Source organism: Eulemur rufifrons, chromosome 1, assembly GCF_041146395.1.
Source record: "Eulemur rufifrons isolate Redbay chromosome 1, OSU_ERuf_1, whole genome shotgun sequence".
In the NCBI taxonomy this organism is placed as follows: Eukaryota; Metazoa; Chordata; class Mammalia; order Primates; family Lemuridae; genus Eulemur; species Eulemur rufifrons.
Window position 1 is genome coordinate 48208242 of NC_090983.1, and position 60948 is coordinate 48269189.

Sequence of the window (60948 nt, forward strand, 5' to 3'; positions counted from 1 at the left end):
TTGCTGGCACAATAGGCACATGAACAAAATGGCCAGGGTGGCAGAAACAGAGTCTATGCATGGGCTCATCAGTATGAAGCCCACCTACCACAGATGACCTACCTACTTTCTGCCTCATCTGAAAGTTCAACCTTTCATGCTGGGCCTTTGACATAACACCATTTCTTTAGGATATCAAATAGACCCTTGGAGGCAAACAGACTACATTGGGACTTTTCCATCCTAGAAGGGGCAGCAGTTCTATCCCAGGGGAATAGACTAATTTTGGGGGCTATGCATTTGCATTTTATACTCAATAAGATTCGTACAGCACCAGTATCACAATGCTTGATCCATAGGCATGGAATATAATATAACATAGCAATCAACCAGGACCCACTTCATAACATGTCTGAAGATCTCTCTCTTTTTAAGATTTTCACTGAAAAGTGACAACTAAAGACTATTTTTTTCCAACTGCAGAGAAATAGTTTTACATTAAAGTAAATTCTGCTAAATACTAATAACTACCAAGTTTCCAGTGAGCACCTGAATGTACTCGCTGTCGCTTCTCTGTAAGAACTACAATTCCCATCGTACATTGCGGTGTTTCTCACTCTAAACTACAATTGCGCTTTCGTCATTTCCGTCCGCACATGCGGTGAATGCTGGACTATGTAGTTCGTATCAACTTTTTTTTTTTTTTGTCGCCGTCTTGGTAAGGAGAGAGTATGGCCTAATAGACTTATTTGAATCTGGCACTACGCTATAGTATTTAAAATAAATTAATAGGATAATGTATCAAAGCCAATTCAGCGTCAGCTATTTATGTATTTCATGCTCCGCCTTCTTCCTACTGCCGGTGCCCGGGAAGGGGAAGTGACGTACATCCGGTGTAATGGCGGCGCGGTGGGGCTCCAGGTAATTATCGAATTTCGTGGACTCGCGGAAGATCCAGCTGGGGGTGGCGGATTGCCGAATTGGGTGGGAAGTGGAAGAGGCCCTGTAGCTGGTGCGGGCGCGCTAATACGGCTGTGAACGGCACTGGGCTGCGCGTGGCTCTCCTTCCGCTACGCATGGGCCCGCGAGGTTGGGGTGTGAGAGCGGGTCGGGCCGGGGAGTCTCAGCCAGTGGGGTATGGGCGGCAATGAACTCGCTCTCCGCTTGCGCGGATGGACCTGGCTCCTTAGGAAAGTTCCTGAGTCTGTCTTTTTGCAGTGTCTTTGTTTGCGAAGTCCCGCGTCAACACTGGTTCTCTCGCTGGCCTGTGCAGTGTGTTTCGGGTGCAGAATATACTAGAGTTTCTCGAGTCGATTGGGCTTGCAGAGGCCCGTTTCCTAGTGCCCGATTACCAGGGCTAGGTGGATGGGATTAACGAACTGCAGTTCATTAAAAGGTAGTGAAAATACTGTCGCTCTTACGCTGTGACTGCTTTAAAATTTTACTAGTCGTTTCTTTTTTTATTTGTTTGCCCGGTAAATACTGGTACCTCCAAGTAGTTAATCCTGGGGACACTTCGTCTCTCATTACATGTCATCCTTCATGCTTCCTTAACTTCCTCCAATAAGATGATAACTCTCAAACTTCGGGTCTCCTCCAGTCTCCACCTCTTTACCGAGTTCCAGGTCCTACAGTACACTTACATATAACGGTAATATAATAGTTAATTTCACTGAGTCTAACTGCATTGACCACTTTATACCTATTTTCACTTAATCCTGACAATTCTTTGAGGTAAGTGGAGAACGGAGGATTTTGAGAAAGGCTATTCTTGATACAAGAATTAGGTTATTTAAAGTGTGTTAAGAGTTTCCTTTGCATTTTTAGGTGTACACAGACTAGAAATAGCAAATAAGAAAACTTGGTCTTCAAAGGATCAGTTAACCTGCCTTCTCTTGATCTGTATTTAGACTCCTCCTGTTTTGGGATTGCTTGTGAACACAGGAGTTAACATAAATTATCATCCCACAATGGAAAAGATAGATTTGAACTGACATTAAAAGTGTGGTTTTGACCAGAAGCAGCATTGCTACAAGCGGTATCTGTAGGAGGAAGAAACCCACTTGTGTTGGTGCTGGGTGATGGACTAGTAATCCAAAGATTTCAGTTTTGGTTTAGCACTTATTAGGCCTATCAGCTGGGACAAGTTACCTAACATCTCTAGTCTTAGCTTCCTTTCTGAAAAAAATGTAGATAATAATAATACCTACCTCAGTGGGTAGTTTTTATAATAGAGAAAAATAATACATATAAGGCACTGTGCACAGTGCCTGGTATACAGTGTTAGTCAGTATATTATTGTTGTCACTACTGTGACACGGTTAATGTGTTCTCTCTGTGGCTCAATTCTTGTTCTTTGGTTCTGAATGTTGCCCTTCAGCTTTTAAGTGTCCATGCCACTTTTATGGAGTTTTTACCAACTCATTTGACTGGGGCTCTGAGAGTCTGTCTTGCCCATACTTTAGATCAAGAATCTTGATCTAATACCCTGGCCTTGTGGTTCCAAAAATGTAATCTGCAGAATCAACAGCATCAATGTCTCCTTGTTAGCAATGTAAATTATTGGGCTTCACCCCAGTTCTGTTGAGTTAGAAGCATGGGAATAAGGGGCCATCAGTCTCCTTTTTTTTTTTTTTAAACCAAATTATCCAAGTGATTTTCATGCCGGTTAATTTGAGAAACACTGCTCTAGCTCATACCCTAGGGATATGCTATGTTTTACTTTCCTCCACCTCTCTCAGAATCAGATTTGCTGCCCTCCTAGCTCCAAAGCATTTGATCCATGGCCAGGCTTTCTTAGCTCTGTCAGCTTTCCCAGCTGCTGAATTTTTAGAGGTTAACTCTCTTCACTGATGATTATACCTTGCTGAGTGATCTACAGTGGCTTATACCTGAGACCACCTGAAAGAGGACACAGTGGCAATTGTGTATTTGAAATACCCATGTCTTACCTTGAACAATATTTTTTTGTTTATTACCCACTTACATTTAGACTGAATTTTGTAGTCCCTGGTACATCCCTAATTTGGTCATGACTTGTTCATGGCTGGCCTAGAGCTAGAGAAAGAAATGGTTATTCCTCTAATGACTTTGAGGGCTCCCTCTTTGAATTTCCCTACTTTTCTATTTAAGTCAGAATCCTAGCATGGGAAGGTGATAGAACAATAAGGCCTCAGGCATTATTTCAGCAAACTCCCAGACTTATACTTTTTCTCAGTATACACATTTCCTAAGTGGACATCGTAAAAGACATTTCAGTGCCTACAACAAAATGCAAACTTTCAAAGCATTTTCTTTAAAAATAGTTTATCAGGAGAGGAAGCATAGATTAAACCAAACCTTTGCTATTTGTAACCCCCTGAAAAGTTACCCTGTGAATCCTTCCTTGAATTAGTTTATCAGGACAGATATATTTCTAGACCTGGTGACAGGAGCCTCTGTAGTTGAATGTAGTGCTGTGTGTCTAGGGGCTACTTCCTAAATTTCTCTGTGGAGGCCGACAACACCTCCACATTTTCTTTAAATCAGAATATGGTTCACTAAATGGCTCTGTAATTAATCAGAAAGGCCACTTTCAAAGCTGTGCTGTGAGAGATGGTAGAATGTATTCAGCCTGTATACTTAATTAGCCAAGCTGAGAAACAGATTTGGGATGGAGGGGGAGTATGATATGAATGTATGATCAGGGCATATGGCATACTCAGTAATTAGGCTTGTTTTTGTAATTTGAAAGAACTGCACCTTTAGGGTCAGGTTTCCTTTTATAGTGCCTGCAAAAGAACTGTTGCTTTGTTTTCCGTGTTACTTAATGAGAAGTTTATTTAAGTTACTTTCCAGGTTAACATGGAGTGAAAACAAATAGGGGGTGGCACCTGAGAGTGCTATCTTGATGAAGTTGATGACAAAAAGCTTGGTGATTCCAAGAAGTAGGAAGGAGTTAATAGGTGGGACAAGGCTGCTGTTGTGTTCCTTGATAAGGAAGTTGGCAAAATGACATTGTAGGGAGTTCTGTGTATGAAGAAATAGGAATAATCATCCAAATTTCACCCACTCTCTTTTTGGTTTAATTTTAGAATTGGAACCTATTAAGTGGCAGGCACTGTCCTAGGTCCTGGATAGACCAGTGACCAAGAACCTCAGTGATCCAGTGTACTCATACAAAGCCTTTCATACTTTAGCTTCATGAATCTCTCATGTTTCATCTTATTCATATTCAATTTTCCATATATACCCTGTACTCAAACAGCTTGGAATCCCCCCGGATTCTCTTATGTCTCTGAGTCTTTACACATGTTTATCTCATTTCCTGAATCACCTTTTTCCCCTTTCCATATTTATAATTTGTATTTGTCCTTCAGGACTCAGACTCAAGACCCACTTCTTTCTGTGTGCCCCAGACTCAGTTGTACCTCCTCTTTTCCAGTAGTACTGTGTTTATAATCCTGCTGCATCACTCAGGAGTGGGGAACCTGTGGCCCCAAGGCCACATGTGGCCCTCCAGAGCCCCAAGTGTAGCCCCTCAACTGAATCCAAACTTCACAAAACAAATCCCTTTATTAAAAGGATTTGTTCTGTAAAATTTGGATTCAATCAAAAGGTCACACTCAAGGATTCTTGGTGCCTTGTGTGCTGTTTAACATTATATATATATATATATATATATATGTATATCTCCCCATTCTACACAGCTACTGCTTAAAAGACCATGACCATACTTCTCTTTCTTTTAGCTTCATAGCTTCATACTTCCTTGTTTTCTCTGTAAGTGCTTTTCTTCTTTTTCTTTTCTTTTCTTTTTTTTTGGAGACAAGGTCTTGCTCTGTTGCCCCAGGCTGGTCTGACACTCCTGGGCTCAAGCAGTCCTCCCACCTCAGCCTCCTGAGTAGCTGGGGCCATAGGCACACACCACCATGTCCAGCTAATGAGTACTTTTCTGAGCCACTTAATATAAATATCAATTATGGCTCTAACTTCATGATTTTTTGGTCTTATTTTTCTGTACAAAATTTTTCATTTGTTGCAGCTTGCACTAAGAGAGACTTTTCTGCACAAATACAAATTTTAATGAATGCAGGATGCATTCAGTGGGTGATTAGAAGAAGTAGAGCTTTCTTTATCACAAGGCTTTTTGCAAAGTGAAGTGGTGAGGATTATGGTATAGGTTTGAAATTTAAGGTTTTATTTCATCTTTGTTATCATGAAAATAGGTATAAATTTAGCTTACTCACTAGACCAAGAAAAACCATAATGATACTATTTGTTCAATGAGTGAGATGCTACGGTTATTGAGGAAAGTTAAATCCTGTCGCCAGGCAGCTGAGCCATGAACCAAGGAATGTTATGGAGAAACTAAAACAAGAAGAGGTGGGCTTAGGAGGATATAAACACAAGTGATTGAAGGTACAGTAGTAGGAAGGATGTCCCTTAGGATCTGATTTATTCAGTAGCAGAAGGATTGCTACTGAGGAACTTTTTTCTATTAAAGACTAATATACAGAGAAACATTGTTGGGATAATAGGCATAGAGACAAAATTTGCATTTTAAAACCTTTAGAAAAGAACATTTGAAAAGTATGGAATAGTATTAAACATATTGTAATGGAAAGAGGTTTTAATTTGAAAGCCTGGATTTTCTTGTGGGCAGCTTTGCAGATATTTAAAAGGATCCTTTTGCCCTGCATGAATGGAATACCATTTAGTAATATACGTATGGACTATTTAGAGGCAAGTTGGTAAAATTCTTAATAACCTTACGACAAATCTTGTTAGGTTAAAAACAATTTGCCTTCTTCTGAAATGAAACTAAGGTGGTCTCGTTATGGGATCTTCCCTAAATGGAGTCTTCCTTCAACCTCATGTACAATCACAGAAAGAATGGGGAGGGGGACATGGGCAGATTTGTTTCTCCTATCAACTGAGAAGGTAGAATCAATAGGATTTGGTGATTTACTGGGAGTGAGGAAAAGGAAATTGCCGCTTTGGAAGCTTAATAGGTCCTATCTTAGAGGAAGAGCTGGTTTGAGATGGGGAGAAGGAAATGATGAGTTCCAATTTGGAAGTCCCTAGTTCAGAGTGCCTTTGGGACATCCACATAGAGGTTTCCTATAGCCAATTGGACATAAGGATTTGGAACTCTGTTGAGAAGATTAGGCTGGAGTGAAAAGTTGTTCTCACGGGTCAGCTGAAGCTATGGGATTAGAGATGATCTTCCACAGAGAATATGGAGGAAGAAAAGATAAGGACTGTTCATTTATTTAACAAATATGTATTGAGAGCATCCAGTGTTGGGAAGATAGCAATGAACAAAACAGACAAAAAGCCATGAACAAAGATAAACATCTAAGGGGTAGTAAATGTTAAAGGGGTGAACAGAGGAAGAGAGGAAAAACCGATGAAGGTGGTGTCCCTGTAAGTTGAGAAGTGAGAACTTCAAGAAGAAGGGGGTTAGCAGTACCAAATGCTACAGCAACGTCAGATAAAAGAAGGAAGTTGCCTTGGATTTAGCAACAAGAAGTTCATTGTGTAAGTTTGGTAAGTGCTGTGGAATACTAGAAATGGAAAGCCAAATTACAGTGGGTAAGAGAAGTTAGTGGGAGGTTAAGAATTAGAGACATCAAATGTGAACTTAACTATCAAACATCTCAGCTGAGTAGGGAAAGAGAAGGAAAGTAGAATTAGAGAGGGGACAGGGTAAAGGGAATTTGCCCCATAAATGTCAGAATTTATTTTTAAATGAAACAGAAAAGAAGTTCAACATGTAGGGTTTTTCTTTAAAACCAACTCCAATGGATATGCTTATTTCAGCAGTACATATACTAAAACTAACATGGAAATCAATACTGTAAATCAAGAGAAAGCTGATTGAAATGTTGAAACTAATAAAAATAGTCAAACTCCTGCTCTCATAGTTTCTACATTCTGGTGAAAAGGAGCGCATTGAGGGATCTTCCTATGTACCAAAAAAAAAAAAAAAAGAGTTAAAAAAATTTAATAGTATATCCAAATGATCATATCACTCTTTAATTTCTTTGGTTGCTTAAATACAGACTAATATAGACTAGCTTCATGATATGGGAAATAAATGGGGATAATACCGCCTCCCAATTTATAATGAGTTGTTTACAGTATAGATACTGGTATCATCACCAAGTTCATTAATTTTTTTTAACTCATCTGAGTTTTATTGTCTATTATTTTTATTTATTTATTTATTTATTTTTTTGAGACAGAGTCTCGCTCTGTTCCCTGGGCTAGAGTGCCGTGGCGTCAGCCTAGCTCACAGCAACTTCAAACTCCTGGGCTCAAGCAATCCTTCTGCCTCAGCCTCCCGAGTAGCTGGGACTACAGGCATGTGCCACCATGCCCAGCTAATTTTTTTCTATATATATTTTTAGCTCTCCAGATAATTTCTTTCTATTTTTAGTAGAGACGGGGGTCTTGCTTTTGCTCAGGCTGGTCTCGAACTCCTGACCTCGAGCGATCCTCCCGCCTCGGCCTCCCAGAGTGCTAGGATTACAGGCGTGAGCCACTGCGCCCGGCCAGAGTTTTATTGTCTAAAAGTGTCCTAAAATCTAAAATTTGGGCTGTCTCTTCTGTACAAAAGAGTTAGAGGCCAGGCAAATGCTTTTATATTATGTTTATTCCTTAATCCCTTGCATAAAAACAGAACAGTATCTAGAACTATCCGTACAACTTCTAGCCCTGTACTTGAACTGCGTCTCTTTAGTCATTTGGTTGGTTATGAGGCAGAGAGCATACCTGGTATATGCAATGACTGGGAAGCAAACAGCAGCAAGTGCAGGTCTACACCTCTTTATTTGTAGTTCTTGGAGCCAGAAGTGTTTTGATGTTCAAAATCTTTTAGATTTTAGAAAAGAAATACAGAACATTTACTGTTTATTAAATAAAGCACCTTTTGGGGCCTAGGGCTACATCCTCTAATCAGACACACTAATATTCCCATGTGTCAAGAGTCACATTAAATCTCAAGTTGGTACATGTCAAGTTTTGCTGCTAAATGAGTTGCCACAAGCTTAAGAAAAATCTTTGTATTTTTAGAGCTTTTCAGATTTCAGAATTCCAGGTAAAGGATTGTCTACCTGTACCCGGTGACTTTTCCAGAAAGGGACAGGAGTGTTTTACCTTTTTATTATCTTGAAATTGTGACTCTACACTGAAAGCAAATTACAAGTCATTTTTTTCTTGTGTGGTGTATCATAGGACTAATTTTTCACTAATATGTACATATAGAAAAACAAGAAAAAAAGAAACAGTTTTCCTAAACAAAAGGGTATTCCTTCAGTACAGATATGGAACGTACATAGCAATCTTATATTATTAAAGAACTGTGGCCAATTTGTTAATCCTATTTGTTTCCTGAGAAAGAAAATCATTATTTGGAAGGACAGGCAGGGACTTGATTCCTCTTGCAGATTTTCCTGAAAATCCCATCACCATTACCACCCTCATTACATTTGTGCATTTAGAGTAAATTTAAGACAGCTTTTATTTTGAATATTATTTACTTTTACCATTTTCTCCATTAGGCAAGTTTGTTTGTTTGTTTGTTTAAAAACTCTGTTTGAAATTCACCAAACCCGCTGTTACTCTGTAGAATGTAGAGGAGCAAACTAAAAGGAATAAACTTTGTTGATTCCCCTTTTCTTTAGCAGTTTTATGATAGTGTTTCAGTGAATTCCTTTAACTTGGATTGAGGACACCTAAAGGACAGTGGTAGAAGTTGTTCTGCTACTGAAATAATCTAGAAAGCAGTGCATTTCAGCCATTAGTTGAATATTTTCTCATTTTCTGAATTTTTGAGATAATTGTAAAATTGACGGTTTCATAGCTTCTAGTTAACAGTCTGGAGTACTTCTTACAAATATTATTAAATATTCTGCTTTCTCATGCTTGCTAAAACTGAGAGAAAAATCGCCATGATTTTTAAACTAGTGTTGATATCTCTTATTGGAAAAGATCCTCCTTGCTCAGGAGAGCAAATATGGTTTTGCTGAGTTGCTTACTTGTGACAGGGGGAGAGAAATTTAATAATTCATCATAAAGTCCACATAGTGATACTATGAAGAGCAGAGAGAGCTATTAACTCTAGATGAATTGCTCTCATTGCAGGAATTTCCAATTATTCTAAGTATCAAGCATGCACATGTTGAACTCTCAGAATTTCCCTCAGGCATAGTCTGTATAAATCTGGACAATGATAGTACGTTATGCATTTTTTTGTTAGAACTGCAGTAGCAGTCTACTTTACAGTATTGTCAATTTCACACTTATATTTTGAGACACGGAAATGTAACAGATTGTACTTGATTGCCAGAAATTATTTGTTGATGAAGTTTGAGGGGGATTATTTGCTGGTGAAGGATGAGAGGGGAAAGATGATGCTGATCAAAAAGAAACTCACTAAATTTAAATAAGGTAATTTGATATAAGATGTATGAAAAATTGCTTTTTTAAAAGTGTGTAGGTAGGTTGGGAAGAGAAATTGGGTTTAAGGCCCCAAAGGAATAGTAAAGGAAAATTTTTTTTTTTTTTTTTTTTTTTTTGGCTCATATTATACCTGGTCACAGTGAATTCTAGGGATGCTAATTAAATAAAGGAATCTTTAAAATTATTATGAATATTTGAAAAGAAGTAGTGCTTCATTATATTAACATCACAATCTTTGCTATCTAGAACTTTAAAGGAGTGGATCAGTTTAGGAAAGGACAATTTTATGGACAATAGACACTGTGCTTGTTTACATTTTATAATTCTCAATTTGACTTCAACTTGTTAAGTTTGACATTCTCATTGGAATGCAATATTAGATGGTTTGGTATCAGATAAACCTGGCTTTGAATTTCAGCTCTACCATTTACTAGCTGTAATTTACTTGGACAGATTGCTTCAACTCTCTGTACCTCAGTTCTCCCATTGAAAAACAAGGCTAAAAAAATCACCAAAGCAGGATCATTGTAAGGATTGAATAAGATTATATAAATGAATATAAATTGTGCCTATAATTTCTCCGGTTTAAAAAGTACTGACACAGTTATTCTTTTACATATATCTGTAACCTTCTTGGCAGTGAATTATTAAGGATTAATACATTTGGAATTTTTATGTTCCTTTCCAATTGATTCATGACTAAATTCATCACTGTAAAGTAGGTAGGCTGTGGGGTCTCTATATTCTGCTTAAGTGGCTCATAGTTTAAGAACAATTGAGTACCAACATTTCTCTTCTAGATATGGAAAGCTGAGGAGAATTAGGGGAGAGCTGGATATTGGGATTACCCTGGGAATGCTTTCATAAAACTAGTGTCCCCAAGTTGTCTTCCCTTTCCCACCCATCTTCTGATTTAGTAAGTCAGGTGGGCCCCAATATATAATATGTCCAAGTAATTCTAGTGTCATGCACATTTTTATAATACAAGTTGATTTTGACATAGTGACTTAATGAACCAGTTGTACACTATTAAGTAATGATCTGAAACTGGTATGTAGGGGAAAAAAGCCCAACCAGTCACTAAGATGATGGATACCATCTTTCCTCTTTCATCCTTGCTTAAGTGGCTTAGTGTTTTGCTTATGGTTTATGGATTTGCTTCGTACACCTAGAATGTAAGCCTCATGTGGGCTGGAAATTTTGTTAGAGTTGTTAGTTACTGTCTACCCAATGCCTAGAAAGATGCCAGGCAAATAATAGAAGTGCAGTAAATATTATTTGTTGTTGAATAATACTGGGTGATAAGGATGTTAGGAATGATATGATGATTGTGCTGGTAGAGGTAGAAAAAAATACCATTACCTTTGAGCAAAAGCAAGTTGAGTAAAGTTTTGGGTTTTATCACTCTGTCCCTTTATAGCCATAGAAACAAGACCTTTGAACAGAGTCATGCAATTTGTATATGACACAAAGTCATCTTGTTAAGGCAAGTGGGGCCTAAATCCAGCTGAGTTAAGGGTTCTTCCTTGCAGGGACCTCACCTGAGGTGAGAGAGGGGTAGCTTCTGTTTTAAATAATTTATCTATAGGTTTTTAAGCTGTATTTTTAAAAATTTATTTTTAGTCATTTCTCTAGGGAACACTATTTGTATCTTCAACTTTTCTTGGCTACTTAGAGTTGATACTGCATCACCTCACAGAAAACGTAGAAACCTTGCATAGTATACCGTATTGGTCCCCCATTCTATATACTGATATATAATCCGTCTGCGCACATTATAACACTGTCAAGACATTATATATTTTGTTTTAAAGTACTATGTATTTTAGATGAAAGAAAAAGTAGTCTTTTCTATTTCCCGAGAAAGTTATTTCCAGTAATCTTCATTTCTTTCTGAAAAACTGAGTTTCCATATAGTATCATTTCCCTTTAGCCTGAAGAAGTTATTTTAGCATTTCTTGTAGTGCAGGTCTCCTGGTGATAAATTTTGTTGTTTCTCTTAGTTGTTTTTGTTAGTGTTTAATCAGTGTCTTTATTTTGTCTTCATTCTTTAAATATTGTTTTTGTGGTGGGGAGGGAATGGGTATATACATACATAAGGAGTGCAATGCGCACCATCTAGGGGATGGACATGCCTGAAGCTCTGATGGGGGGGGGCAAGGGCAATATACATAACCTAAACTTTTGTACCCCCATAATATGCTGAAATAAAAAAAAAAAGTCTAGGTTAACATTATTTTTCAGCACTTTAAAAATTATTCTACTGTCTTCTGGTCTCTTTAGTTTCTGACGAGAAGTCACCAGTAATTTGAATTGTTATTTCCCTGTAGGTAATGTGTTTTTTTCTCTTGCTGCTTTCCGAATTTTCTCCTTATCTTTGGTTTTCAGCAGTTTGACTATTGACTATGTCTATGACTATATGTGTAGGCGTGGTTTTCTTTATATTTATCCTGCCTGATGTTCTCTGAGCTTCTGGAATATGTAAATTTATGTCTTTTACCAAATTTGGCAAAAACTTGACTATTTCTATCTTTTTTTCCTTGGACTTTAATTATACATATATTGATCCTTTTAATAATGTCCCACATGACCCCAATACTATTCAAATTTTTGTCTCTCTGTTTTTTAGATTGAATAATTCCTGTGAGTTATCCAGTGGATTTTTCATTTCATGTGTTTTCAGTACTAGAAATTTCTGTTTGCCTCCGTTTTATTGTTTCTCTTTGCTGATATTTCTTAGGCATATTTTCCTTTGCATCTTTCCATATGCTTTAAAAACCTTATATGCTAATTCCAGTATCTGGGTCATCTCAGCATTGGTTTCCTTTGATTGTCTTTTCCCTTAAGATTGGGCCACATTTTTTTGATGAGTTATTTTTAATTGTATCCTAGATATTGTTACTTTATGTTATAGAGACTTTGTATTCTCTTACACTCATCTGAGGAGTGGTGACTTTTTAGGCAGCTAACTTGGCTGGACTTAAATTGCAAACTCTAGTCTCTTGAGTAGTAATTGAAATCTTAGTTCAGTTCTTTTGTCTTTTAGTAGGAATCCGTCCTGTACATGTGTTGGTTCAGAGGTAGTTGGAGATTTGGGGGGAGTTTATACCCAGACATGGGGATCCCCTTCACTGGCTCCCTCCCCTCCTGGATTTCCCCTCACTTTCCAGCAGCTGTAGTTGCTCCAAATTCTGTCCTCTTGTTCTTCAAATGAGAATGACTACAGCTTTTCTGTCAAAGTTTAGGCAACCCTGCTTGGTACAAACTGCAGCTTGCCCTCAGGCTAAAGCAATATTAAAGGGGATAACTCACAGCATGTTACTTTCTCCCAGGCATCTACTCCCCTCTAAAATCAGCCTGTTTTTATTCATTCTCCAGAGCCTCAGTGGTTGTTGTTGTTGTGTGTTTTGTCAAGAGTTTATGGTTGTTATCTGTGAAAGGATTGGGTCCTGTAGGAACTTCTTAGCCATTTCGGAAATAGAAGTTCAGGTACCCTTTTTAAATATTTGCACAAAGTTGCCACATAGGCTACCCAGTGGGCCTGGAAATCAAAACACTTTTATTATTTAAATTCTTACAGAAAAATAGTACAGTTGTTGTATGTCTAAAATTTCTGGTCTCTAACCTCTCTTTACCTATTGCAACAATTATTTCACTTTTGATAACACAAGTTTTATTAAGGTTGTAACTCCTACCTTATATCAGAATAGACGATTTAAGGTAGCGGGACATGCCTCATCTCTCCCTATTACTACCACCACTTAGTCTGATTTTATGAAGTGTTTTATGTAACTTATTCTGGGATTTTCTTCTTTGTTAATTAGAAACATAACATCTTTATGTTGTGTTAGTATAGTATCCAGTAGGAAAAGTTACTCTGAAACTGAGTTCAAACAATGTCATAGTTGTGGGCATAATAAAGTCCTAGCTAGACTGGTCTGTTATGGCTGCTAGGGTTTAGGATCAGAGTAGCTCTTTAAAAAGGAAAAAAGAAAAAAAAAAAAGTTTTGGGACAACTTACCAGCCCAGAACAAGGCTGAGCTTTGCAAACAACTGTAATAGTAACTAATTGAAGAAAGAGGCTGCTCATGGGCTCATTGTGTGAAGTTAGGCACATTAGTTTATTTAACTGTTAGCTGCACATGCGTAAGCCGTGGAGTGCTTTACATTTCAATTATATTTCATAAATTCATAAGTTTGTAAAGAATCTTGTGTTTATTGCTGTTACTAACCTTGATACCATGCTAACCATTGTAGTGTAAACATTCCTTGACTTAGTGATTTGTGTACATCCACATCTGATTAAATGATAGCAGGTTACGTCACTTCATAATGTCAAGTTATTTGTATATGTGGTCTAGTGAAAAGAATACCTGAGTGTCCTTAGGTGAGGTTTCCAGTTATAGTTCTGACTGGTATTATAACTTAGGACATTGAAATGACTAATTGACTTTCAGTGTTCTCATCTTTAAAAAGAAGGAATTGGGTCAAATAATCTGTAATACCCTTTCTAGCACCCAAATTAAATTTTTTTCCTACTTGTATTCAGCTATTTTGGTACTGAACACAGCTCTTTCTCTGTATTATCCATGTCTTTTAATTCTTTTATTTTCTTCTATTTCATTTCATTTTTGTGATTTCATTACTTTATACCACATGCTTGAATGGCAATTCTATGTGAACATATCTATCAACTCAGCATTTTGCCATAATTACTAAAATTTACTTAACAGAAGAATATTCAAAGACATTTTAGCATTTAACATCAATGGCTCAGTTTAGTTTGAGCCAAATACTTAGTTCTCATATGTGCATACATCTTAACCTTTTTGCCTTTATAGATCAGATATATTTCTGTGTGGAGTGTATTTGTTTCTGAATGATCATTATTACAAGAACATTGGATATTTCATTCTTAGTTTGCATAGAAGCATTGGATATTTTATACTCAATTTTTATAGAATTTCTCTTCTATAGTTGTTTTCTCAGTTTACATTTTTATAATATCACAATACTGTTTTATGATGTAGGTATAGGTTTCCCTCACTGAGGATGTTTTCAATAAACTTAATTTGTTTTTAAATTAACTTTTGTTCCTCTCAGTCATTAGAATAAAACCTTCTATTTGCTCTCTTGTTCATGGACTTTTTCTACTAGTATGTATCAGATATACATCGCAATGTGGACCTATTTAAGGATTTTTTAAATGTTTTATTATTGATTATATCTGTGCTTATTGATTAAGAAAAATAAGGTGGTCAAATATTTGTTATATGGAAAGAATATATTATTATTTCACACACTTTATCAGTGTTAACAAAGCTTTCTTTGGTATATTTTGTAGGTGATATTTGCAGACAGAAAAAGTAAACTGTCAAGGAATTCAGATCATTGAGTACTTGTTCTTTGGACCAATTTGAGGAATCTTTGATTTATTTATCAACTGCAACAGAAAATGAAAAGTAGTGTGGCACAGATAAAAGTAAGTGCTTGAAACTTACAATAGAGGATGTAAACTTATAGTTAATTATTTATCCTTTAAACAAAAATGCATTTATAGAATTAGGACATTAGAACCAGGCAGTAGAATGGCATCGTGCGTACATCACTTACACAATTTCAAATGTAGATACCTGGCCAGATGGGAGTAATAGTGGGCAAGAAGGCAATTGAGAGAATATACGGGGGATGTATGTGTGTGTGTACACATTTGCATGTACCATATCAGTGCCTGCACAAATCATGTGAGTGAACACATGTAAAAGAAAAATAAATAACATACAGTGTGGGGAGATTCCTGCATGTCTGTTTAATGATGTGAGTCTCTTGTTGTATATCTCATATGTGTAAATGGGCTCTTTATTCTATGCTGTACTTTAGACAGTACACATTCATTTATTCAACAAATACATATTGAATTCTAACTCTGTTACAGTGACTGTTCTAAGAACTTTGAACAAAAGAGAAATCTTTGTTCTCATAGAGTTTACATTCTAGTAGGGGGGTACAGATAATAAATCATAAACTTGATAAATAAGTTATATAGAGTGCTTTGTGCTGTGAAGAAAAGAAATAGGATAGGATGAGGAGGACAGTAGCACTGAGGGAGAGTGTGGGGCCCATTGAAAAGGTAACCATTTGAGCAGAGACTTGAAGGAGACGAGAGACTTAACCATGCAGATATATGGCGGAAGAGTGTGCCAGGCAAAGGGAAAAGCAGATATAAAGGCAGAGGGTCTAGAGTGGTTGGAACAGGTAATGAGAAGCGGTAAGTTGTAGGATATGAGGGCAGAGAAGTAACAGGGACCAGTAATTCTATCTGCTTTCAAAACTGCTTTGCCTGTGAGTAGACTGGGAAGGAGAGCAAACCATTCAGCTTCCTTTTCTTTTCAACTGCACGGACTTACAACCTAGCACCACTTCTTGAGCCTCGCAGTCATTAAAAGGGAAGGTATATTTTTATTTGCTTATACATATAGGCACACCTCCATTCCTTTTCTCCACCAGTGCTGTGCCCATAAACCCCCTTCTTTAGAGAGAACCAGTAGACTATGAGCTCCTTGGCAGTAGGCAGTAGGTACAAGGCCTGGCGTGTTAAGTTCTGTTAAACAGAACTGATAGACTTGTAGACAAAGCCATCCTCTGTTGACATCTTCTCCAACCTCTGTCAAGTGTGAGACAGTCTCCAGGCTCCTTGCTAGGGTAGATCCCCAGCCTTTGCTTGTGCACCTCCATTCATAAGGGGCTCACTGTCTCCTAAGCTAGCTCTGTCTGGCGTAGATACCCTCATATTTTGTTGTGAAATCTACCTCTTTGGGATTTGTACTCATTGGTTTGTTGTTATTTAAACAGTTACTTTATTGAGGGCCCTATAGGTGCAGACTCTGTGTTAAGAGCCGGGGACAAAAAGAGAAAGGAGTTCTTGTGCAGAATTGGATCTTGACTGAGCCGAGTTAGATGAGAGCGCTCAGGTCTTTAGACTGATGCCTTTTATACTGAGAAAGAAATGTTTAGTCTTTCTCAGAATCCTCTTCTGTTTCTCTAGGCTTCCCTGTTGCGGTCTTGATGGGTCCTCTGTGGGATCTCCCCCCAGCCCAGGAGTGGGTGACTTTAGTCAACATGCTCTTCACACTTACTTGCTTGGCCCTCCTGGCCAGTTCTGTTCAGTCTGCCTCTTCCTCTCCTTTCTGTTAGCTACAACACGTCCACTATCTGTGTTGGGGCCCACTCTTACTTGAGGGGAAGCTCAGATCTTCCCTTAATGTTCTGAGGACTCACCTGTTAGATTCATAAGGCTTCAGCAGAGGATCCCTGTTTTTCCCTTGAACCTTACTACAGCTTCTTTAGCTAGCTAGAAGCAAGCTCCCTACCTCTTCTAGCCCTCCTCTCCTTTCCTCTTGAAGACTTACTTCCTCTCTGAGCCTAGTGGATCCTCAAAGCCACTGGACTCAGGCTTCCTGTTCCTCTTGTCTCCTAATACTGTTCTCTATGTTGTTAGAGACTACGAGTGACTGCACGGTATCACCATATTTGTTTTGCTTAATGAACAATTTAGAACTTTTTTAAAGGTAATTTTTACCATGTTATTTTGAACTATTGCACTGACTTATAATCTAAACTCTATGATAAGGGAAATCTAGCTTCTTAATACTTGGACCATACCCCCAAATGACTTTTAACTTATTCATCCACCAAAGCCGAAGTCAAGTCCCCCTTCACTGTCATCCCTCAGTACTCTGTGCCACTATGATTGTTCCCTACTCAAGATTTCCTGTTAGCACTTACTGTGTGTGCCAGTCATTTGTTACTTGATCATATTTACGAAATCCTTCTGATTCACGACTTCAATATTTTTGGTTTCTCCCTCTTGTTCACAACAGATGTTGCGGAGATGTGTTAAAAATCATTAGCACAGAATTGAGGTCTTCTCCCTAATGTAATCAAAATAATTGCCTTGCCTTGTAAAAGAAAAAGTAGGTAGTGCAGTTTTATTGTTCTGTCTCCTCTCCTCTCCACTCTTTTCCCCCCTCTCCCTTCCCTGCCCCCCTTCCTCTTATCTTCCTTTCCCCACAACACCCTCCACCTCCAGAACATATACTCTGTTATGTTTAATTGTGAAAATCTTGATAACCATCTCTCTCTTACAAGAGCATAAGCTCTTTGAGGGTCTTTCATATCTTTTGTATGCTTCAGAATGTCTACACAGGAAGGACTATGTGTTATAATAAATGATCAGTGTAAATACTGTGTTTCATGTTACCATTGAAGTTAGTCAATCTTGTGCTCTATATGGCTTACAATATTGATGTGAAGCTTTATGGAAACCTATAATGTCATGCATGTTTAATAATTCTACTTCATTGTGTTGCTAAGTGAAATAATTTTTAAAACTTTCTTATATATGTTAAAAACAGGATTTTTTAACTAAAGGAGATTTATCTTTATTTGGAACTTACTAATATACTTTAAAAAAATTAATACACATTGCCATTTACAGAAGAAATATTTATAAAGCAAACAGTCAGAGATAGACAAATTGAGCAGAATAAAGCCCAGAAACAAATTCAATGAGTCCTTAGTATATGATACAGAGAGTCAAATCAATGGGAGAAGGGTAGACTAGTCAATAAATGATTATTCTTTTTTTGGAGAAAAATTATTTCTTTATCTTACACCATGCATATACACATACCCAAAAAAACAAAGTCACCAAATGAGTTAAAAAAAAAACTAAATATGGGAAATGGAACTTGAAAATATCTAGTCACATTTTATCGTTATCTTTAATGATCAATTTAGTATTTGTATTTTTTATTAATACCATTTTATAAGTCACAATGGTAAGAATGCTGATTTTTTGGAAAAATTAGCCAGGCGTGGTGGCACGTGCCTATAGTCCCAGCTACATGGGAGGCTGAGGCAGGAGAATCGCTTGAGCCCAGGAGTTTGAGGTTGCAGTGAGCTATGATGATGTCACCACACTCTAGCTGGTGAGACTCTGCCTCAAAAAAAAAAAAAAAGAATACTGATTTTTGTCTCCTAAATCTTTAAATGCCTGTGTCAGAAAGGTAGACTGTATTGACATGTGATTTTTGAATCTACTGTCTCCCTGGAATCTCCCTAACTGATTTTTTTCCACAAGCAATATTTTTTTCTGAGTGTAGTTTTGATCAAAATATGTGTAACACAAGATTGGAAGACAACATGCATACTCGTACACTATTGGCAGGACATTGGCTTAAGGGTAATTTGGCAATAGCTATCATATTTAAAAAATACACATTCTTTAATACACAATTCCATTTCTGTATTATATTATAGACATATTTATTCACTTAAAAGCAAACGAACCTACATTTTTAAGTAGCTTTTACAAGTAAAGGTATTAAAGACTGAAAACAATCTACATGTCCAATGGTAGGGGATTGGTTAATTAGAACAGAATGATCTCTATGTGCTAATGTGGAATGATAAGATACATATAAATATATATAAATTGAATAAATTAGGGTGCAGCCGCTATGTCTGATGTGATTCTATTTATGTACAAAAAGAGAAAGAAATTTTGCATATGCCCGGCATACTTCTAAAAAAATACATACAGAAGAGTCTTAAACAATGATTGTTCCTGCAGAGGACTGCTGATTGGGAGAAGGAAACTGAACTTTTGTTGTGTGCCCTTTTATATTTTACCACATACCATGTTTTAAGTGGTGGGACTGGAAAAAAACAGAATTTTCAGATGGTTGGATTTAATGTAAAATAACAGCCAAACCGTGGCTACTTTAAATTATAAATTTTGATTACATACTATTCATCTACATAGATTAGTTAGTGCATACTATTTGAAAAATTTCAATAGTTAAAGAGACTGTTTGGCAATTTACTTGTGATAATGTTAAACTCAAACTGTTGTTAATTAGACAGTCAGAAAATCAGAGGAAGTTGGATCTTATTTACATTTCTACTCAGAATAGTTTTCTATTTTAAAATGCATCTTTTTCTCATTAAGGAGGCAAGCATGTAAGTTTGCAGAACAAGTTACTCGTTGTTTGATTTATTTTTTCTTAGATTTCCAAATTAAGGTACTTTAACAAACACTGTTTTTTCTTTCCAGTAACGTTAATTAAAATTATTTTAATTCTTAAAAGCTTGTCAGTATTAATGTTGACCAGTTATATAAAAAGTTTACCTGTATACAAAGATAAGTATTTTGGTGTATTCAGTGTATTTAGATTTTTAAATGAAGATGTGTTCTCAAACTGGATGGTTCATATCTCCGTCTCATGTTACATGTCTCATCAATCTCATGTTACATGAAGTTACTTATTTGTATGTTGGTTGTTTTTCAAAGGATTTGGCACACTTGTGTCTTAAAAGTCATGTTTTTCAATTTCCTAGAGCCTAATGTAGTATTATTGTACATATGAGACACTCAAATAATGTTTGTTGAAAATAAAAATGAATTTTTGTAAATATGTTAGAGTCTGTTTCTTCTAGCTATTTGTTTTATCCAGATTTAGTAACCTGTACTAAAGTTGTGGTTTTCATAAGCCAAAGGAGATACGAGGTAAGTGCAGTATTATAAGACTTGAGCATAACCATAAAAGTGACCTCTTGTTAGAAAACCTCTGGCCTTGGTCTTTCACCTGGAGGAGGCCATTACAAAAACACTGTTCTATAAATTTATAACTTTTTACATAGAAATAAAATAATGAACTAAGTGTCATCAAAAATTTGAGAATTATTTTCTTCTACCTTGAATTTTTTTGGCTAAAAATTTAAGCATAAATCCATAGCAAAAACAGATATCTGCCACAGACAGGCCCATCTAGGTTGGCCTGAAAATTCTGTTTTGTTTTATACTGTTTAGGTAACATGAATTATTCCTATGATTAAAAGACATTTTGATATAATTTCTAAAGTATTAATACTTCAATTTTCTGCGACATATATTCATTGTCTATTGTTTTTAATATAAATAATTTTTGAAATGTTCCCTTCCCCTTTTTTCCCTTTAAAGCATTCTTCTGGTCATGACAGAAGGGAAAACTATAATTCGTATCAGAGGACCTCCTCTCCAGAAGACAGGTAAATAATTTGATATGTTTTGAATGCAATTTAGATTTTTTATGGTAAGTTTATATAATAATTTAGCTCTTTGTTTCTAATTTAGGTTGGACAACTTCTTTTTAATGGTTTTATAACCAGTATTATTTGAGAGGGCTACAGGAGGAATCATTATTGAATGACTATTTTAGGAATTTCTCATAAACAATTCTAGATTTTACATAATTTTTAGGTGAAAGAATAATTTTAATATCTGGAATACTAATAGAATAAAAGTTTATAAAATGGAAAACTGAGTTTAAATTGCATTATTTTGAAGTACTTCTTTTGCTGTTATTGCTATTGATTAAATTTACATAGCTCTTTAGAGTTTTCAAAATATTTTTGTATAGATTATATCATCTTATAATTATGTTAAAATCAGCGATCCAAAAATGTTACCATTAATGTGTGTCATGCATTTATATTAGGACTACAGTTATTTCACTTTGGACCATTAAAAGACCGTTAAAAATATGGTCTATTAAAAATAATGACTATAAAAATAATTTTTTATGACTATTAAAGTTTATGAAGGGAGAAGCATCCTCTAAACTTTCTTTTGGTTATCTGATCTCTTCATCGTTCCCTGTTTACTCTCTTCTTAGTCTACTCTGCTAAATATCTCTAAGAACCTTTGTTTTATGGATGTCAAGTTTATTGCCCTGGTTTGTGACTACTTACTACCTACTTACTTTCACCAATTATCTACTCTCTACATTAAATATATATATATATATATATATATATGTATCTTTTTCTCTACACACACAGACACATACACAGGTATATGTGTGGGTGTATAACTTAATTGTAGATGTATATATAAAATATGGAGTATGTCACTATGTATTTATTATATGTATATTTATTTAACTTTTCTTAGGGCTCTCTGATTTTAAGATTCAAATAACAGATCTGGTGTTGTCCGTCCTTGTTTGCTAGTAATTTCAATCTATTCTCACTGCTATCCAATAATGCATTTTCAGGAATAACAGCTGATGAATAAGTTTTTTGGAGTGGAGTTAAACTGGCCCTTAAAGAGGCTGACTGATGACATTGGTCTCTCATTAGTTCGGTGTTTTGGTAAATGAGCTAAGCAAAAGGAGTCATTTACAGGATAGCCTTTTTCTTGCCAACAATATATGATATCCAGATATTCTCCTATTAAGGACAGTGTGAATCAGGATGAACAAGTTTGGTGAATTCTAGGAGTAGTTTTGCTGTATACAAGCTGAAAGCTTTTATAATCCTGACTGAATAAATGAGTGCTAGCAAGATGAGATGCTTGTTAAAAACAAGATGCTGTTCAGTCATAGAGTAGCTATAGCATTACCAATATATGACTTTCCTAAGTATTTATACCATAGCTGTTTCAATGTAAAACTTTGGTTTTCTTATTTTATATGTTAGATATGCAGAGCAAGAAAGATCTCCACGGGATAGAGATTATTTTGATTATAGCAGGTCAGACTATGAGCATTCAAGAAGAGGACATTCTCATGATGGTAGCATGGAGTCACGGTTAGTATTGTGAATTTTAACTGTAGATGTTAAAGCTGGGATTTGAACTCAGTTCTAACTACAAAGCCCATGTTTTTTCCACAATCCCTGACTGTACTACTTTAGCATAACTGTACATGTTTGGTCTAGTGTATGAACGTAAGTCTCATGTAATCCACATGGTCACACTATGAAGTAGGCAGGCTAGGTATTATGTAGACTATAAAGGCTAACAGTCCAAAAATGCTTCTATTCAGACTCTAAGAATATTTTATAACTTTTGCACTTGAACACAAACAATAATTGTAAGGATATGATTTTATCAGCCAGCTAGCTGTCATATTTGCTGTTTCTCAGAAGAATCATAACCAATGTCAGTAAATTCCTGCTGTAGCTGTTGTCTTGGAACATGCTATATTTACAATAAGAAGCAACTCAATTGAAAATCAGTGCAGAGAATTTAGAGCACCTGCCTTTGTGACTACTTGGGGTTTATATTTTAACCGCCTTTTGTTCCCCCTCTGTTCACTCTGTCTTAGTGTATACAGGCTGTCTGTCCTCCTTGGCTGTCGCTTGAGTATCTTATACCTTAGTTTCAAAACTGTTCCTCTGTAGCTACCTGGGAAGGTGACTGCTTTTCTCCCTCCGTGTAGGTTGTATTATTATGAAAACAGACCGTCTCAGACATACCCTTTAGGTTTAGCTAAAATCTGTTCCACAGTTTCCTAGTGATGATGTGAAACTCTTGTTTACTGTATTCATATAACTCATGATTGCACAAAGCATGAACAGAATGATCTGAGTTTCCAAGGCTGTATATGTAAAAAACAGCTAAGTGGGCAAACTTTTCTCTGGGGAAAGACAGCAAAAAGCAAGGACTTATTCTTTCCTGTTAGTTCCTGATGGTTTCAAAGAACGATACTCTGATTATTTTAAAAAGTGTTAGCTTAAGAAAGGATAATCACCTATGTTAGTAGGGAATAGTTACTGTGGCTAGAAATTTTTTTTTTTCACATTGTTGCAAATAACCAGGAGATTTCTCATATTCTGAAATTTCTAATAAAAATACTAGTTCTATCAAGAAATAGTTTCAAATACTATATTTTATATTATAGTCTTATACCTAAAATTGTCACTGTTAGAGATAAACTCTAGTTTCTCCTTTATATAATTTATTATATATACCACAGGCCAACTTGTCTTCTTAAAACACTATTTTCAGGTCATTCTCCCACTCAGGAACTTTTATGATTCCCCATCATCTCTAGTATAAAAACCTTAAAGTCTGTTGCTTGTCTTTTAAAATTTCATAGTCTGACTCAAACTCATCTTTCCAAATACTGTCATACATGATTCTTTGTTTTCTGATTCTTGTACTCCTTCTGGTCTTAACACCCCTGCTTAGTTTTTCAGTAGTTAATTCCCTTTTCTGTTAGTTGCACAGTGCTATCCTTCCTCTCTCTGCCCTTGCCCCCCTTCCCCTCACTCTAAATCTTATCAAGCCTTCAAGACCTAATCTAAGTTATATTTTCTCTGTGAAGCACTTCCTTACCATTCTAAACCCCTTTTCCTAGTCTGAATTTGTGGGGCCACGTATGGTCTCACTCATTTGGTGTGTAGTTCGTTGTCAGAATGGATTTTATATTGTCTTTTTTCCTTTAAAAAAAATTAATATTACAGAAGTAGGGACCGAGAAAAACGCAGAGAAAGAGAAAGAGATGCGGATCGGAAAAGGTCCCGGAAATCTCCATCTCCTGGGAGAAGAAGCCCAGAATCGTCAGTAACCCAGAATTCCTCTGCTCAGGATGAACCTACTGCGAAGAAGAAGAAAGATGAGCTGGATCCTCTCCTTACTCGCACTGGTGGAGCATACATTCCCCCTGCAAAGCTCAGGATGATGCAAGAACAGATTACAGATAAAAACAGGCATGTTGACATTACAAAATATACATTGAAAAACAAATCAACTATGGTCTAATTAACCATTGCTGTTGAGATTTTACAGTAATCCATAATGATAGAGACCTCAAGTTGGAGACCTCTTTCCTTTAATTCCATAAGCTCCTTTGAGTGTTATGTACTACTTACCCTGACATTAGCTCATTATCCTTTTTTTTTTTTTTTTGCATGAATGAATTAAAATGTTTGAGGGAAAGATTACTTACCCTTTTTTTTAGTATTTTCAAACTATTGCTCCTTACATTGTCTCATGCATAAATGTCCATTGATAGTGTCAATTTTTTATAGATAACCAACAGTACAATTGATGTTTTAGGTTTAAAATGGATCTTTTCAGTTGTATTAAACCAGGAGTCAGCAAACTTTTTCTGTAAAAGGCCAGATAGTAAATATTTTAGGCTGTGAATCATTCTGTCTCTGTTACTGCTACTCAACTTCAGCGTTGCAGCATGATAATTGTCATAGGTAATGTGTAAACAAATGCATGTGACTGTGTTCCAGTAAAGCTTTATTTACAAAGCAGGTAGTAGGCTGCATTTGGCTCATGGGTGTAGTTTGCCATCCTCTGTACTAATCTATAAAACTAAGTTGGCAATGTTCTCTTTTTCCACCTTTTCTTTAGACCATAATATCTCAGACTATACTTTTTTGCTACTCTGAGGTAAACAAACAAAATTCATATATGAGCAGTCACACTCAAAGCACCCTTCCTTTTTCAAAATAATTGAGATGGTGAGGAGTTATTTAGGAAAGTATAGCTAGATTTTTAAAGATGTTTTCTCTAGTGGAATGAGATGATAACTAGGAAAAGTATGGTCCCAAATTGAAATGGTTACTCAGTTGCCTGCTAATTAGTAAAAGGATTGGGATAGAAGGTAGCTGCACTTCAAGAAAAACAGATTCAAGGTGAGCCAAGGAGAAGTGTTTCCACATCTTTTCATGGGTGTTTTAATGGCAACTTGAAAAGTGCTTGAGAACCTTATATAAATAAAATCTAAATTTGTTTCAAGGATTAGCTAGAAGTGGAAATGTCATTTATATAAAAGAAACTGAATATTTGAAATAAGTTAAAACAAAAAAATTTAAGAGCTACAAAGAGGCATTAGAGGACATAAATTTAAAACTAAAAATTAAATTTCTCTTTCTGTGTCATATTCTAGCACTTGGGAGTGGTATTTGGAATGTTGTGTTGAGAAGGAATTTGGAGATGGCTTGTGTGGTTTGCGGGAGCTTCATGATTGTGTAGGTATTTTGCTCTTACAGAAGGCAGTAATGGCAGCATTAGTGAGAAGTACTCAATTTCTCCAAACCAGTCCAAAGCAATTTTAATTGTAAAAGTCTAGAAATTTTGTTAATCCAAGTCTTGCTTCCTTATAAATTAAGCAAGCAGGGAGACTCAGCAATATATGCAACTTTAAGCAGATTACCAGAAGATTATTTTGTGTACAGCTGAGGTCTGTTCATAGGCTGTGAAGGGTACAAGGAGAAGTAGGTATCTCTTAACAGAAGTCTATAGTCTTTGCTATAATCAGGTGAATTGTAGGTTCTCTAATTAGGAAGTATAATTGTACTTGATATAGTCTTTTGATCAGTTTAATAGGAGAAGTTGTGATTATATATCAGTAACATCTTATTGATCAATCTAATTGTTAAGTAATAGATCATATTTTTCTAGAGATAGTCACATATCAAAGGATTGGAGTTGGGGGATGGTGGAATGGTCTACCTTGGGTACAGGAAGTAAAGGGGTGCATGATTTATAGGGAATTTCGAGACAATAATAAAATTAACTACAAGTTAGTGTGCTTTTTATCCTCACTGTCTGTTGGTAATTCTAAACTATGTTAATGATACAGTATTCTTCCCCATCAGAGACTGCTCTCACCACCCTTCCTTGTTATACCACACCAGAACAGGAATTCTTAACCTACAGACCTTCAAGAGGTCCATGGATAGAATTCAGGCAGTCAATCCATGAACGTGTATGGGGAAAAAAATGAATCTTTATTTTTACTATTCTCTAAGATTTAGCATTATTTTTTTATTAAGAATATAGGTAACGTATCATAGTATTAACAGTCTGTTACGAATATCTCATAATATTGTTTATGGCCATGCTGCTTTGAAATTAGAGTAGTTATTAGGCCTACTGCCACTTCTTGTTATTTAATGTGTTAAGCACATAGAATACTACATGAAACTTTTGTTCTTTTCATGTTTTAAAAACTGTATTTCAATATGATTGATATACTTGATAATCCTGTGTATTGTATACATTATTTCAAGAAGTCTATTGGCTTCACTAAACTTCCAGAGAGGTGTGTGGAAGAAAAAAGATTAAGACTTCCTGCGGCTAAAATCAGATTCCACAGAAAAACAGTTTAAACTCCATGGAATTGTAGAGCTTTAAAAGACCTTAGACATTATCAAGTTCAACCTAAAGAAACTCATTGAGGCTAATTTACCCAAAATATAATATTAGGTAAAAAATAATATCAGTAGGTATAGCTATAGGACTGTTACATAAACATAGAGATGGTCTTTAAAATGCTTAGTATTTTGGACTTTCTTTTTTCCTGTAGTTACTACCATTTCTTTATGGTTTAAAACATTAATTTTGTTTCTGTCATGCTTTTATGAGAAGGAACATAATAAAATTTCTTTTTTGTGGTTTCTATTTGGGTATTTCATAATCAAAATTTTTTAAAATTGCATTTATTTTAAAAGCTTTTCTTTAAAGACAAGTTTAAATGAAGCATTATAATGTAAAATAAGCATGTATTGAATGACTAATAAACATACATTGACATAAGAACAAAACATTATCCTTACTTATCCTTACATAATCTTATTGTTTTACTAAAGGGAAGTGGTCTGTACTTAAGTAATATATGTACAGAAAATCAAATATGGTTTTGGATATGATCTGCTTATTCCTATAGACATCATATAGTTTACTGGACTTTGGGGTAATTTTGCAAAAATAATGTTGAAACTAAAGGAACACAGAGTAATTTTTATGGTCTTATATAGCCTCTTGTTATAATTGCTGACAAAGTTTTAATATTTATTGAAATCAATTCTTTTTAGCTTAGCATACCAGAGAATGAGCTGGGAGGCCCTAAAGAAGTCAATCAATGGTCTTATCAACAAAGTCAACATTTCCAATATAAATATTATTATTCAAGAGCTTCTTCAAGAAAATATAGTTAGAGGAAGGTAAGTGTCAGCTATTTTGTTTGTAGTATTTCTGAGTAATTTTTTCAAAGGAACATAATATGTGCATGAGCAATAATCATTGATTTTTTTGTGACACTTTATTTTAAAGATAGTTGAGAATATTTATTTAAAATTCACTTCTTATAAAAATGTAGGCTATGAAGAAATAACTTGTATCTCTCTGTTAGAAGTTGTCTGGAGTTTTTGCTTTTTGAGAAACTTTGATTTACATAATGATTTTTGCACAGACATTTGTCTACTTCATGCCTCCAATAATTTAAACCCATGAGGAATAATGAATATTAAAATATACGACCTCAAACTAATTTAATTTTTTTCCTTTCTTTTTTTAATTGACAAGTAAAAATTGTATATATTTGTGTTGTATAACATGATGTTTTGATATATGTATACATTCTGGAATGGATAATTAAGCTATTTAACATAAGTGTTGTCTCAAAAACCTATCATGTTTTTGTGGTGAGAACACTTAAAATCTATTCTTTTATCAGTTTTCAAGTGTGCAATATATTACTATTAATAACTATAGTCAACATACTATACAGTAAATCTCTAGAATTTATTCCTCCTGTCGTAACTAAAATTTTGTGTCCATTAACGAGCTCATCTCCTCAATTTCCTCACTCCCCAGCCTCTGGAAACCACCATTTTACACTGTTTCTATGAGTTTGATTTTTTTTAGATTCTACATATTGGCGAGATCATGAAATAGTTTTCTTTCTGTGTCTGACCTGTTTCACTTAACATAATGTTATCCAGGTTCACCCATGTTGCAAATTTCCTTTTTCCTTAAGGCTGACTAGTATTCCATTGTGTATATATACATTTTCTTTATCTATTTATCCGTCAGCATTCACTTAGGTTCTTTCCATATGTTGGCTCTTGTGAATAATGCAGCAATGAATGGGGGAGTGCAGATATCTCTTTGGCATACTCATTTCATTTCCTTTGGATATACACCCAGTAGTGGGATTGCTGGATCACATGGTAGTTATTTTTACTTTTCTGAGGAGCTTCCATACTATTTTCCATAATGGCTGTACTAATTTACATTTCTACCAACAGTATACAAGGGCTCCCTTTTCCGTACATCTTTGGCAACAATTGCTATTGTTCACCTTTTTTATAACAGCCATTCTAACAGGTGTGAGATGATATCTAACTGTGGTTTTAATTTGTATTTACCTGATGATTGGTGATAGTGAGCATTTTTTCATATACCTACTGCCCATTGGTACATCTTTTTTTGAGAAATGTCTGTTCAGTTCCTTTGCACATTTTTTAAATCAGGTTATTTGTTTTCTTACTGTTGTTGAGTTCCTTATATATTTTAGATATTACCCCTTGTTAGATGTATGGTTTGCAAATATTTTCTTCCATTCTGTAGGTTGTCTCTTCACTCTGTTGTTTCCTTTGCCGTGCAGAAGCCTTTTAGTTTAATGCGATCCCATTTGTCTATTTTTACTTTTGTTGTCTGTGCTTTAGGGGTCTTATCCAAAAAATCATTGCTGAGACCAATGTCGTGGAGCCTTCCCCCTATGTTTTCTTCTATTAGCTTTACAGTTTCCAGGTCTTATGTTTAAGTCTTTAATCCATTTTGAATTGATGTTTGTATGTGGTGTGAAATGAAGGTCTATTTTCATTCTTCTGCATGTGGATATATATCCAGTTTTCCTGGCAGCATTTATTGAAGAGACTATCTTTTCCTTTTGTGTGTTCTTGGCACCTTTGTCAAAAAATCAATTGACTAAGTGCATGGATTTATTTCTGGGCTCTCTATTCTGTTTTCTATTGGTCTATATATCTGTTTTTATGCTAGTACCATTCTGTTTTGATTACTATTGCTTTGTATTAGATTTCAAAATCAGGTAGTATGATCCTCTGGCTTTGTTCTTTTTGTTCAAGATTGCTTTGGCTATTTGGCATCTTTTGTGGTTCCATATGAATTTTAGGATTGTTTTTTCTATTTTATCAATAAGTAATAGTATTGAATATACATAATCTTTCACCTCTATGGTTAAATTTATTTCTGAGTATTTTTTTTTGTTAGCTATTGTAAATGGATTGTTTTCTTGATTCCTTTTTCAGATAGTTCATTGTTAGTATATAGAAACACTACTGATTTTTTATGTTGATTTTGTATCCTGTAACTTTACTGAATTTACTTATTAGTTCTAACAGTTTTGTGTTAGAGTCTTTAGGGTTTCTATATATAAGATCAAGTTGACTGCAAACAGATTTCTCTCTTTCCAATTTGGATGCCTTTTATTTCTTTCTCTTGCCTAATTGCTCTGGTCAGACCTTTTGGTACTATGTTGAATAAAAGTGGTAAAAATGGACTTCTTTGTCTTGTTCCAGATCTTAAAGGAAAGTTTTCAACTTTTCACTCTTGAATATAATGTTAGCTTTGGTCTTGTTATACATGGCCTTTATTCCAATTTAATTTCTAATGAAAGCAAAGTGAGAATGTGAGAGAAATGGAAAAGATGCGCAATACATTTTAGAAAAGCAAGAGGGAATCATTTATTGTATTTTGTGTGGTTTTAAGCTACTGGTGATATTTACAGGGGTCAGAAAATAGAAATATTCTGTATTCTGTTTATTACTTTAGAATTTGAAGTCTATTTTCTCATGTCATTTCATATGACCTTAATCCATCTTTTTAAAAAATTGGGATATAAAGTAAGTACAAAGGTACAGAAAGTTGTCCAAGAGGTAGCCATTATCCTCAAAGATACGCAGAGATGTCTCCATGTTACTTAGGGAAAAAGCAGACTTAGAGAAGTTATATGGATCGCTTAAAATAATAATTTATAAACTGAGTTCTTTTTTTTATCATTTTCTACTCTAGTGATTCAATTGTCATACTTAAACCTGGTAACTATTAAACATATTAACTGCTATGTGAGTTGTATTTAACTCACGCTAGTTTTTAGCCTGGGGCCTTGTGAAGCATATGTAACTCATACATCTCTTCACCTTGTGTGAACTGTTTTTCAAGTTGCATATAACTCACGTACAGAAAACATTAAAAAATAACAAATTTTTCGTTACAGTAGAAATTATTTTCAGAGTTTTTGTTCTGTTTTTGTAATAAAACACTGTGGCCCCAAGGAAAATTTTTGTCTGGTAGTGTGGCAGTCAATGTGTTAATGTTAAGGCATTTTTTTCCTGACTTTTGACAGTCTAATAATTATTTGTCGTTCCATTGCTAAAAAGAACTTCAGTTAGCCTACTTTGTATCTTTCTCTTCCTTATCAAATGCATATAGAAACACGACCATTTCAAAATGATTTAAAAATAGGCACCTTTTATTTCTTGTCATTTTAGCATTAATCTTGTAGTACATTTATTGTGTCTTTATCTCTCATAGGAGTATTTAGCCTTAAAGATGTAAACAACCCCAGTTTGTCTTTTATCACAGAATTAATTTTATATAGATGATGGACCCATAGTAGAAACTTTATGTTGGCTAAATTTTGTATTTTTGAAGTAGATGTTTCTTCACTTTTTTGAAAATGTTAAACAAATTATTTCCATTAATATTAAAAAACCCCTCAAATTCATGATTAGGTATAACAAACAGGTTAGGAAAAGAGAAATTCTATTTAGAGAGAAAATATTTTGAAGAGAAAATTGTAGTAAAACCTATTCTATTTTACAGAATTACAAATTCAAATTTTGTTTTCTCAAAAGCAGTTTTATTTATTAGTAACACAAACTCTTTCCATTTAGTCCTGATTGAGTTTTTATGATTATTTAAGAGGAGTAATACTACTGGATTTTAAATGAGTTTCTTCTAATTAATTTGCTGATTATTATTGACTCTTTTTTTTTACTTCTTTTTTAAACAGAGGACTGCTGTCCAGATCTGTTTTGCAAGCACAGAGTGCTTCTCCAATCTTCACCCATGTTTATGCAGCATTAGTGGCAATTATCAACTCAAAATTTCCCCAAATTGGTGAATTAATCCTGAAGAGGTTAATTCTTAATTTTCGAAAAGGCTATCGAAGAAATGATAAGGTATATATGAGTGGCTTGTAAGTAAACTGACACATAGGAACAGAATTCAGTGTCAACAAGAATAAGCAATGTTGATTTCTACATAGGAATGTGTTTTAAAAACTGTGACTTCATGAGAGCTTTTTTGTTCTACTAAATATCCCTGACCACTAATGATGAACCACAAAAATGGTGGCTATAATATAGAATTATAAATTTAGGCAGAAGTAGCACTCTTTCACGTGTATTATTTTCATCTTATATAAAAATTAACCTTGTGCGTTACATGTTTTAAATAAAGTATGTTAGTAGGCTATAGATTCTGCAGATAAATAAAAATTACTTTTAGTTTATAGATTAAATCTTTCTCCACCTTTACTTTTCAGCAACTTTGTCTGACTGCTTCAAAATTTGTAGCACATCTTATTAACCAAAATGTGGTAAGTGATTATCTTTAAAACTTGGTCCCATTCAGTTGCATTAGACCACAGGCTTGATGTCATATAGGTGATACTTCTCTGTTTATTTATATTCCTTGGTATAAGTATCTTGAATCATATTTTAGTTTTAAAACTATAATAAGTGTATTTAATATTCTTTAGCATAAAGAGGAATTAGAACACTTAGATATTTTGTCAAATTGATCTAACTTAATACCTTACATGGTGACTTGAATACAAATTATTCCTTCAGAGAATGTAATTTAATCCTTTTTGTAAAGCAATAAAGTTGATATCTCTTCTGTTCCTTTCCCTGTACTTGGTATTCATGAAAACCTGGTAAATACTGGTATTCTACAAAAACCTCTATTTCCTGCAGCTACATAGGTGTAGTCATATATCATTAGAATCAATTTATAAAATATAGTAGTTTAAATAATTTTCATGTATTTTAAAGGCACATAATTTTATCATTTTATTGTTTAGTTTGTGTTTATATTGTTCAACTGCTGTTTCATGGTTTTAATTTAGCTTCAGTTTCACCTTGAAAATATTAATAGTAAAACTGTTCTTGTTCATACTCAAAGGTTTCCTTCATGTGTATATTATCATTTTAAATTTAATATTGGTATATAAGAGGAAGATTTTGAAGTAATACTTAAATCTTATTTTTCTAACATTAAATATTTTAATTCTTGCCTACATGAAATTCTGTCCAGTGTTCACTCTCAGAAATCTTTTAGAATTTAACCTAATTAATAGTCATATTATTACAATGATAACTTGCTACTTAAGACCATGGGAACTTAATTTCACATGTCCATAACAACAGAGATATGTTTGTTTCCGTTTTTAAATGTATATTACACTTAAGTTAGAAATTTTTGACATTTCTATAAAACAGTCAAAATGGTAAATATTTTGCATCTTCCCAGCTGTGTTACAGAGCAGTATTTTCTTATCACTGATGTAAGACTATTTGATACCCCACCTCCCCTTGGAAAAAAATGCAGAATGTATTTTTGATACTGTGCACAAAGTGAAGAGGATATTCTCCTGAGTTGAAATTTAGATTTCCGTCCCAATCTCAAATAAGTGTCTGCCTTTAGAAAGGCATGTTTGATGTTTTGAACATTCTTCGTAGTTCATTTTCTTCTCACAGCAAAGCTTCTCAGTAAAATATTGTTGCTACTCTACCTGGCATTGTTTATTAGTATCAATTTTTGAACATGGCCAGTATAAATAGTTTGATTTAATTTGAAAAAGGAGCAAGTATTTAAAACCGTTTTTGTGTACCAGAAACTGTTAAGATATTTTGTGATAAAATTAAGGACTATTTGCTAACAGAGTTGCTGATAGAATAAGTTGGGAAATGGATATAAAGAATTGTGGTCATGGAGAAGGGTACTATAAAAAGAATCATTACTATTCCTCATATAGGGATTATGAAAATAATTATCTCATTAAAAATTAGTATATGATTTTTTGACTTACATTTTCAGTTTATGACACTTTCTGTGCATAATGTTTAAGAAGAATATTTCTTCTGGAAATAACTCAAATAGTTGTATAGTAAATAAGATTTTTACAGTCATCTGAAAATTCTTAACAGATACATAATGAAAGTGTAGAAAAATTGTGTCCCATATTTTGAGTATCAAAATAAAATTTTTCCATTCATATGTGCAATATAATCATTGTAACCAGATTTACTAATTTTTTTAAATTATTTTCAACATATGTTAATATGTTGTAAAAGCATTTTCCCTTTTCCATATGTCCGTATTCTGCTTAAGGCACATGAGGTTTTATGCTTAGAGATGCTCACTTTGCTCCTGGAAAGACCAACAGATGATAGTGTTGAAGTAGCTATTGGTTTTCTCAAGGAATGTGGCCTCAAATTAACACAAGTGTCACCGAGAGGAATCAATGGTAAGTGTATATTCTTAGTTTGATGTTGAACCTTTGTTTGAGTGTTATAGTATTTATTGCTGATTTTATCATTGTCTTTCTGTTTAGCTATATTTGAACGCCTTCGAAACATTCTGCATGAGTCTGAAATTGACAAAAGAGTTCAATATATGATTGAAGTAATGTTTGCTGTACGGAAGGATGGATTCAAGGACCACCCTATTATCCTAGAAGGACTTGACTTAGTGGAAGAAGACGATCAGTTCACCCATATGCTCCCTTTGGAAGATGACTATAATCCAGAAGATGTTCTTAGTAAATTGGGGAAGGGGTGGTCAGGAAGAAGGGCACCAACAAATGTAAATATAGAAAATAAACACTTTTAATTTATTTTTTTAAGATGTTTTCAAGATGGATCCTAATTTTATGGAGAATGAAGAGAAGTACAAAGCTATTAAGAAGGGTATGTAAAAGTTTATAAAATAATTTATTTTGGAAAAGTAGAAGCAATTTAAATAGTTATAATACATTGATAGAAAGGAAATATTTATAGATCTCTGATTCCCACCCAGTGAAATTTCTGCTCTTCTGAAGTCATTCTTTTCACTCTTTCTCCATGGATTATTTTTTTCCTAATACTTGGCCATGGTATTGCTTCATTCTGAATGATAATATTTACCTCATTGTACCACTCTTCTTTCCCTCTGTTTAAACTATTCAACCCGTAAGTCTCATCCCTCTTAAGAAATCTTCGTGGATTACTAGTAGCCTTTATTTAAGTTGTCTACCAGGTACAGTGTATGCTGCCCAGTTTAATATTTAATTAGGTAGTATACTTTGTTGTAAAATGCTATACTTTGTTATTTCTCAAGGTCAGGTGGCCATCCTTCTGATAAGATCAGTCACAGTATTGGTGCCTGGTAAATTGATAATTATTACCACTGGTACATCATTAGTATATTGTAAGTACTAACTTTCAAGAGATTTTGATTTTTATTTTGTCCTTGACATTACTGGCTAAGTAACCTGTAACAAGGTACTTGTTTGAAGTAGGAGTAAGTGTTACTTGTCTGTGGAAGGATAAATAAAATACAGTGCATTATATTAGTACAGACAGTGATGGCTGTTATTATTTTCACATTTGTATTATTTTTTTATTTTTATTTTATTTATTTATTTTTTTTGAGACAGAGTCTCGCTGTGTTGCCCGGGCTAGAGTGAGTGCTGTGGCATCAGCCTAGCTCACAGCAACCTCAAACTCCTGGGCTCAAGTGATCCTCCTGCCTCAGCCTCCCAAGTAGCTGAGACTACAGGCATGTGCCACAATGCCCGGCCAATTTTTTCTATATATAGTTTTAGTTGGCCAGATAATTTCTTTCTATTTTTAGTAGAGACGGGGTCTCGCTCTTGCTCAGGCTGGTCTCGAACTCCTGACCTCGAGTGATCCACCCGCCTCGGCCTCCCAGAATGCTAGGATTACAGGCGTGAGCCACCGTGCCCGGCCTCACATTTGTATTATTATTTTTTTCTTTAAAGCTAATATTCAGGCAAACTTACTTAATAGTTTTATGAGTTTATTTCCCTAAGTTGTGATTTTACTTGAGAAGTACTTATTGCTCTGGAAGCTCTGGGGAGGAGAGAGCAGAGACCTAGAACTCTGTCTTTGCCTACATTATATTCTTCAGTCATGCATAAAAGTGGAAGGTATGCTAAGCTGGATCTGGGATTCAAATCCAAGGTGTCTGTCTGACTCCATAGCCTGTGCACTGACTTGGTCATTCACGTACAAGTTTGGCCAGCAAGCCAGACAAATATCCCAACAATATTTAAGATAATATCAATGAGCAGGCTGGTAGCATGCAAAACTTAGCACACCAAATGTCCTATCAGAGTAATGATTTTTATGCTGTTTCTATAATATGGATAAGTTACTGGCTCGTCAGATTTCTCAGTTCCTACTCTTTTATTTGTTTTCCATCAAGGACTAAAGTCATTTATTCTATTAAAAAAAAAAAAAGTGGAAGGTAAAGGTGGAAGAAGCCTTCCATTTCTATAATTATCCAAAAAATCTGGTACAATAAATAGGTTTCTCTTCTAAGATGCTAATTTCCTAAAAGCTTTTCACTGCATCTGGCCAGATTCATTTTTCTGTTATAATTTAGTTTCTAAATATAGAGAACACCTTAGACCATTTTGCCTTCTTTTCTTAGGAAGCTTTTTTCCTATAGTTTCCCTAAAAGATGCCAAATGGTTTTTATGAAATTCTTATTACCCCTGGTATGATTTTTTCTTTTTTAAACTTGGGAATTCCCTGTTCATTTCTTTAGAGTCTAGGCAATTGGCCAATGCCTGGAAAGTAGCGCTTTTCTTTATTACAACAGTTCTCAAATTCTTCGGTCTCATGATGCCTTTACACTATTGAAAATTATTGAGGACTCCAAAGAGCTTCTGTTTATGTGGGTTGTATCTATTTATATTTACTATAATAGAAATTAAAACAATGTAAAAGAATATTTATTAAATTATTTCAATATAATAGTAAACCTAGTACATGTTGACATAAATGTCATATTTTTATGAAAATTATTATTTTACAAGCAAAGAAATTTAGTGAGAAGAATGGCATGTTTTATATATTTTGTAAAGTTTAATGTCTGGCCTAATAGGAAACAGCTGGATTCTCATGTCTGCTTCTGTATTAAATCTGTTGCAATAGGTTGTTTTGATTGAAGTACATGAAGGAAATCTAGCCTCAGACAGATATGTAGTAAGAAAAGGGAGGAGTATTTTAGTTGCCTTTTCAGATAATCACAAGTGTTTTCCCTTGAGAAAACCATCACATTGTACATCTGTCTTTAACAGAAGTGCTATATATATGAACTGCATATATTTTGTCACTCAGATTATGATAAAGGCCTATACTCAAGGGATGAGATTTAATAAAATTAATATTTTACTTCTTCAAGGACATTCTTAAGTGAAACTGTTTTTTTTTTCCTTTTGCAAGAGTGTGGCAGTAAAGAATGCATTGACTACCAATGCAGTTTGGTGGTTTGATTTGTGCTTAGGATATAGCAGTTTTAACCCCCGTTACTTTTGGACCATCATCATAGATGGCAACACAGTGAAGAGGCAGATAATGTCTTGGTATTATTATGAAAATAGTTTTGACCTCACAGACCATGTACAGTTCTCAGTGGTCCCCCAGGGACTCATAGACCCTTCCTTGAAACCACTACTTTTATTCAGTTAATGAAATCCAGTTGTGATTGCCTAAGTGATTCCAGTAAATAGATTCTAAAGTGGAGAGATGAGAAGAGGGTGATGTAAACGATTAGACAATTCATTTGACCTTCATTCTTTTGTAAAATATTCTTCTAGAGTTCACATTAAAAAAAATGGCCACAGCAGGAAGTAGGCACAGCTTTAGTAATTAGCACCTTAGAGTGACCCAGGTGTACTTGTATTTTAGGTCTCACAACATTTGGGAAAACAGCAGGAGTGCCTGTCTTCCTACTATTGAATACTAAATAATTCTCTTAAAAGTCTGTCTGAGCCATGTTGCATAATAATAAACTAGATACATTACATTATTTCTTGAATTCACATTTGTTAGGAATATTCTTGAGATGTATATGTCAGATGAGGGCTTAATGATTTGTTCCTCACAGTATGAAGTTCTCGGCTAACATTAATTATGTGTCTTCTGATTTATACTATTTAAATATGAAGAATTTTTCTAAAAATGAGTTGGCCCTAAAACTTTGTGTTAAAAGCTCTCTGGTTATAATATAAATGCAAAAGTGAAGAATTAGCCAGGTTAGTAAAATCTTTTATCAAGCTAACAGAGCACCATTGGGCAAAATATAATTTTAGTTTTTGTCATATGTTTGCTGCTAACATAATGACTGGACTTATGTAATCGTAAGAGACTACAAACATTGCTGTTTTCATCCAATTCTGAATATGGGTTGTATTTTAAGATATGATCTAATAAAGTGCTCAACCTACCAGTTTTCTTAAAGGCTTTTAAATTTCTGTTTCTGTTTTACATATGAAAAGTCTTTGGCTTCATTGCAGTGTTCAATTTAATAGGTATACATTTTAATAAAAATCTCATTACTATTTAAAGTGAACACTAAATTATGCAGTTATTTTCTCTCCCTTCTATGTCTTTCCAAGTACATTCTTAGCCTAAATTCCTGTTTTCTATATCTGACCTTATCTTTTTATAATGGACTGTCTTATTTCTGATGATGAAATAGTATTTTGACTCTCGAATGCTGGTTTACATTGTTAATATTTTTCCAGTGTTCTTACTCTTTTGAAATACCTTCATCTACTTTTTCTTTGTTTTTCTCATCTTCTCTTTGTTTCATGGCCATTTTTATCTGACAGAAAAATGATACATATGGCTCTCTCTAGTCAAATCAGTTGTTAAAATGCTTTCTGACCACTTAGCCTATAACCCAAGGCTTGTGTGATCATCCTTGTGGACTGGTAAACTGTTACACCACAGTGGATTTCAATGAACTCAGAATTATCTTCTCAGAATGAGATACATGTATAGCACTTGCTGCTGAATTGTTTTTTTTCCTAAACTTACTTTGTTCTTATAGAAATTCTTGATGAAGGAGACAGTGACTCAAACACAGACCAAGACGCTGGAAGTAGTGAGGAGGAGGAGGAAGAGGAGGAAGAAGAAGGAGAAGAAGATGAAGAAGGTGAAAGTGTAGTTTATTCAAATAATATTGTAAAATACTCTAAAATTAAACTAATTCTAATGTAATCCTCTAAAACAGTGGTTCTCAATCTGTGAGAGGGGTTGGGAGGGATGCTGCTTGGCATCTGGTGGGTGAAGGCTAAGGATGCTGTTAAATATCCCACAAGTTCCAAGACTGTCCTGCACAACAAAATAGGATCCAGTCCACAATGCCAGTATTGCCAAGGTTGAGAAACCATGCTCTAAAAATACTAAACAATGAAATTCTTTTTTAACAGCATAATTTTAATTTGGCATATTATGCCTTTGATTACAGTGTAAACTATGAAAAAAGTGCATTCATGTTGAGTGCATGTGATTTATGTAGCCCTGACAGGAATGTGGCAAATGAGAGTGACTGGATATTTACTATTCATTTTGGCAAAAGAGTGGGGAGGCTAAAAGCTACATTTGCAGAAGCAGGCAGGAGGATGCTCTCCCTCTTCGGCTTTGATTACATTATTTTAACAGAAAAATACACTCAGAACCTTACTTTGTTTAAAACTCAGTGAAAACATCAGAACATACATAAACTGGTCATTACAAACTGTATTACATATTTCAAAATATTAAAAGTATAGTTTTCCCTTTTAGGGTATAACATGCTTTAGTTCTGTCTTATAGTATAATTGTTTTTCTATGATATATTTTGTAAAAAATAGATTTTTTTTCTGATGTTTTCGTTATTGAAATCATCTTTTAACTATCCATGTACTATATTTTACTTCAGAATTTCTTTGTTTTATGGGAAAATGCTGTTCAATTAAACTATTAAATATTTATAAGGAAAATTTTCATGTATTAAATAAGAGAAAATCTTGGCAAATATGTATATTTATAATGGACCCATTTAACCTGTCATGATGATCCAATGTTCTCTGAAACTGAATATGTATCCATCAGTTGTAGTTCTTCTAAATTATCAAGATATTGTTTATAAGTCTAGAAATAATATTTTACCAAGCAACAGCATGTGTGCAGCCTTTAATGTCAGAATGAGCAGATGACACAGAAACAAAAAATAGTTTTCTTGGTTTGGTTCTGGACTTCTCCTAGCTAACATTGTGATAAGGCAAAAGACTTGAAATACTTACTTTGAATTCTGTAAATACTAATTATACTACGAATATTAATTTTCTACTATAATACTAAGACTCAAAAAGAATATTACTGAATTCTGAGAAATTCTAAATAAATTTATGAAAGAAAATATTATATAGAGATACATTTTAAGTTCTTCACATTTATTCTTCAGCTTTGTGATTTTGTTATGTTGATATTCTTTCAGGACAAAAAGTGACTATTCATGACAAAACAGAAATTAATCTGGTCTCATTTCGTCGTACAATTTATCTTGCTATTCAGTCAAGGTAAGACATTAGCTTAGTTGATCCTTGATTGATTGATTGATTGATAAAGAAGATTTATTTATTGGTAAGGAGATCGAGGATACATTTTAGAATCTGGTAACAGAAAACTAGATACCATTTCAGCATTCATTCTCAAATCACCTGTGTTTCTACCTTTATCCCATACTCAAGCTAATAGTTCCCTACAGTTGGTTCTTTACTTTAAAAAGTCTTTACTTATTTGGAAGGTCTAATTGTGTTACATAATTAAGTGCTTTTTTAGCTATGTCATTTTTTTATAGTTAAATATCACTAATAAAGACCTGAAAACAACTCTATATTGCAAGGTAGCACAGTATCTAATTGGATAATGGAAATTTAAATTTTTTTTTGCTAATTTGGTTTCTAATTCTAATTCTAAGCAGAGAAGTGCTGTTGTGATGACTTTTGGACACTGATTTGCTATGTAGATGTACATGAATATAAATAAAAGTAGGAATTAGACTTAAGGTTTTGAGGATGCTTTGAAGTAAAGTTAAGTGAGAACTACTATGATGTCATGAAAACAAAACCTGTTCCCTTTGAAGGCTGTGAATTTGGTTTTGAAGAGAAATAAATGAGAATATTAAAGTCTTAGCACATCTGTTATTTTGTATGTGAATCAACCTATTGATTTAGTGATCACAGTGTTTACATTTTATACTGGAGGAGAAGCGTGTTCTTAGCTTTGTTTTGTTACTAAGTTTAGTATATTTTCATTTAGCATGATGTAATACCAATGATGATTCATAAGCAGGAGTCTTGTTTTCAGTCTGAAAATTTTTTGGCTTTAGATTCATCTTCAAATAGAGGAATGTTAAACTTAAACAGTAAAACATTGGTTGGAATTTTGGGGGTGGTGGGGGCTTATCTTTACCTGTTTCTTTGCCTTTCACATGAAAGAGAAAACCATTAAATTTTTTTCATACAAATCTAAGTGTAAAAAATGAGAAATATTTTATTATAGGTAAATATTCTTAGAGTTCGACCTTTCATTTGTGCTTTTTTAGAAATCCAACAACAATCAGTTGTAAGCAGCAGATTTACTGTTTTAGTGCTGCTATTAACATTAACTTTGAAGAGTTACAGGGAAGCTCTTTGAATAATTATTTATTTATTTATTTATTTATTTTTGAGATAGAGTCTCACTCTGTTGCCCGGGCTAGAGTGAGTGCCATGGCATCAGCCTAGCTCACAGCAACCTCAAACTCCTGAGCTCAAGGGATCCTCCTGTCTCAGCCTCCCGAGTAGCTGGGACTACAGGCATGCACCACCATGCCCGGCTAATTTTTTCTACATATATTTTTAGCTGTCCATATAATTTCTTTCTATTTTTAGTAGAGATGGGGTCTCGCTCTTGCTCAGGCTTGTCTCGAACTCCTGAGCTCAAACGATCTGCCCACCTTGGCCTCCCAGAGTGCTGGATTACAGGCATGAGCCACCGCGCCCGGCCTGAATAATTATTTAAAAGAAACCCAACCTTGATAAATCTCTGATTCACATGAAAGACTTGAAAAATTAGATCATTAAGAGACAAGTAATAGCCACTATTACCTAATGGTACCAGTCCTAGTAGCAGTCAGTATTATCTTATGTGTGGTTTTTTTGTTTTGTTTTGTTTTTTAAACAAATCTTTTTTTTTTAATTTGTTTTTTAAAACAAATTAATTTATTAATTTTAATTAATTTTTTATTAATTAGCTTTTAATTTGTTACTGACACATAACGTTCATATTTATGGGGTACAGTGTGATATTTCAATGCATGGATACATTCAATAATAATCAAATCAGGGTAATTACCAAATCCATCACTTTTAAACATTCATCATTTTTTTTTATTGCGACAGCATTCAAAATCTGATTACATTGTTATTTCCTATAGTCACCCTACTGTGTAATGTGAATCAAAGGCTTACTGTCCATGCCATTTGGCCTTTGTTTTTCATTATTATATTTCTAAAGAAATAAACATTGACAGAGAATTATATACAGAATTGCTTAGTGCAAAAAAACTTGGAGACAATCTTATTTTCCAACACAAATAATGAAAGTGTCCAATCTGTGCCACCAGTGAAAATTAGGTTAATGGAGAATGGTTCTAAATGTGGGCAAATGGTCTAATACAGTGTTAGGTAGGAAAAAACTATATAACTATATAGAACTGTGCTTGTGGTATTATTTTAACTGTAAAAATAGTCTGGTTCTGGAAATAATACATAAACATATCAACAGTGGTAATCTTGGGGGAGGTTGGATTATAGATTTTTTAGTGTCTTGTTTTTCCAGTTTTTTATTTGTTTCAAAAGTTTTATGTTTATAGTACACCAGGCTAGGAATCAAGAATAGAATGTAATCATCTAGTCAGATGTCTGTGAGGGCATCTCATACAAACAGTTCACCTTTGAAAATCTTGGGAACAAAACTGTTCTGGCAACTGAATTGTGGGAGGATTTCATTATTTCTATCTGTTGACTGATCTCACCAATACTCTTATCTTCTCACTGTTATGGCTCTTTAAATTACCTTATATTATTTACATAAAACTGCACAGTTGTCTTTGCTATTGAAAATAATGTTTTTCTGTTCTTTACTTTTAAATGATGTTCTAGTCTGTCTGCATTATTGAAGCTGTAACATCAGAGGGAGATGGACTACTGTGTTCTCCCCAATTTAAAGTTTCTTCAATTGGACATATCAACAAAACCATTTGTAAACACAGCTTAAAAACTGGCATCATATAAAGAGGACAGTAATTTAGTAAATGTCTTCTTTTTCCTTACCCTTCCTTCCATCACTTAATTTGTGTTAAACCAGGAATTCATTTGGTTTAGCAACCTAAACTAAAATACCAAGAAAATTTAATTCATTTAATATTATAATTAGTGTTATTTAAAAACAATCTTAGTGTAGAAAGTCAATAAATACTTTTAAAATAAAACAACAAAAAGGAAAATAGACTGTGATTTAGTTACCTTTATCCTTGCTACTTCACTTAGTAAATAAAAGGAAATTTCTTCATTGACTACTTGACTTGTTTTTCATAAATTTCTTTTTTCTTTTCTTTTCTTTTTTTTTTTTAAGAGACGAGGCTCTTCATCGTCTAAGCTGCAGTGCAGTGGTGTGATCATAGCTCACTGCAGCCTCAAACTCCTGAGCTCAAGTGGTTTTCCTGCCTCAGCCTCCTGAGTAGCTAGGACTACAGGCATGCACCAGTAATATGCCTGGCTAATTCTTAAAAAAATTTTTTTGTAGAGACAGGACCTCGGTATGTTGCCTAGGCTGGTCTCGAACTCCTGGCCTCAGCCTCTTGAAGTGCTGAGAATATAGATGTGGGCCACTGTACCCAACCTGTTTTTCATAAATTCCAAGGTTTTTGTCTGAATACTAATTCTGTTTTTATAAAGGCTAGAAAAAAAGTCTTATCTATTTTTTATACTTTTGATATTGCTATATTACTGAAGTTTATCAACTATAGTTTAATATTAATGTTAGATTATTGTTTAATATTACCTGTTATAAAATCTCTTTCCTGGCAGGTTTCCTTTTCACTTTAGTTTTCTTTTGATTCCATTGCCTTGTACCATTCTGGATTATTACCCTGTTGTGCTTATGAAACCAAATAAATAATAGAAGCTGAGAAATACAGATGAACTGCAAAACTAAATTCATAATCATTATATTTCAGTGGGTGATAATTTTATACTGCTATTATCAAACGAATGAGGGTTTGAACATTCTACAAAAGATACAAATATATTAACATTATTTCTGAATCAATAAGCAATTAGCAAATTGAGTTTGCTAATTTCTTAGGTGAAGTATATTGAAGGTATTTTAAATTCAATTCATATGGATGCTGTAAAAGCATATGTTTTTCCTTGCAAGTTATTTTGTTTATTTGCTATTTTTGTACTTAGGTTTTATAAAATGTGGAACCCCTGTGATTGGGTGGTAACCAAGATAACTTGTAAAAATGATGATTAAGCACTAGATGTCATGCTGAGCTCCTGGAACATCTTTCACCTCTTCCTGACTTGGAAGAGAAATACATAAGTTTGTAATGTCTGGTAAAAGTAGATATAGTTACAATATGATAGAATATATCATTTACTCTTCCACACAGAGCTTTTATTATAATGTAAGCATGAGAAACTTAACCTATGTTTGCTCCTTTCTTAATTAGGACTTTTCCTGGTTTTGCTAAACACACAATATATTCTAAGAAACTACTTTTCAAATTAAATATTAATTATAGCCTTTGTTTATGAAATATTGGGTGAGAAAGTGTAAGCATGTTCAAGTCCTACTTCAGGGACTTTGTGGCCAGGAACAAGTTTTACAAACACCTATGGATCTCTTTTTTCTCATCTATAAAAACGAGAGGGTTGAATCAGAGTATCTCTAAATCCTTCTGAAATCCTAACTATGTATAAACCTAAATCAGGATAGTATCCTGTAGGTGTTTTTACCTCCAGTTGTCACTAATTTTGATGTGCATTTGTGATGGGTGAAAAAAATACATTTTAGCTAGTTATAAATATTTATGAAAAAACTAACGTTTTAAAGCTTTTATTTCTTTGTCCTCATTGTTAAGCATCCTACCTGTTGTTTTATCTAAGCTTTTGAATATAGTTATTGATCTTTTTTCTTCCTTAGATTTATTTAACAAAACAATGTAGAACAGAATACTTAGCTCTCATGAATTCCTTGAGCATTAGAAAGGACTCTTTGAGATCTGGGACCTAGTTCCAGAGATTTAGTGTACTTAGGTTTATCCTGTAATACCGGATTATCAAATCAGAACAGTTAATAAATTCTTTATGTGCCATTATTATCCTTTAATGTTGGAAGGAAAAGATATTGCTAACACTTAAGAATTTACTACCATTGTACTTTAGTGACCAGTTTGTAGCAGAAGAACATTTGATAAGCATAACATGATTTGCAGTAATGAGAGAAATTTATACACTTTTTAAATTGTTTTTTTACCTAAAAATGAAGAAAATCATATATAATATAAACCCTTTTATCTGACTAGTTATGGCTTGAGGTTGGTTGTTTTGAGGGAATAATAAAAAATCAATGTATGTACTTTCATCTTTTTTATTTTTGCCTTTTTAAAATTGACATTTTATTCACATACTGTAAAATTCACCCTTTTAAAGTGTATGATGATATTCATGTGCCACATAATTACATTTCAGTCAATGATAGACCCCATATACAGTGGTGGTCCCTTAAGATTATAATACTGTATTTTTTTTTTTGAGACAGAGTCTCACTCTGTTGCCCAGGCTAGAGTGAGTGCCGTGGCATTATCCTAGCTCACAGCAACCTCAAACTCCTGGGCTCAAGCAATCCTCCTGCCTCAGCCTCCCAAGTAGCTGGGACTACAGGCATGCACCACCATGCCCGGCTAATTTTTTCTATATATATATTTTAGTTGTCCAGCTAATTTCTTTCTATTTTTAGTAGAGACGGGGTCTTTTGCTCAGGCTGATCTTGAACTCCTGAGCTCAAATGATCCACCCGCCTTGGCCTCCCAAAGTGCTAGGATTACAGGCGTGAGCCACCGCACCTGGCCTATAATACTGTATTTTTACCATACCTTTTCTGTGTTTAGATACGTCTAGCTAGATACGCAGATACTTACCATTGTGTTATAGTTGGCCTACAATAATCAGTACAGTAACATGCTGTACAAGTTTGTAGCCTGGGAGTAACAGGCTGTACCATATAGCCTAGGTGTATAGTAGGCTGTACCATCTAGATTTATTAAAGTAGACTCTATGACGTTTGCACAGTGGTGAAATAATCTAACAATGCATTTCTCAGAAAGTATCCCCATTGTTAAGTGATGCATGATTGTAAGTGGTTTTAATATATTCACAAAGTTGTACAATCACCACCACTAATTCCAGAACATTTTCATCACTTTAAAACAACCCTGAACAATCACTCCCTATTCCCTTAATCTACTTTCTGTGTCTGTGGATTTGCCTAGATATTTTATGTAAATGGAATCATACTATTTATGGCCTTTTGTGTCTGGCTTCTTTTAGTTAACATAATTCAAGGTTCACCCATGTTTTAGTATGTATCGATACTTCACTCTTTTAGAGTTAAGATCTATGTTTTCTTTATATACATGATATATTAATATAAAATAGTTAAAAGATTATTCAAAACAATTATTAAAATAAGATTCTTATATATAAAAGAGTGCTAGCGTTTATGCTGCAAGCTTTTAACCTACTGTAATCATCTTATCTCCACAGTTTAGATTTTGAAGAGTGTGCTCACAAATTGCTGAAAATGGAGTTCCCTGAAAGTCAAACAGTACGTTGATACTTTTCTTCTACTAGGAAATATATGTTGGTCATAAAAATATTTAAGACAGTTAATAGTTAGGTTTCACAAATTGAAACAATAACTCAGTGCTAAATATTCATTTTTAAAAGTAGCTTTTATATAATTTTAAAATAACTCAAAACTTAGGAACCCTGGGGTATTCATAGATGCTACTCCAGTGAATTACATTGTCTGCTTAAATGAGATGTGGGAAAAGAGAAAGAGTCCTGAAATACCACACTTCACATAGAATTTCTGAGTGCTTTCCTATAAATCCAGTTGCTACCTAAATACAATAGGAAATTTGTTCTTTAATGAATTACCTGGCCCATCTTCTTCATACATTGAAGCATTCTTTTGTGGTAGAAATTACAAAGATCACAGCACATGTTGTTAACATTGCTCTAGTTGGATATAGAAGAATTTGTATTATTTTTTTCATTCATTATGTTCATTCGACAAAAGACGTATTCAGCATATACTGTGTATCAGGCATTCTGCAAGGTGTCAGGGATTCAGCAATCTATAAAGTACATATACCTCCCACTTAGCCCTGTGGAACTCATTGTCTTATAATTTGGCATACTTCACTACTCACAGTATCAGAATATTAATGCTAAGGATAATAAAGAGCAGGCTGATAGAGTCTTATTTTTTCTTCCAGTTTTTTTTTTTTTTTTTAATGTATATTGTGCATATTGCTCCCTGTCCATCTAGATTTTAGGTCCTTAGAACCTGCGTCAACACTTTGGTGGTTTTGTTTTTCACACCTTACTTTACATGTGGTAGACCATAGACCAGGCACAGATGCTGAGGTGAATCTATCAGCCCTAAAAGGCCGTTTAGTTTCTAGTTCTTCTAGGTCTTCTTGATTATCTGAGCTAAGTGATTATAAGATGTAAGTTCTTTGTCTTAAAGCTTTGAATATGATGTGTTACAGGGGTTAACAGACTGGCCCAGACCTGCTGCCTGTTTTTATAAATAAAGTTTATTGAAATACAGCCACACTCATTGATGTATTGTGTATGGCTGTTTTCATACCACAGCATGATTAAGTAGTTTTATAAGACCAGCAGTAAAATATTTACGAACTGGTCCCTTACAGAAAAAGTTTGCAAATCTTTTATCTAAGTTATAGATTCATTCTTGAAATGCCATGGTATAGAATTTTGAGAAAAGTGTATTCAAATTTAAAACATTTTCCCTTTCAAAGTTTCTTTATTGGTATATTAATAATAGAGTACCTATTTGTACTCTGGCTGTACTTGGTATGTCATCATTGGAAGGAAATAAATTAGTAAATTAATCTTTAAAATTATAATTGACACTGAAATTACTGTATGATCTTGTCATATTATTTGAGGCATGTAATTAAGTAATTATAAATTTTATTGATATGAATCCAGAGGAGAGTTATTCTAGAACTTACCTCAACTTAGTTTGATAATATTTGGAAGCGTATCTTAGTGCATCTATTTTCATGCACCCAAAAGACTCCTAAAATTGCTGTAATATTTAATTAAAATGTTAAAATATTTAATTATAAGCCAGAGGGAATAACTTATAATTGCATTTAGTCTAGGGAAGAGAGTAATTTGTTTTGCAAGTAGTGCTGACTATTAACAGTGCTATCAGCATATTACCATGTTTTATTGTTTAAAACCCAATTAAGTTCTATATTATTATAAAACACAATGTTGGTAGAAAAAGTTGAAAATGAAGTTTAATATATCAAGCTAACATAAATTTAGCAGAATTTAGAAAAGCCTAATTTTTTAAAGTTTTTAATACTGTGTAAAATTTTGATAGAGTACACCTTTTCAGAACTTATACATTTATAAATGTTTTTTAATTAAGATAATTTGAAACTAATTTAAAAAAAAATATGGCAATATAATGGCATCTGAAAGGAACCTCGTGATTGTAAAGCAAGGCCTTTGAATAGATTGTTCCATGAGTAAATTACCAGCACCTGGAGCAGTGCCATCCAATAGAACTTTTTGCAGTGATGGAAATATATTCTCTACCCTCCAGTATGGTAGACATTAGTCACACATGGCTTTTGAGTGCTCTAAATGTGACCAATGTGACTAAGAAACTAAAATTTAAATTTTAAATAATTTAAATTTAAATAACCAGATGTAGCTAGTTGCTGCCATGTTGGACAGCACAATTTTTAGAGTGTCTGTTCTATGCTTCCTCTGGGTTCTTGCCCTGAGTCCTTCCGCTGGAGTCTCTGACACAAACTGTTTACATAGATATGTGCAGTAAATGCTTATTGACCTAGTTTTTTTTTAATATTTACAATTTTTACTTAGGTTGCATCCCATCTTTTTAAATATGACAAAATGTCAAAATTGTTAGTTACTGTATTTGGGGAAAAAATTTTTTTTTAACTTTCTGATAAATGTTTTAAAGGAAAAGATGTTTAGTCAGTTCTATAGTAGTGATCAGAGAATGAATTTATGCCTTTTTCATTTTGTCTCTATTCACTTTATGTTACTTGAGTTTCTTCATCTGTGAAATTACTGTAATCAGTATGTATTTCATTATGATTATTTTAGGAATTAATAAATGGTATTTGTTAATTAAAAATTTCTTATTAGTTAAATATGAATCATTTGTGATGATGGTACTTCCTAATCGTTAATTCAACAGAATTTTCAGAGAAAGGTTTTCAAGGTATCTAAATAGTTGATTGGACAATGTATTATTCCAGCAGTTACTGGATGATTACTTGTATAGATCCATCTATAGATAGATCTATATGCATAACACTTATTTTGAGGTGAGAAAATTCAGCCACAGAGGTGGGGTTTTTTGTTGTTCTTTTAAATACATCTTTTCTTTATCAACCAGAAAGTAATTTATGTTAACATTGAAGTTGTGCCCATTTATGAGTCTGTAAAGATACATCATGTTCCGCCTTTTCCATACTAACTAAATATATTCCTTAGCAATTGAGTTTGTATTTTTGGGAGATGTATTGTTAGATGAACTGTTAGATGTTGTGTTGGTAAGACTATATTTAAGAAAGTTCTGCATAGAATACTTTAAGAATGCAATATATGCCATCTTTCCCTGATATATCTGTTTCATATACCAGGTTTTCTTAAAGTGCTTCATACTTACGCGAATTTAGAATTTTATAATTAATCTAATTAGCATAAATGACTGTGGAAGCTGTCAACCAGACCTAAGGCTTTCAAAAATTGTATGCTTGAAGGTAGATTGAGGTTTTTATTTTGTCCTAATTACTTAAGTTCAGAGAATTTTTTTTTTTTTTTTTTTTTTTTTTTTTAAGACAGAGTCTCACTTTGTTGCCCAGGCTAGAGTGAGTGCCGTGGCGTCAGCCTAGCTCACAGCAACCTCAAACTCCTGGGCTCAAGTGATCCTCCTGCCTCAGCCTCCCGAGTAGCTGGGACTACAGGCATGCGCCACTATGCCCGGCTAATTTTTCTATATATATATTTTTAGTTGTCCATATAATTTCTTTCTATTTTTAGTAGAGACGGGGTCTCACTCTTGCTCAGGCTGGTCTCGAACTCCTGACCTTGAGCGATCCACCCGCCTCGGCCTCCCAGAGTGCTAGGATTACAGGCGTGAGCCACCGCGCCCGGCCTTTCAGAGAGTTTTTGAAGTATTTTAAACCTTTACTTAAAAATGCAGACAGTTGCTATCATATTGGTAAATTATACAGTATAGATCCCCATTGTGTTTTGAATCATTAATGTAATATTTTTTCCAAATAGAAAGAACTCTGCAACATGATACTTGATTGCTGTGCCCAGCAAAGGACGTATGAGAAATTTTTTGGCTTATTAGCTGGGGTGAGTTCCATCGTTGTTTTTCATGTATGAATTTAATAGATACATGAAAGGAATTCATAACATGAATATTGTGAATTAATTATTCTGTTTTGTGGTGTGGTCTAATATAATAACATACCTTTGCTAAAAGCAAATTATCCTCTTTCTTTCTTAGGTTTCCCACTCTCTTCAGCATCCTCCTTGCTCTTTTTATTTTTGCAGTGCCTTAACTTTGCATATCACTTTTCTAGAACTTCTTGAAATTTTATGTGCTTTGTAACAATTTCCCAATAGAGGACAATTAAATGCTATCTTTTCAAACTCTCAAAGCAGTTACTAAAGTTAAGTACATATTCATTCAACACAAGTAAAGCATGAGCTAAAGTATTTTTTAAAATCCAAGCTCTACCCACAGGGTAGAAGTATATGTGTACAATACAGATGAATGTGTCAGCTACATGTATCATTTTGTTTTAGCATATAAATTCAGGTAGATAGAAGCCACGTATATTAACTACTTTTGAGCATCATCCACCACAAAGATTTAGTGATGTAATGTATATTCTTTGAAGATATATAAGATATTAAGTTTTGATTCAGTAAATTTAGGAGGATTTAATATGTTCATAATTATATTGACATTGAATTTTTAATAGTGCTGACATTCAGTTTTTTTTATTTATTAGAGATTTTGCATGCTAAAAAAAGAATACATGGAATCTTTTGAAAGTATATTCAAAGAACAATATGATACCATCCATCGCTTGGAAACAAACAAATTGAGAAATGTTGCTAAGATGTTTGCTCACCTTTTATACACTGATTCACTTCCATGGAGTGTAAGTAGATAGGTCAATATTTATACTCTTTTCCTAGTATCCTGTTATTCTTTAATAGGTATTAGTATAAGCTACCCATATTTATCCTGTTAGGAAATGTGCTTTAAAATGCAATGTGTAGTAAACTTTTAGTAGAACTGCTATCTTTTAGATTATGTTCATGTAACATGGAATCAAAATGCTAAGTAAATAATACATAAGAAATACTATCCTGGATTATATTAAGTCTAAACATCACAGTGTGTTTTAATAGTGATGGCTAGGAGTATTTTCAGGGAAAATATTACAGATTTTCATCTTCTCTGTGTACACACTTTATGTGTGTACACTCATATATACATATGTCATTATTTTGATGGCAAATGTGTCTCTGAATTTCTGTCCCTGTTTCCTGAGGAAGTAACTCTCAGTGGGTCCTCTTGTGAAGATTCAAGAGAAATGATTGTCCTAGTGGGATGTGTTCTTTTTAGCAGACATTGAGGTTAGGTAAACGACAGGGAGGGTATTGTATAGTGATACTTAGAACAAGGAAAGATAAATTCTTGACGGGGAAATGTGCACTGGATCAGAATTTGAAATGCATTCATTAAGCTGGCATTTATTGTACAGCTGCTATTCATTCAGCCATCACTATTTACCCACTGCCTGTGTGCTTATAAAAGCAAAGTCACTAAAGGAGTTAACTTTTTTTTTTTTTTTTTTTTTTTTTTTTTTGGAGACAGAGTCTCTCTGTGTTGCCCGGGCTAGAGTGAGTGCTGTGGCGTCAGCCTAGCTCACAGCCACCTCAAACTCCTGGGCATAAGCGATCCTACTGCCTCAGCCTCCCAAGTAGCTGGGACTACAGGCATGCGCCACCATGCCTGGCTAATTTTTTCTATATATATATTTTAGTTGGCCAGATAATTTCTTTCTATTTTTAGTAGAGATGGGGTCTCGCTCTTGCTCAGGCTAGTCTCGAACTCCTGACCTCGAGCAATCCACCCGCCTTGGCCTCCTAGAGTGCTAGGATTACAGTCATGAGCCACCGCGCCCGGCCCGAGTTAACATTTTTTAAAAAAAGAAATTATATCCAGGAGGAAAGAAAGATGAGGATCACCTTGTAGAATACCATACCTAATGGTAGAATGAAGCAATATCATCAAAGTTATAAACGTTGGATAAATTTTTGTAGTACTTTAAATACTAAGTATGCCCGGCTACATTAATAGACATTTGTAAGCTAACACAGGAGCCTAATTATAATAATTTTTGACTTCTTTTTTTCCTGTCTTTGAGAAAATGAAGTCAAAATTTTAAACAATTGACAAACAAATGGGTTCCTGGAACACATAACCCTTAAAAACTGGAGATTACTTTTATTTTTATTTGCCCTGAAATATCTCTCTAGGAGTTTCAATTTTTAAGCCACAATCTTAGTATTCAGAATAAACCATCATTCTTTCTGTCTGCTTTTATTGTGTATTATATGTACTATACAAAACCATAGCCTAATGCTCTAAGTGGCATTTTGCCCCAAGCCCTCATATACACCACATTTTGATGAGTGAGGTTTAGGAGCTAGTAATCTTTGCTTCAACGTTACATGCTCAAGGCAAGATATCTTTCCTGCTATAAAAAGCACATTACTCAAGAAAGAGAATGAAATCTGTTTCTGTAACATCTTAACATTTTGAAAATTAGTATAGAGAAGTAATCTTAAACTTTATGTCAGCATAAGGGAAGATATTCAGAGATAATTCTGGTTGAAGAATAGAATAAATCATAATTTTGAGAAACACTTAAACTTATCAATACTGGTCACTTTGTCCTGTCTTTGAAAATCAAAGTAAAATTGTCCTTTTTTTAATTTTAATTATCAGGTTCTTGAATGTATAAAACTGAGTGAAGAAACCACCACATCATCCAGTAGAATTTTTGTCAAAATATTTTTCCAGGAACTGTGTGAATATATGGGTCTCCCTAAACTTAATGCAAGATTAAAGGATGAGTAAGTTTCTCATTAAGCACTTTTTATTGTTACTGACCTTGAGTTTTCCCCCACTTCAGTAGACATAAGTCCACCAAATGTTAAGCCCTCTGGGACTTCATCCATTAGTCAGTGCTCTGAACCTCATGTTATGTGGCATAGGACAACATGCAGCTTTTAATAATGGCTTTTAGTTCAGGTGGAAAGAATGCAGAATTAATGTGTTTTTAATTTAGTTAGAACACACAAAATTATTTTTGCATGCTCACTGGAATTCTGTAGTGATAATTATAGTTTTATTTTCATTTTTACTCTAATTTTAAGCCTTAGAATAACTATTATTTTATTATCAGTGGACAATTATGAATATATACAGATAAATATTAGTCATGTAATTGTTCAAATTATTACATGGAACTAGCGTCTTATTCCAGAACTATTATGTAATCTCTCTCAACTTCCTTATTTCCTATTTATTCAGATTGCTCGTTGCCTCTTAGATTGAATTCTACACCGTTCACGCTACTGAAATCATCCTTTCAGATTTCTCCATGACCACTTGCCAACTCTAGTAGTCTTCCTCAGTCTTGCGGCCCCTCACTCCTCTGCCTCACTCACACAGTCGACCACTTGCTCTCTGTGGCTCCTCAGTTTTCTCTCATTCCTCTCCTCAGTCTCTGTCTCTTCCTCAGCCTGCCTCTCCAGGGTTAAGTCCACCAAAGGTCTATCCTGACTTCCACAAACTGTCTCTGCACTACTCCATCCACTTCTCTTGGCTCCATGTATTTGGCCCCTGTCTACCTGACCAGGCTCATCTGTGTGCTCTTCAGCAGGCTGCACTGCTGCCACACCAAAATTGCCAGGCTTGTTAGGCACCTCTGGCTCTTTCATGCTCCTTACCTGTGTTTCCACTGCTGCCCTCCTTTCTTGATCTATCTAGCAAACTCTTAAACATTCTTTTTTTCTATATTTTTCTTTTTTCTATGAGACAGTTTTCCCTGATTCCACTGAGTAGTGAAACTGTATTGTTACTATCTTTCTGGTCATTTTACTTTGTAGATTTTGTAATTATATGTTGTCTTCAACCTTGATATCTTCCTTTTGTTGACTACTTCCTCTTCTCCCCTATTGCTTTGCACATGCTACGTATGAGTGCATGTATATATATATATATATATAATATACATACACACAGCAGAGTTTTTAAACTTTTTTTGTACAAACTCCATATATATATTAATACATATGTATATATACATACTATACATATATTCACATGTGTAGGCATATGTGTGTCTATACATTTATCTCTTCTATGTGTATTGGTTTGCATACCAAAAAATTGTTAAAAAACCTCCTCTGTTGCATAATTGTAGAGATCAAGTTTAGTAAATTATCTGACCATATTCATTTCATTTAGATAGCATGTAGCCTAACCTAATAAATGGAATAAACCGCTTGTTCATACTTCATTTAGTAATTTAATATATAGAAAATCTGAAAACTGACTGTGTAAAGATTTTGTCTTTTTGTCTTTAAGCAATACATTCTCTTTTGTTCATTTTTCTTTACTTTTTTAGAACCCTACAGCCATTCTTTGAAGGATTATTACCCCGAGATAATCCAAGAAACACTCGGTTTGCCATCAACTTCTTTACTTCTATAGGTCTTGGAGGTTTAACGTAAGAATTATTTTTAGAATTTTATTTTCAACTTACAAAATTGTCTCACAATTGCCTTTGAAGCAGAATCTAACATTGTATTTTTCATTAGGGATGAATTGCGTGAGCATCTCAAAAATACACCAAAGGTCATCGTGGCACAGAAACCAGATGCTGAGCAAAATAAATCCTCCCCATCTTCCTCTTCAGCATCCTCCTCTTCTGATTCAGACTCTGATTCGGACAGCAGCAACAGCAGTTCAGAGTCTTCCAGTGAAGAGAGCGGTTCTTCATCTACCAGCAGTCACAGCTCTGCCCCGGGTAGTGAAGCTCATTCATAATTTATCTTGCTCTTTTCTAACAAGTGTATTTCTGGTGATATTTATAATGAGAGAAGAAAATAATTTGATTGCTTATTTATTTTAGAGTTTAGTTATTTAAAAGCCACAATTAATATAAATAATTATCTATCACTGTTGCAGTCTGTAGTGTCTTACATTTATGATGCGGAGATGCTATATGAATTTTCATGAAGAGAACACATCCATATAGCTAGCACCCACATCAAGAATTACCAGTACCCCAGAGGTTCTCTGTGTCCTCTCTCCCAGTTACTACCCTTTCGTCTTTATGGTGGCTACTATTCTGATTTGTAATTCCATGGGTTAGTTTTGCCTGTTTTTAACTTTAGAGTTATATATTATGGACTCCTGCATGTCTGGCTTATTTTTTTCAATATTATGTTTGTGAGATTCCTCCATTCTCATTGCCCTATAGTTTTCCAATATGTGAATATACCACAGTATATTTACACTCTTCACTCTGTGGACATTTAGATTTACAAATAGTGTTTCCATGTGTGCTCTTGTACCTATCTTTTGATAGCTATATACATAATATATGTCTGTATTTATGTATTTTATTAATATGTGCACATTTTTATTGGGTATATATATTTTTAGGTAGAATCACTGTGTTGTAGGATGTGCATGTATTTAGCTTCAGTAAATACTGCCAGTTTTCCAAGTGGTTATTCCAGTCTGCACTCCACCAGCCACGTATGAGAGTTCCAGTAGCTCCCAACCTCACTAACACTTCACATTGACTGTCTTTTTCATTTTAGCCATTGTGTTGGATGTGTAATGGTATTACGTTGTGGTTTTAGTTTTAATTTGCATTTCCTGGTCACTGTTGAAGTTGAACACCATTTTATATCTTATTGGCCATTTGAATGTTTTGTTGTTGTTAAGTGACTTCTCAAGTCTTTGTCCATTTTTTTTCTATTAAGTCATCTTTTCTTTTGATTTGTAGGAGTTCCTTATGTATTTTGGATATGTATCTTTTGCACATACATGTATTGCAAATAACCAGCACCATTCTTGTCTCTCTAGTGCTGCAAGGGTTCCAGAGCTCTGCTGTCTTCCTGCCCCTCAGCAGCAGCCCTGAATCAGCAGATGTTGCCAGGGAGAAAGTGGCTATAAATGTCAGCTTACTTCTCTATGCTTCTGCCTTCTCATCAATTTTGGCTCTTATAGTCCTCATTTTTTCACTAGCTCTCTGATGACTTTTACTTTTTACCTTTTTATTTTGAACGAATTTTATAGGAAAGTTGCAAAGACAGCACAGAGAATTTCCGTATATACCTCATCCAACATCCCCTAATGTTAGCATCTTACATAACCATAGTTCAATGATGGAAATTAACATTGGGGATCATTATTTTTAACTAGACTACAGATCTTATTTGAGTTTGACCAGTATTTGCCCTAATGTCCTTTTCCTTATTTCAGGATTCTTACATTTAATTATATTCTCTTCAGTCTTCTACAGTCTGTGATAGTTCCTCTAGGCTTTCCTTGTTCTTATTGACCTAGTCACTTCTGAAGTCACTTATTTTTATAGCTGTCCCTCAATGTGGAGGTTTGATGTTTTTCATGATTAGAATGAGGTTAGGCATTTTGGGCAAGAATATCATAGAAATGATATGTCCTTCTTAATGCATCTTATCAAGGGGTTTATAATATTGATACATTTTATTTTTGGTGACCATAAGCTTGATCACTTGAGTAAGGTGGTGTCTGCTGTATGTCTTCATGGAAACTGCTTTTCTCTGTAAAATTAATATCTTTTAGGGAGATAATTTGATACTGTGTGAATCTTTCTCTTCCAGCTTTTGCTTACTAATTTTAATATCAGTCTTTGGATCTTGTCTGCAACACTTATTGCTGTGGTGTTTTTCTAATGGTGATTTTCTATTTTTCTATTTTCTTTTACATTTAGTAATTGCATTTCTTCTGTAAGAAAGAGTTGTCCTTTCCTCGATTATTTATTTATTCAACTATATGTTTATATCACTATGGACTCACCATTATTTATCTTGTTCTGTGGGTTAAAGTTCAATACAATCATTTGTTTTGTTCAAATCGTTTCAGCTTTGGCAATTAGGAGTTCCTTCAATTTGACTTCTGTGCACTTTTGACGATCTATCCCCATCCTTTTTTTGAGCACTTCTTTCCGTTATAGCATCACAAGTTCTTCCAGATCTTTAGTGCCTTTCAACGGAAGATTTAAAAATTTTATCTGGCATTTTGAGTTGTTTGCAGCTGGAGTACAGGTTTTTTACTGTCTTCTCTATCCTACTTAGAAGTGGAAATCCTGCAGTAAAAGATTTTTTCAAAGTTCGATTCTGGTTCACGTTTTCTGAAAAGGTCTATGTTGTTTTACACAAGGTCACCTCTGCTTTCTTCCATTATAGTATCTTGGTCCAAACAAGGATTGTCTGCTTGTCCAAAATGCATGTCATTCTTGTTTTGTTTTGTCTTGTTTTGTTTTTAATGCCATATTTCATTAAAGTAGTACTTTTCCCTGTAGCCTTAAGTTAGAAGGCTAATCTTTGTACTTGTGTTCCCTAGCTTGTTACTAACATTTCAAAGATTTTTTATATACTATGTGGCATTCAGAATTGTGGGGCTCTTTGTGTTTTGTATTATCAGAGCAGGATTCCATTTGCTTACAAGAACTTCTATTCTTGAATTGAAATATATAAACATTGTTCATTAAACATTTGCCTTTTTAAATTCTACAGAATTTGTTATTTCATGATATCCTTTTGAGAACAGATGATAACACAGCATGAATTGCTGCAATAAGGAAACTTGCTGATTCAAAATTAATTTGATTTATTATACAATTTCAGTAGAGAACTTTGTTTTATTAATAAAATATTAAATAGCATCAAAGCAGTATGAACTGCCCCCAAAGTAGGAGATTGTAAAGCAAACATAGCAAAGGGAGAGGAGATTGCATGTTGTTAAATGGCTGGGTTTTAATGTCAGTAAAGCCTTGAGAGTGATGTAGAGTAGGGTCAGAGAGACGTTGGTTTAGCACAGAGCCAGATGGTTTCTGCTTGGGTAGCTGCAGCTCAGCTGAGCTATTTGATAGGAACCAGAGAAATAGGTCTTTAGTGGCAGACCAACTGACTGTACTGTGTGCCAAGGGTAGGCATTTAGCAGAAGAAATGAGAGGTTGGCACAGTGTGGTTTGGGTAGAGTTAGAGTGAAGAGAGGCAATTTTCTACCATACTTTCTTCTTTCTGTGTACATGTGAATTTGACAGAAATTTTGGTCATTTCAGCACCTTTATTTATGTACCTAAATTAAAAAACACAGATAAAGTGATTAAATTTGTTTTATAGTTTAAAGCGATAAGTTATTTCTGTATAATTATTTTATATTTGTGATTATATCAGTAAAATTAAATTGTTGAAGGCATTTTTAGAAGAGTTTTTTCAGAAACCAAGCTTTTATGGCTCTCATAAAGCCTGTGGCTATATCTTAACATATCTTCTCTTACTACATACAAATTTTTACGGTATTTTCTATAGTTTATTTAAAGCTTCTGCTTACTATCTTGAGTCTAAAGATCAAAATAGTACTTTGGTGTAACTAATGTTGAGATATGGTATATTCTTAAAAATTATGCATTTTGCAAAATGTTATATCATCATACTTTCCATTCAATCAACGTGGCTTTGCATCCAGTTTATCGGAATTAGTAAATCTACAATGTATCAGTAAATGTGATAGTTAAATTACGAAATTAAGACGAAAACAAAAACTAACTGTGTTTCATTTTACAAATGCAGCTAAAGAAACAAGAAAGAAGGGACAAAGGAAGACCAGAAGTAAAGAAGTGGATAAATTGATCAGGAGCCAACAAACAAATGATAGGAAACACGAAGAAAGAAGACTAGAACAAAGGCACCAGGAAACAAGGACTGAGAGAGAGAGAAGGTCAGAAAAACACAGAGATCAAAATTCAAGAGATCCGAATTGGAGAGATCCCGTAAGGAAATACATGTCAGACAGAGGTGTCCCTCCTGAACGAAATAATTACAGTAGAGTTGTGAATGACAGAGACCAAGAAATGCACATAGATTTGGAAAATAAGCATGGTGATCCTAAAAAGAAGAGGGGGGAGAGGAGAAATTCTTTTTCCGAGACTGAGAGGCACAGACACCGAAATAAGGACAGTGAAAATTTTAGAAGAAAAGATAGATCAAAGTCAAGGGAAACAAACAGAAAACATTCAGGCTCTAGAAGTGATGAAGATAGGTATCAGAATGGTTCCGAGAGGCAATGGGAAAAATCTAGCAGATACTCTGAACAATCCAGAGAATCAAAGAAAAATCAAGACCGGAGAAGGGAAAAGTCCCCAACAAAGCAAAAATAATTCTACAAAATGACATAAACTGGACATGCCTTATAATAAGCTGAAACAGATTATTTTTTACATTGATTGGTGAACTTTATAGGGAATTCTTGTATAAAGTACTGGTTTGTATTTGTAAATTTTAAAAATGTTTTCTTTGTAACATGTTTTATAATTGATACATCTGAAGGTCCTCCACATAAAATTATTTGAAGAGAACAGTTTCACCAGAATGGGATAAGTCTTGCTTATATTTTGTGAATAAAATGATCAAATACTCATTGAATCAGAGACTTTTCTTCATTGACAAAGTGTTTTTTCCAATAATGTTTCTGATTGTTTATTGAACTATTATAATGAATATTAGTGGTTTTTCATTTGTAATTGAAGGCCAAAATAGGTGAGCCCTTTAGGTTTAAAGACATTTTTGCTTTCTTAATGAGATAGGTATCAGAATGGTGCTGAGAATGAACCTTTTTCAGGTGGTCACCCTTTAAAAAAAAACACAGGGTTTATTACAAGTTTCATATTATGTTTTGAACAAAATAGGTAATGTATAATTTTTTTTCAAAAGTGTTTTGGTGAAGCTAGGTGTATATTAGTCTTTAAACTGATACACAGCTATATTGTTTATAATTAGGACAACTTCTGGACTGCTTGATAACATTTAATTGAAATTCTTTGTGATTAGTGCTTTTTCTCAGCGTTACAGTTATCTTTATCACTGTTGGTGAGTTAATGTGTATTTAATTTTTAATTTAGATTAATAGGTAATTGGAAAACATAAAATTGTGAGATATACGGACAGCCTGTGAAATCATTCCAGTTTTTTTTATGAGTTTTAAAGGCTTTCATCATTGTAACTCTCACCAATTAATATGTGACCATAGTATTTATTACTTTTGAAATAAAATATTGCCTCTGAGATCTTAGATTTGCTGACAGACATTTGACCTTTCTTACTGAATAGACTTCCTGTGCTTGCTCACTTTAAAAGTACATACAGTCCATTTTAGCCCATGTGTGGGTTTGACAATAGTGGAACCACCATCTTAATGTTTAGCTTTCAGGCATACTATGATTCAGTATGTTTTCTATATAAGTAACAATAAAGTCCACGTAAACATATATTATCCTTTCCTCTTCTCCAATCTCTCCCCAAAGGTATTAGTTGAGTAAGACAGCTTGGAAAAATTCTTTTTAGTGTTTTCTGCTACCATGGAGGTTAAAAGCTGGTGTCATTGGTAAGAGACTATCATAAGCATAGTGCATTTCACAGAACTATGAGCTGAGAAAATTGGATTTAATGAGCACATGGGCTACGAGCCCTCAAGGAAGTAAGAGTTTATTTTTTTACCTCAACCCTGATCTTAAGGAGTGGTAAAAAGGAAAAAATAGTAGACTAGGAATTTTAGTTTACTTTCTTCACTTTAACCTTAGTTCTTAACTTTTACATGTAAAAATGGGAAACCATTCTTTTTATTGAGTACTTAAGACCTTAAAGAATTTTAAAGTAGACTATTTTTTAAATGTTACAAATATTTACTGAGCATCTATCAAGTGCCCAGGTCTGTTTTAGATACTAGAGATAAAACAGTGAAAAAAGTCTCCACTCTTATGGGGCTTATATCATAGTTCAGGGAGGGAGGATGTGAAAGACAACAAACAAACCTATCTTCTATCCAGTGTGATAGGTGCTATGAAGAAAAGTGAACCAGAGAAAGGAGAGAGTGAGTGATTAGGGTTGGGTGGGGGGCATGCATAGGAAGGACAGAAAAGTTCTCTGATAAGGTGATGTTTGCCCAGGGATCTGAAGGAAGTAAGGGTTCCAGACTTGTGGATTCCTGTGGAAGAACCTTCTAGGCAGAAGG

The 60948-nt window shown here is 34.2% G+C and overlaps 1 protein-coding gene across 4 annotated transcripts; it reads left to right on the forward strand.

The window, feature by feature from the left end:
• The first annotated feature begins 863 nt into the window (after positions 1-863).
• CWC22 (CWC22 spliceosome associated protein homolog) lies at positions 864-59358 on the forward strand. Of its 4 annotated transcripts, XM_069470187.1 has the most exons (20): positions 864-900; positions 14771-14908; positions 20450-20517; positions 21949-22059; positions 23719-23964; positions 27088-27216; positions 31092-31260; positions 31626-31679; positions 33476-33611; positions 33699-33905; positions 33991-34053; positions 38210-38314; positions 39641-39722; positions 46020-46080; positions 49845-49922; positions 50588-50740; positions 52600-52727; positions 54287-54388; positions 54480-54688; positions 58512-59358. In XM_069470187.1, exons 2-20 carry the CDS (start codon positions 14882-14884, stop codon positions 59096-59098), a joined length of 2715 nt encoding a protein of 904 aa, XP_069326288.1. In that variant the 5' UTR covers positions 864-900; positions 14771-14881; the 3' UTR covers positions 59099-59358. The 4 variants fall into 4 exon arrangements, with proteins under 4 accessions (XP_069326288.1, XP_069326305.1, XP_069326314.1 ...); XM_069470204.1 differs by lacking the exon at positions 20450-20517 and having other exon boundaries at positions 14771-14888; positions 21984-22059; XM_069470196.1 differs by lacking the exon at positions 864-900 and having other exon boundaries at positions 14769-14908.
• The last annotated feature ends 1590 nt before the right edge of the window (positions 59359-60948 follow it).

Coding starts and splice junctions, on each gene's coding strand:
- CWC22 (XM_069470187.1), top strand. CDS start 14,882: ATGAAAAGTAGTGTGGCACAGATAAAA. Junction 33,906..33,990: donor TAATCCAGAAGATGTTCTTA/GTAAATTGGGGA, acceptor TATTTTTTTAAG/ATGTTTTCAAGATGGATCCT. Junction 46,081..49,844: donor AGTTCCCTGAAAGTCAAACA/GTACGTTGATAC, acceptor TTTTCCAAATAG/AAAGAACTCTGCAACATGAT.